The following is a 70,171-nucleotide window of genomic DNA, read 5'->3' as shown; positions in this document are numbered from 1 at the left end:
TTTATTGACTGTAACACACTTCTCTTGCAAAGGCTAGTTCCACGGCCTCTAGCATCTTTCCTGGGCAGGTATCCCACAGCTCTGACATCCCAACATCTTGGGGTCTCCAACGAAATCCAGGCTTCTCCATCACAGCTTCGTGAAAGGCTTCTCTGGGCCTCCATGCAGGGACATCCTGGTACACATCTGAACTCGGTGGCTCCTTACCCTCAGAGGGAGAGTCCATAACCCCTTTCTTGAATCCTTGACTTAAAGCCAGAGCCGTGTGGCTGAGGCTGCCAAGCTCTGCTGCTTACTGAGGGCGGAACATGGCCCCCTTGTTCAAATATATTTTCATTGGCTTTCTGATTTTGATGGTTTCCTTCACTCATTAAGCTTGGCTGTCTGGAACTCTCTCTCTGTAGACTAGGCTGGCCTTAAACTCAGAGTGCCCCTGCCCCTGTCCCTGCCCCTGCCCCAGCCCCTGCCCCCTGCCCCTGTCCCTTCCCCCTGCCCCAGCCCCTTTCCCTGTCCCAGCCCCTGCCCCTGCCCCTTTCCCTGCCCCAGCCCCTGCCCCTGTCCCTTCTCCTGCCCCAGCCCCTGCCCCTGTCCCCTGCCCCAGCCCCTGCCCCTGCCCCAGTCCCTGCCCCTGTCCCAGCCCCCTGCCCCTGTCCCAGCCCCTGTCCCTGTCCCTGCCCCTGTCCCTGTCCCCCCTGCCCCAGCCCCTGCCCCTGTCCCTTCCCCCTGCCCCAGCCCCTGCCCCTGTCCCAGCCCCCCCCTGCCCCTGCCCCTGCCCCTGTCCCTTCCCCTGCCCCAGCCCCTGCCCCAGCCCCTGCCCTGTCCCAGCCCCTGCCCCTGCCCCCTGCCCCTTCCCTTGCCCCAGCCCCTTCCCCTGCCCCAGCCCCTGCCCCTGCCCCAGTCCCAGCCCCCTTCCCTGCCCCTGCCCCTGCCCCTGCCCCCTGCCCCTGCCCCTGCCCCTGCTCCTGCCCCTGCCCCTGCCTCCTAAGTGCTGGGATTAAAGATGTGTGCAACAGCACCTGGCCCCAAGCTTCTTTAAAATTTCTTTTTACAGCTTGGAAGCTTAGCTGGGTGGGGTCTTACCCAGGCCATCACTCACTCCCTGTGTTACATTAGCACCAGGCTTTTCTTCACTCTGTATACCTCCTTGAACACTTAGCTTCAGCACACTCCGGTGCCCCCTTTCTCCCCAAACTGAACATTTTGTAATTTTCCTTGCCCAGCTTTCTCCCAGCTATAGATAGCTCTGTGTGAGACTGGCCACTAATAACCGAGTAACGCTTGGCCAATACTAGACTGTTTTGAAATTTTCTCTGCCAACTCTGTTAATCCAATATCTTCTACTGAACCTCTGGCAGACTTTTATTTTTATTTTTTTATTTTTTGGACAAGGGCAGAAAACAGTCACATTCTTCACCAAAATAACACAAGAATGAGCTGTAGACCACTTACTAATAATTTTTCTCCTCTGAAACCAGTGCATCATAATCCAACCACTGTCTTCCCTGCTCCTACTGGCATGGCCCGTCAAGCCCCACTTAAAGCACTCAACTGTCCCAAAGTCCCAAAGTCCACATTCTGCCAAGAAGCATGGCCAGGTCTGCCACGGCCATACCCCAGTCCCTGGTACCAATTTCTGTCCTAGTCAAAGTTCTATTGCTGTGCAGAGACACCATGGCCAAGGCAACTCTTAAAAAAGAAAGCATTTAAATGGGTCTGAGTTACAATTCAGAGGTTTAATTCATTGTCATCCTGTCAGGAAGCATGGTGGCACGTAGGTGGACATGATTGGTGCTGGAGAGGAACTGAGAGGTCTCCATCTGGATATGCAGGAATTAGGCAGGACGAAGATGCTGGGCCTGGCTATTAGGAATTCTAAAGCCTACCCCCCGCCCGACACACCTACCCCAACAAGGACACACCTCCTAATAGTGCCACTCCCTAATGACCAAGCACTCAAACATATGAGCTTAAAAGAGACATTCCTATTCACACCACTACAGCAGGGGAATGAGACACACATACCTCATCTTAGAGGGTTCTGTTGGGCAAAGCTCTTGTGAGGCTCGAATTGAACCTCTACCGGGACCTCCTGAAATGAGACTCACAGAGGCAGTGATCGATTCAAAAGCAAGAGGAGCTTAATCATGTCGGGGCCATCCCACTTCAAGGGGAGAGGACCCTGAGCAAACTCTAACAGGGAGTTTTATACCTTGCAAACAATTGGAGCAGAATTCAAACAATTGGGGCAGAATTTGCACAGTGGTAACCAGGCAGGGTACTGTGCACATTTGGTGGAGAGAAACAACTTTCAGATCGACTCACTGTACCGTTCAGGACTTTCAGTTGGGAGTCAGGTAGCTTTGTGTGACAGTTTGACTTGCAGCTGTTCCAGGAACTAAACCAGTCTTTTTCTTCCTGGAAGGGAGGGGTCCTTGTGTGCAGAGGTTTGTGGTGGGAATCTTCCCGCTCACTGGCACCAGATTGGCCCCAACTTATGGTTCTTTTGCTCTGTTGGGGAGCAGCCACTGGAGAGTAAAACTGTGGTCAAATTCTGTAGGTTTGGGTGAAGAAAATATGTGACTTGTGGCTGAGGGTGGTGAGTGGATAGAGCAGCTGGGGACTGGCATGAGGAGAGGAGATTGGATGGAGGGCTGGGAAAGGGACTGTAGAGGGGGCAACCTCAGCCTACAGCATGCTAGGCTTGCAAATATCTTAGAGACATTGCCCAGAGGTGACTAAGAGAGGGTCCTGTCTGGCGGTCAGAGGACTAGTTAACTGTGGTTGAAATGCTCTCCCAGGGACAGTGGGTAAAAACAAGGGGGAAGGGCAGAGAAGAAGGCTCATTCTTTTCACCAGTTCTGTAGCTAATTATTGAGGGGAAAGAAGGCTAAAGCAAATGCTTGGTGGTGAGGTTAGGGAGGGAGGCACACACATCATATCCCACCTCCTCCAGATCCCAGGCCATTGTTTTAATCTGGTGGTTCTCAGCCTTCCTAGTGCTATGACCCTTTAACAGAGTGCCTCATGTTGTAGTGGCCCCTGACCGTGAAGTCGTTTTTGTTGCCACTTCGTAACTGTAAGCTTGCTAGAGTTATGAATCGTAATGTAATATCTGTTTTCCAGTGGTCTTAGGCAACCCCTGTGAAAGGGTTGTTTGACCTCCAAGTGGGTCGAAAACCGCTGTTTTAAATCTTCAAGCTTCAGGTTCAAGATAGACACTTAATATACCTCCTACTTATAGCAGACATCGACAATAAAATAGGTGTCTGTCCAACACATCGAAGCTAGACAAGAGGTATAGCTGCTGTGAGTGACATGCAAGGCAAAGCTACAAAGTTTCCAGAACCTTCTGAGCCTGCTAGCACTCCCCACTGAAGTCCTCTTAGGCCCATACACAGCAGTGTCATTACCAGTCAGAGGAGCAAATCCGAGCAGACCTCAGATAATGATGCAACTCCCACCTATACCTAAGCAGCGTACAGGCTGAGAGACACCAGCTCTCTAGTGTCTGCTTCCTAGGAATGATGTTCTCCAGACAGATGCCACAGTCCAGCATTCCTGACCCCGCCAAGCCCTCAGACCTCCCGGCAAAGTCCAGCTTCCTGGTAAGAGGAAGGGACAGCTTAGCAGCCTCCTTGTGCCTGTATGGGTTCCTGCAGCTCTACAGGGCAGTACCAGAGGGAATGGATAGCAAAGGTTCTGCGTGGGGCTTCGGAGGACTCCATTAAAACTGAATCCGCATGGCTCCCCTCTCTGCAGATGGGAGCTCCTAAACCCCAGAGCCACAAGGCAGTCTTGAAAGAGGCCATCCAGTGAGGTGGCTGGCCTTGGTCTTAGTTCTCTCATCTGTAGAATACCAGGATCTGCACGCATCTCCAAAGCCGTAACTCTGCTGAAGTCTGCCCTCTTCTCACCTTTCTTTGCTACAATTCACCTACCTTCCAGCAGAGGGAGCTCACACACCTCTGCAAACAGCCAGGGTTCTGTGTGGTAGGGCTTGCCCAGGGTCTAAAGAACCTTAAACTACCAGCGCTGTTCCTGTGTGACAGGTTTAATTGCAGAGCCTAGCCAGGCCACATATTCTGTAAACAGTAGCTGTGCCTGTCAGCATTTCCTAGATGAGGACACAGGCTCTGAGAGTTCAAAGGGGGCCCAGCTTTGCTATCTGTGAGCACCCTATCTGAGAGTGTTATAGAGAGTCAGAAAGAGAAGGCTAGTGCTCTCCCTAAGGTCCCAGCCTACATGGCCACCTTAGTAATAACTGATAGGCCAGCACAATCTGCTTTGAGTCCCAGAGGTCATAACCTTTCCAGCATCTGGGCTCCACTCAGGGTGTCATAGCTGCCCATTCTAGCAGTAGGACTGCCAGCCCCAGAGTGACAAACCCCAGAAACCTGCAGACCTCTGGAGCCAGGCACAGCCCAAGAGATGCTCCACCCCTCTGTTCCATGGCTGTATCTTCCATCAGGCCTTGTCTGGGAATCCTGCACAGGGCTCGTGGAGCAGGGCTTTCAATGACCTGGGTTCTGTGTTCTTCCCCGAGGTCTATAACAGCAATGAAGGGGCAGCCACAAGCCATGCTTGTCATACTCATTCTAAGAGCCCTGCAAGGTTGTCTACAGGCCTCTATCAGGATGCAGAAGTCACTAAGGATCAAGTTGGGCAGCCAAGGCTCCTCATTCTACCACTGTTTAGGCTCAGAACACAGCACTACAGAGCAAGGAACCCTGGAGCGACCACATGTCTGTGGTGCCAGAACACCCCAGGAGACCGAGTGATCAGAGCGCTTTTCAGAGCTAAGCTAGTCAGGCTGAAACCTGACTCTGGTTAATTCTGAGGAAACGTTTGGGGTGAGACACTACGTTCCCATCGGAACCCTTGGGGAGTTGTAAAATCTAGACCCAAAATTCCTTCCTCATGAAGAGGCAGACTCTTCCTGAGCGGGGAGCTGCAGTTTGCTCTTTTAACCCAGGTATGCGATGATGGTAAGAACTGCTCCAGGGCGTTGCAGCCTGCCTGTTTGCTAGGCCACTGAGGGAGCTGGGGAGAGAGGACAGGCAGAGGGTGGGTGAATCTGCTCCATGGGCTTCTAAGGGGAGTGCTGCCAGCAGCAGGCAGAACTTCTGAGGTCAGCCTTGGGGAGGTGTTTGTGGAGCCCTTCTGCTCCAGAGCGTGACCTACATCAGCCCTTTCAACAACAATGAGCCTCACACTCAAAGAATTGAAGTTCCAAGGTCACATGGCTGCAGCCAGAGCTGGGGGAGGGGGTGAGGTGGGTGGGGCTCCAGCTGAGCGCTGCTCTAGATTCTCTTCAGCTGAGGTTGGGGCTGCAGAGCACATGCTGTTCTGCATATAAATGAGATGGCAATTGTGGAAGAACCAACGAAGCAGGAAAACCTTCTATGCTTCTCTGTGGAGACTGTTCACACACACACACACACACACACACACACACACACACACACACACACAAAATTTACACACTTTGCTATTTTTCAAAAATTTATGTTTTGTGGGGGGACCTCCCTTGGAAGATCTTGGAGAAATTTTTTTTTTCAAAACACCTTGCTTAGGGGTAAAAAGTGAAACTACAGAATCAAAAAACATATAGCCAAAAACCCTCCTCCATTTCACAGATCTTGGAGAAATTTTGCACTTTGCAGTCACTGGATCTTCAGAAGCACTAATTGACTCATCCCCAAGCAACCCATTGCAGTGTGGGGTCTAATAGATTCACACATATTTAACAAAAACCCTAGGGGACAAGTCTTTCTCTGTACCTCCGTTTCTTCATTTGTAAGTTGAAGACGAAACTCTCCGGATCTGTTTCAAAGGGCTGATATGGGGCATTTAGATAGAGCCATGTCTTAGAGCAGACACTGACTAAAACTCAGATTCATGTGCCTATTTTCTATTTAGATTTTCAAAACTGAGTGTTGAGCCTTTTGCGGAAATCCCTTTTTCACCTCATGCTATTTCATGGACATATTCCACCCTCAGGGATCACCAAGAACATTCCCCTCCCAGAAGCGGCCTTTTCCCAACCAGATCTCCTCTCCTGCTAGGCCTCCTGAGATGCCTGCCTTGAATCACAGTCCAAGGTCCAGGCCTCTGAGGAGAACTAAACTCCAGGGCTGTCAGGGTGAGGGAGTCGGGGAATTCTGAACGCAGGTATACTATGTAGGTGAGAGTTGGGACACTGAGCCCTGGGAAGTAGGAGAGACACCCCTGGGAGTTATATGTTGGGACAAGGAGGGGAGGCCCAGACATGTCACTCATGATCCACATGGTTAGATCTACTTCTCAGCAATGGCTTCTGACTTGAGGGTTTAGAGACTTAAGAACCTGGAGTGGAATAGGAAATGGGGTGACTCTGAGATCCTGACCCTATTCCCCATCCTTAGACAGTGGCTTCCAAGAGCCTATTTCTGAACCTAACTCTACTTACCCATTATTCAGAAAGGACATATAGTCAAGAGCAAGGAAAAAGATGTATTCCTACACTGGCAAAAGCAAGATGGCGTTCTACACCTGAGGCCCATCTTCACTTAGCCTGCTGCAAGTTCCTTTTGCTCTTAGGTAATGAGGAGAGAAGGGGTTGGGGTTAGGAAAAGACAGATGAGCAGACACTTGTGGCTGCTATGCCAGGGGGTGGAGGGATGTGAAGTTGTGAGCTGCTTGGTGCTCTGTCAATCTTCTGCTGATATCTTTAGCCTCCAGCACCAGGGGAGATAGACTGGGGGCAGAGGCAGAGTCCCACAGCCAAACATCAGGAGTCCAGCAGGGAAGGGAAATAGAGGAAACAGAGGGGTCAGGCACCACAAGAACACAGCCCACAAAATCAACTGACGGGACTCATCTGTGTGTGTGTGTGTGTGTGTGTGTGTGTGTGTGTGTGTGTGTGTGTGTGTGTGTGTGTGGGTGTGTGTGTATGTGTGTGTGTGGTGTGTGCGTGTGTGTGTGTGTGTGTGGATGTGTGTGTGTGTGTGTGTGTGGGTGTGTGTGTATGTGTGGGTGTGTGTGTGTGTGTGTGTGTGTGGGTGTGTGTGTGTGTGTGTGTGTGTGCGTGTTTGTGTGTGTGTGTATGTGTGTGTGTGTGCGTGTGTGCGTGTGTGCATGTGTGTGTGTGTGCGCGTGTGTGTGTTGGCTGAGTAGCTTGGTATTCTTGTGGGCTTCCTAACAGTGGGAATGGATGGCTGTGTCTCACTCTTTTGCCCGCTCGTGGGACCCTTCTCCTACTGGGCAGCCTTGTCTAGCCTTGATATGATGGTATATACCTAGTCTTATCATAACTTGTTATGCCACTTTGTTTGGTCGATGTCTCCAGGAGGCCTACTCTTGTCTAAGGGGGGTGGGGTGGGTAGGGGAGAAGTGGATCTGGGGGAGAGAGGAGGTAGCAGGGAGAGATTTAAGAAACTGCAGTTGTAGTGAGACAGATATAGATATAGAGATATCAATCAAAGAGGGCAAAAAAGGAACATTTCAGAAAGACCTTGAATTATATAGTGCTAGACCTACATTCCCTAAGGGTGAATGGCATTGTATGTTGGGCAGAGTTGAGCAGAATCAGTAACTTCAACTGTACTGGCTAGTCTAAATCAATTTGACCCAAGCCAGAGTCACCACAGCGGAGGAAGCCTCAACTGAGAAATGCTTCCTTAAGATCAGGCCATAGGCAAGGCTGTGGGGCATGTTTGTTGCTGTAAAATTATTTTTTAAAAAAAGCTTTCTTTTATCCCACAATAGATCTGGCACTGTAGTGCCCCAAAATACCTGGTAGATCTCTTCATCTCAGTCAGCAGTGTCTCACCCATTCTGCTCTATCCCATATCACACTGCCGATGGCTTCTCTCTGAGCCTGGCAGCAATCTCTCTACCCATCTAGGTCCCAAGGCAGGTTTCCACCATGCCAGACACACACATCCCAACTCTGTGGCAGCCCAGTGTCTCCAGCTGTCACATACTCCCTTAACCTTAAATCATCACATAAAAGAACACACAACACAATAACCTTGATCCAATTGATAAGATATAATTGCCCATGTAAACATACAAAGCCCTGTACACATCCACCCCTTAAGAATATTGATAACAACCTGTAAATGTGCAGAGAGGAATCTTAACATCAGCCTCCATGTTCTCTCCGCTGCTTCCCACCTCCTCCAGTCTCCTCCTCTCTCTAAAACTTTTCTCCTGCCCATCCTTCCTTCTCGTCCAATGACAGGCCTCGTTCTATTTTGTACCTGCCTTCACCTGTATGACATCTTACATTTTACCCTTTTTGTCTAATTAAAAAAAACTGTTCTCTCAAATATAAGCTGAGCACAACTATTATCATCTTATAATTAAAAGCATAAAATAGACCTAACACCCAATCCAACATTTTATCAGTTAAACAGAACATTTAATTATCCATTCCAGCCTAAGCAAGGATTAAAATCTATGTTATATTCTGGCTTGCTTGCATACTACCTGATGACTATCTAATAAAATATGTATTTTCAGAGTTAAACAGCCTGGTAAATCAGTCTTCAAACCCGTCAGAAATCTGAGAATGGCCAATTATCTATAAACATAGGAAGCCTAACATGGTTTCCAGTACTGAGAGGTTGTAGAGACAAATCTCCACTAGCACAGTCCCGTTAGCAACATGTGAGTGCAAGTCTTCAGCCTTCTGGCCCAAAATCAACTGACAGATTCTTGAAATGCAGAAACCTCGAAGGGCTGGTAATTCTGGCTCGGTAGAGATTATCAATCAACAACAATTCTACATAAAGTGTCCCTTTTTGGACAGTGTTAGTCTGTAGGTGAAATGGGCAGTCTCTGCCCAGTGGCTGCCTAGCCACAATGTACTGCCTCACCTGGAGGTAGGGATGCTCAATTTCTTCATTAAATCCTCCAAAGGGGAACTGTTAGGAGCAGATATGTCTCAACCAAAGATAAATAACTTTACATCTTATTATTTGTGGAAACCATCTATCTATATATGGTCATCTGGGCTGTCGTCTATTTACTATCTTATTATCTTGAAAGTATTCTAACAAACTCAGAGCCATGAATTTGTTATTTGGCCCTTATCTCACATGTGTAATCAACTCTATTGTGGCACCAATAGAAGGACTGGCTCTAAACCTTGTACTTTTAAACTTTTTTAACAAATAGGTTCTATACCAAAGCAAAGATACGGTTTTAGCTTAGTGACCAAATGAGATTATGGCTGTGCTACTCAATCTGTTAAATTACAATCATTTCTAAATTCCTCGTAAAAACAACCTCAGAATAACCACTTTCAGCCCCCCAAAAGTCCAGGGAATCTGGGCGACGACTCTTCAATAACTTCTTCAAGTTGTACGTGAGCATTGAGGTATCCTTGGGGGGTAGGGAGTAGGGAAAATGGAGCAAATGTAGCTGGATGTGTGTCTTGACTGGACCCAGTGAAAGTCCTTGAGATCAGGAATCAAAGTAGGTACATTCTGCAAAACATAATTCTCAAGACAAAAGAAGAGAGATATCTTTTGGTTTGATTCTCTTGAATCTCGCTTTTCAGGCGGTCTCCCTCCCTCAAATCTGATCAGTATGACTCTATGAGGTTTCCAGAGCCTAATTACCGTTTTTAAAAACACAAAAACAAAACCTTTCTCCCAAAATACTGTGTTCCCTAGTCTGTAACCAGAAAAGCTTGTATCTTGCACTCTCCCCCAGAGTAATAATATAACCATAAAACTCAAAAGCCACACCCATTATGAAGATTAAACAATTTTAAAGAAGGAAGTAATCTAAACAATAGTGTGAGCCTGTCAGGCTTTTTAAATCCGTCATATCAGGAATATAACCCAAAATTCCTGTGGAGCCCACTTTAAGAGAATCTGAGCTTCCTGTTGTGGAAAATATCAAAAATAACCACAAACCCTCGCTAGCCAGCATTAATGAGCCATATGGCCTTTAGCGGGGTAATTCATAAAACAAATTAAACACCTTCTATCAATTCTAATACCAAATAAGCAACTTATCAAACCAGGGCTTTACCCCAAAATATATCAATCTGTCAAGCTCTCTACCCAGAGCTTCAGATTTTTATTTAACCTTAATAACTTGTAAATATCATAATTTTCTACTTGGAAAAGTAACTAATTTTTCCCTAAGTTCCAAACCGTGGGTGAAAATCCCCACATGATTCGGATAATCTCTGTACTCTCTTCTTAAAAACAGACTTAATCAAGTAGCTTGTCTAACTGGGATTTTTAACCTAAAATTCCTGTGGAGCCCATGTTAGAAGGAATATGAGTATCCTGAAAGACTTTCTAAACAACTTTCTTTAAAAAGCAGCTTTTAATCTCTAACTCTCTGAGCTGTCACTACATATCACAGCAGGGGATAAAATTCCTGAGCTCGAGACATCAACATGGCGCTGGCCTCCTCTCAGAAAATAAAACTTTCTCTCAACCCTTAGGATTACTAGTGGATTCTTGCCCACCACGTTGGTTTGCCTGATTGCTGTGGGAGAACCCAGTCCATTGTGGGTGCAGGCACCCCTGGGCTGGCGATCTTAGGTTGTACAAGCAAGCAGGCTGAGCAAGCCCTGAGGAGCAAGCCAGTAAGCAGCACCCCTCCATGGCCTCCGCATCAGCTCCTGTCTCGAGGTTCCTGGCCTGTCTTGAGTTCCAATCCTGACTTTTTTTTTTTTTTAATAAATATGGACGTGTAAGCCAAATAAACCCTTTCCTCCCCCACTTCCATTTTGGTCATGGTGTTTATCATAGCAGTAGAAACTGTAGGACACCAGCGGTCAGGCAGTAATAAATGAGTCAGATGTGAGCTGAAGACAGAGATGCCAGGCCTTTTACCCCTTCTTCATCCTCTTATCAACATCTGCCAGCCCAAGAAGACAGTCAATGCTTCTTTTGAAAGATTTATTTGTTTACGTGGGCGGGTGTTTCCCTGCGTGTAATGTCTATGTATCACGTGCAAGCACAGTGCCTTCTGAAGGCAGGCATCAGAACCCCCTTAATCTGGAGTTAGAGATGGTTGTGAGTGGCCGGGTGGGTGCTGGGTACGGAACCTGGGTCCTCTGGAAGAGCATCCCGTGCTCTTAACCACTGTGCCATCTCCAGCCCCCGCCAATGCTTTTTTGACAGAAGTTGCCTTCGAGTGCCTGAAACTAACAAGGTGAATGCCATCCTCACAACTCCTAGGGCAGAGTCATTATCCACAGTAAGGCTACTGCTCATCATTGATCGTTGATCAGCAGCATGGCCTCTAACAAAACCTGGTGATTTTTCTATTATGCATTTCCTGGGTTTTATTTTAAAAGGGGGTGAGTAGCACTGAGGTGAGCCTGAATCTCTCTGCTCAACCATCCTCCCCGACATCTGCACCAAATGTGCTATAACCGCCCAGTGTTTCAAGTCCAAACCCCGGCTCCACTGCGTGCTCCCTCCCTCTTCCAGTCCTCTGCTCTACAATAGCACCTTTGTCTCCGGGGCATCTGCAGCCAGGCTGTCTTCACTGCCCACTTCCCATCCAGGTCCCTGCGGTTCTCCTCAGCTCACCCTCCCACCTCATTCCAACACATCCTCCCAGCCCAGGCAAAGGCAAAAAACGACAGTGCACAAATCAGAACATGCCACTCCTCCGCTTCAAACCTCAGTGTCCTCCCACAATCCTGAATGGAAGCCAGACTCCAGCAAGACCATGGGCCACGCGTTCTGGCCACTGCCTACCACCCCGGGCTGCCACTCCCATACCCAGTCTATCTGGATTCCCTCCCAGCCACATGACCTTTGCCTGGCTGATCTTTTCTGACTCTCACCCACTGCTTTGTTTCATGAAACCCAGCTCCTTCTTCCCAGGGTTCTGAGGTCGTGTACCCCAACTTCTTCCCAACCTTCATACCCTCACACTCACATCTGTACCCCTCCCACATTGTCCTCCCTTGCTTTTCAGGAACCTGGTTATTATCACTGTGTGAATTTGTCTCTTCTACCTCGGAGATGTAAGCTCCCGGGGAAGGGACCTTCATCTCTCTGGTCCATTCCTTGGTTTGCTCAGAGGACTGTTCCCCCCACCTACCCACCGCATCCCAATAAAGAGCTCCTCCCTCCACAGCCCTTGGAGTTTGACACCTCAACAGAGCCCATTCTGGCACTGCTAAGGGATCCAGGCCTTCTTCCTGGGTAAAGATGGCTCTGAGGGCTCCTTGGTCCCTTCATTTTGAGACCTATGTGCATGCTGAAGTCCCCATCGGCAGCCTCTTTGTATAATGAACAGCCACAAATGGCAAAGCCTTTCAGGCTATAGCAGAAGTCACTTCTGTAAAAATCTCAAGAGTCTTCTACTAATAAGTGATGAAGAAATACACATACCCTATTATCTGTTGCTGCATGTGCTCACACACACACACACACACACACACACATACACCACATACATACATACACCACATACACACACATACATACACACACATATACACACAAACACATAGACACACACATGCACATAGACACACACACATACACACACACATACACCACATACACACACATACACATACATACACCACATACACATACATACACCACATATATACACCACATACACACACATACATACACACACATACACACACATACACATACATATACCACATACACACACATACATATACCACATACACACATACATACACACATACACACACATACACACACATGCACACACATATATATACACACATACACATACACAAACACATAAACACACACACGCACATAGACACACACACACATACACACACACTAGGAGGGGGAGTAAGTTTGGGATATGATCACACCCAGCTTCTCACCATGCGTTTCACCTCTCCACCCCAAATTATTGTTATAACTTCTACCTGACATCCCCTTCCCTCTTCCTTTCTTAGCTGGAATCCTTTCTGGCCTCAAAGGTTGACACCATCAGTTGCCCCTCAGAGTGTCTCTCTGATGCACTCAAACAGACAGAACATAGCCATTTGTGCCTTCCACAGCACCATGCAATGTTTGTTTACGACTCATTCTCATCTCGGTCGTCATAGAGACTCAGAGATGGGGCCACAGCCCTCAGTGTGATGCAGGCACTCACAGAATGACACACATAGCAGGTATCTGGAGCCAAAGGCCAGAATCATCACATTCCTAGGCAGAGAGAAGGAGGTTTCTCAGAAGGCAAGAGTCACCTGAAGACTGTTTCCAATCGGTATCCTAGGCAGAGACAGCACCCAGTCAGGTGCAGAGGCATGACTCAAATAGGATTACAAGATGTCCTCCAGTGCAGGGCAAAGTCCAAGTAGCATCGGGTGGTGGGAGATAAGGTGTATTTACAGCAGGAATCTGGACTTCAAGCAGGGATTCAAGGGGAGCTGAAGTGGTTTTGGTTCAAAAATGAATAATCAAATCCCCACTCAAGGGAGATCCTTATCCATCCACAGCCAAGGAGGCAGGATTAATAAGAACGAGGGTGGAGGCAAGGTGACAAGTTATTGGACTGTTGTAGTCAGAGGCAGGCAATCTGACAGCCTGAAGGAGATGGCCACAGAGCGGGAGAGGAGGATGGTCTGCGTACTGAGGAGGAGCCCACACATGGGGCGGTGGGGCTGGCTGATGTAAGGGCTGAAGGGGGACTAATGAATGACTCCAGTTCCCCAGTGGGACACCCACAGCTGGGACCATGGCAGAAGGGCCTGAGATATTTGGAGGGAGGTGATGAACTCAGGCTGTATTTTGAAGTGGCTGTGACTCACAAGTGTGTGTTCTAGTGCCTGGCACGGTGCCTGTCAGGAAGCTGCGGGACAAACTAAAGGATGAATAACGAGAGTTCCCCCAGTCTCTGTAGCCTCGCACTTCCAGGAAGATTCTCTCTGAGTTCTATTTCCTTCCCACCCAAGCCCCACCTCCTCATTCACAGCCAGGATTGCTTGGGACTCAGAACTGTCTTCCCAAAGAAGCTCCCTAGGAGTGAGTGGCCTGGCCTCTCTGTGCTTCCTAATGCCCTGCTCTAGTCAATTTCCAAGCGCCTGGCACCAAAAAGCTCCAGTCCCACAACTCTAAGGACACCCAAAGGATCATGGAGTTCACAATATTGAGAGTTCCTGGTGGTACTCATCCTAGCCCAAAGATGTCGGCTAGGTCTCTATTATGGGTTGAGTCTCTGCCCAACCCTGTTTCCAGGTAACCTGTGGAAATCCTTGCTCTGTTTACGTTGACTTGAGAGACAGGGTCTGGTCTGAGTTGGGAAGAATGAGGTCCTGGCTGGTCACCCAAGCCAAGCCTGAGAATGGAATATGACTTCGGCCTTGATGAGGGAAGGCAATAAAGAATAGGTCATTCAAATCTGGAAGCGGTACATGTGGCTGAGACCCCAACCAAGAGAAGGCCCAGGGAGGTCTAGAGGGCTAGTTCACATAGGATCATGGCGTGGTGCTGATCCAACAGGCAGTTTGACCTCTAGGCCCCAGAAATTGGCTGCCCAATGGACTTCCCTGGGACTCATACCAATTCAGGTCCCTCCTAGGTCCCTGGACTCTAAGGCCATCAGAACAATGCTGCATGAATGTTGGGAGCAGGACGTCATCTCTCAGTGGGTCCTGAGGAAGCCAAGGACAGAGTCCTGACTGTAGGCTAGAGTTATATGATCCGCATGAGTCTTCTCCACACATCCTAACCCCAACAGGGCCTGAGGCTCTGTCCCAAGAGGCTTAGCTCCCACATGAGCATCCCTGCCCATCCCCCCTTCCTTCTACTTCTGCCTCATTCCTTTCATGTCTGTTTATGTCTGACTTCCTACTCCCAGCTATGAGTTTCCAGAAGGTAAGAAGTCTGGCCTGCTCCAGGCACCACAGGAGGTTTTTAAACAATGCAACTTGCAAGGACTAGGCGGGTTCTTGAATATCGAAGGGAGGCCTTGGTTTGAAGGTATCTATCTATTTAGGGTGGGGCAAGGTGAGGAAGAAAGAGTAAAGAACAAGTGTGGCCAGGGTGGAGAGGGGACAGAAGGTGGACATGACCAGGATGAAACAGCCCTCATTGTCATGCCCAAGTGACCCCAGCTCAACTCCTCTGACAGGCCGTGTTCTATTCACAGGCAAGACTTGGGCACACACCACACCCATGAGTGCAGCACATTAGCATAAAACACACGTACCAACCCAAAGCTTTGCTTGGGCCTCTGGTCCATCAGCAGCCTGTCCCTAACTCAAAAACCAGGCTCACGAGACCACATATTCCTTTTCTTGTTTGTGGCCCCAGTGCCTGATGCTAATCCAGGGCCCCCAGGGGAGATATGTAAAAGGTAGGGAGATGAGGGGCCACACCCAAGGCCAGAGGCCTACAAGGAGGAAGCTGGGGAACAGGGGTCTCTGGTGAGTCTCTGGCACCTGTCAGCATACTTACTTAGGTCCACTACAGTGCTGTGTGGTTGGTGGCCTGAAAGGCCGCCCCGCCCTCTAGAGTCCAAAGACCACAGGTGTGGCTTCCTCAAAGCCTGCTTCCTGGCTCTCAGGCCACCTGATCACCAGTAGGTCTCTGCCTGCGGCGCTGGCAGAGAAGCCAAACAGAACTCCCTCGGACAGCACTGGACCACTGGCTCAAGCATCGGCTTCCTTGGGAGACCAGACACCAGACTGCACTGGGAATCAGGTAAGAGCCTATCTCCAGCGAATAGCAAGGATTGGGGATCCTGGGGCCAACATGGACACTGCTGTGGCTTCCTATGGTTGGGACATCTTGTGGTATCTTCTTAGATTCAGGAGCAAGGATTAGCCTCGGGAACTTAGACACCTGCTGGAGACCAGGAAAGGCAAGGAGCTCTAGAAGGCTTCCTCCAAGGTCAGCCTTGTAAATATTCCTTCCTTGCTCTATACATACCTATGTATACAAGGGAGAGCAAAGGCCAATGCCTTTAAAAAGGCCCAGGCAGGTCAAACAGCCCCCAGCCCTGGAGTGTAGTTTCTTTAGCAGTAGCTGTCATCTCTACCAGCCAACAGGAGCCCCTGGTGACCTATAGGGACCATCCTGATGTGCAAGACTGGGACAGGGCTAATCTAAAAAGGGCTCCTTTTTCTTCCATTTAGAAGCAGGAATTGAATGCCACAGCCTAGAGGGTGAGGGAAGGTAGAGGAAAGGGACAGGATTCTAGCACCCTTTGCTCTTCTAGGAAAGGGGTTCTCCCTGACAGGGGAACAGAGATCAGCCGCTTGTCTGTGTTCCCATGACGCTCACTTGGAGAATAATCTTTCCACCTGTGAGTCACCTTATCTGCTCTCTATCATTTTCATAACAGTCCCCATATATGGGTGTGGGTGCTTCCTTACACTTTGGTCAGGATATTCCAGGGTTACAAAGAACCCAAGTGTGCCAAGCCGATCGATACGTGAAGACGCACAAAACCGTGTTAAAGGCACATGGATAATACATCCTCTTGACACATACACACACCCAGCACATACAACTGCATGACATTTAATTCCACTCCATCTCAAAAGATGTGTGTTCTAGTGCGGCCCTCCCCTATGACCCACTACCTAGTAACAGGGACACATTTGTAAGCCACATAGTTCCGGTTCATTTCCCTACTAAACAATCAGTGTGACCCTAGGCCTGTTGTCCTCGTTGAGTGGCAGAGTCCTCATCTGAGAAGTGGGGATAACAGCTTCAGGTCTGGGGTTCTTTTGAGTACTAGCTGGGTCACTGAGGCAAATCCCTTAAAGCTACGCTCACCACTTGGTGCTGGAGAATTACCAGTTGTCAGAACTGCTGTGACCACTACTGTTGTTACGGGGGGAATGGGCAGCGCTGACAATGGCATCTGGGAACACTCTGGGCAGGCGGTGGGAATACCAGGCAGTTGGCTGTGAGCTGGATTTAGGGAGTTCCGGTGGGGAGGGTCTCTGGAAGAGCATCTGGGAGCACCAAAAGGAAAAGAGGCAGGAGTGGTGGTCAGACATCAGATGAGTGTAGGTCCCTAGCAAGTTCCACCTCCCACCACAAGTCTGTCTATCTTCTATCTCTATATCTAACACACACACACACACACACACACACACACACACACACACACACACACACACACACCAGGCAGGGTCATTAGCTGGGAGCTTCCTCCCTATTTGCAGAATTAAAACAGGGCTTGCTACTGTAACTGAGGCCTCTGCCCTCCCAACAGAAGCAACTCATTCATGGTCTCTTTCACATCTACTCCCAGAGTAAGATCTGAGCCCAGATTCAAATAATGGGAAGCCATCCATGTAGTGCCCCCTGCCCAGGCAGGCCCCTCCTCCCCTGATCCATGGTCTCCAAACCTAACAAGATGAGGACTTCTGGAGCAGGACATCAGATGGCTAGATAGGTCCCCCGGAGTCAAGGGCTTTAGTTCTGGTCACAGAGTCCCCAGGTCAGAGCAACATCAGCCAGGCCCTGTACTCCTGTTCCTTAGTCTGATGACTGTCTCTGGTTTATTGTGATTCTAGGAAGCTGTCCTCAGCAGTGTCGACATGTCCCGGCCCAGCAGCAGAGCCATCTACTGTAAGCTTCATTCCTTTCCTTCCCTGCTCAGTCCCACTCTGGGCCAAGCTCTCCAAACCCCATCTTCTCCACTATCCCTGCAATTGTCCAAGCCTCACCTCCCTTCTGCTGCCCACTGCCCTTGACTTTGTACCCACAGTGCACCGGAAGGAATACTCCCAGAGCTTGGCCTCAGAACCTACCCTCCTGCAGCACAGGGTGGAGGTGAGTACCGCTGGGGCCAACAGTTTCTGAGTAGAGCTAGCATTCCTGTGTGCCCACTGCCTTACCAAAACATAGAAGCCTGACCCTGACACAGCAGCTTAACCTGACTGAACTCTGTGGAGTCAGTCACCTATCTTGGGGCCTAAGGGTCTGCCGAGCCAAGGGGAGTATAGGATAGTTCCAGGCAGGTCCAGCTAGAGGTTGTGGGAATGTGTGCTGGGTCCCTAGACAGAAGTGACAGAGTAAATAGTCAAGAGCCACAGAAAGCTATCTTTTTGATCTCCCTTGTTTTCCAGCCCATCTCCTGCACTTTGTTCAGGCTTACACAGGGCTGCTGGGGAAAAGGTATGAGGGTTGCAGCTATAAGGGCCAATGTCACAGAGGGGAGAGTCATCCTGCACTCCCAGACCAGGTCGAGCCACTGGAATGGAGTCTTTGGCCCCACCCAAGTGGACAGCTGGCACTTGGTGATCTGGTCATTTTAATTGGCTTTAAAATGACAAGGACGTGGTCAGAAGAACTTTTTCAACTAGGACATGGTAGGGGTCACAGTGCATGGGAGTAGGGGGTGGACAGAACCCACCCCCACCCCTACCCCAATAGCCTCTGGTGTTAAGAGACAAGTAGGAAACTCACAGTACAATAGAGAAGGGGCTCCCCAGCCACTATTTAGCTTCTCTGTAGAGTAGGGCTGGGAACTGGCTTCATTGAGACCCATCAGGTGAGAGCAAGAGGAGGTGGGCTCAGGGCAACAGGCTATCAGGCTCTGCTGAGTTACTAGCAGTGTGGCCGCAGGCTGCAGCCGTTCAAAAGTGAGGACTGACAGTCCAGGGGCAGGAGTTAGACTGATTGTCCCCAACAGGAACCTGGGGCAATTGGAGGATGATTCAAGAAGCCAACATTTGGCTGTGGGAAGAGAAGAGGGTGGCTAAGGGGAATGGCACGGACTTGGGGAGAGCCTGAGAGCGCTTCAGGTCTCTGTGCAAGAATCAGGAAGAGGATCCTTGACCTTCCTGACAGCCCTGCGGCTCCGGGTTGGCAGAGCTGGAAAGACATCTGGGTATGGGCAACAGGTATGGATAAAGGCACGGGTCAGGCAAGTGAGGTCACAGACCTGGGGACAATATGTCCTAAATGCAGCAAATGGACTGATGAAGGTCCTGCAGCCCACACAGAGGAACATGGATTATTTTGTCGGATGATTGGAACCCACACCAATGACCGCACAGTGGTCCTGGAATACTCCGTGTATCACCTTAGCTCTAGACCTGGAAGCCTCTTCAAGAATCCAACTTCTATGAGCTATATTGAGAAACATGACCTCCCTTCATGGGGGACCAAGGACACACCTTCCTCCCTCACTGTCTTTTCCCTGTCTGCTAACTATCAGGGATCCGCTCTCCAAACCTCCTCCAAAGCCAGTCTCTTCCTCTCCCCTTAGCATCTGATGACATGCAAGCTGGGGACACAAAGAGTCCGCGAGCCGAAGGATGCCTTACAGAAGCTTCAGGAGATGGATGCCCAGGGCCGAGTGTGGAGCCAAAACCTGTTCCTGCAGGTCAAAGATGGCTGGCTCCAGCTGCTGGACATTGAGACTAAGGTCAGCCTTCTCTCTAAACCCAGTTATGGGCCCTAGCTAACCCAGGATGCTGTAGAGCAAGGATCAGGCTCTCTGCCTGCTTCTCAGTGCCTCTCCACATCCAATACAAATCTCCAACCAGGTAGAGGCAGGGTGGGAAGTAGGGGAAGAGGCCTAAGAATCAGGATAGAAACTCTACCAGCCCACTGAGGGCAGGAATGACCCTTTCACAGGGGTCAGTGTCTCTCGGTGACCTCACACTTGGCCTTTCCATCTGTTTTAGGAGGATCTGGATTCTTACCGCCTGGACAACATCAAGGCCATAGATGTAGCACTTAACACCTGCTCCTACGACTCCATCTTGTCTGTCACTGTGCAGGAGTCTGGCCTGCCAGGCATCAGTACTATGCTGTTCCAATGCCAGGAAGTGGGGGTAAGTGACTGGATACGGTGGCCAGGGGTGGAGTCTGGTGATCGTCGTACACACACACACACACACACACACACACACACACACACACACACACACACACACACATTGTAATACCTGCTGCTTCCTTCAGGCAGAGCAGCTCAGGACAAGCCTGCAGAAGGCCCTGGAAGAAGAGCTAGAAGAAAGGTAGGCTGCCTCTGCCCTGTGACATATGGGGTTTCTTAGCTCATGTTTAAGAGTCACATCCTGGGGTTGGGGATTTGGCTCAGTGGTAGAGCGCTTGCCTGCAAGGTCCTGGGTTGGGGTCCCAGCCCGGGGAAGAAAGAAAAAAAAAAAAAAAAAAAAGAGTCACATCCTGGCTGCACATTAGGAGAACTCATGATTCTGGAATCTGACAGACACATGCCTAGAACTAATGAAGGCTTAGACCGATGAAGGGTATGGAGAACATGCTGAGTGTATTGGATACTATCTACAGAGGCTGATATAGAACCCAGGAAAGCCCAGGGACTGGGCAGAAGAAACATGATGGAGTCAGGGAGGCTCAAGTAGAAGCTACGGAGAAGGAGTTGGGTTCTTAGAGAAAGATGGTGAAGTCCATGGGGCAGAAGTATGGGCTTAAGTTTCTCTCTGTGTCTCTCTCTGTCTCTCTGTCTCTCTGTCTCTCTCTCCCTCCCCCCGCTCCTCAAGATGTTATCAAAGTTATATCTTTCACTATACCCTCAACAGACCTCGATTTGGAGTCCATCATCCAGGCCAGGACAGATGGAAGGGGTCTCCCCTGCAAAGGCCAATCCCTATACATCAGGCACCCCCTCTGGAGCAGAGGTTCTCTCCAGAGCACAGGTTTCCTCCAGAACAGCCACACGACATGACCCCAGAACGAAGTAAGTTTGTCTGAAGGCAGGAATTGGAGAAGGTTTGGATCAAGTCAAAGAAGTTGTAAGCTCATGATCCCTCGCCATCCACCACAGGCATCACGCCATCCTCAAGGTCCCTGACACACTACCCAAGTGCCCGAGAACCCAATGGCTTCACTCTGCCTCCTCCCCCAAGGCGTGCTCCCTCTCCTGAGAGCCCAGAGAGGGATGAGGTAACTGAAGGTGGTCAGGGGCTTCCAGACTCCCAAGGTAGACAGGGCAGAGCTGGGAGCCAAGGCTGGGAATTATGGGATTATAGCAGGACCAGGGTAGGGAGTTTCAGGGTTTTCATAACCGTCTACTCAAGGCCATGTGTTGTTGGGGGTCCAGGAGGTGCTGAACCATGTCCTAAGAGACATTGAGCTGTTTTCTGGAAAGCTGAAGGAGATCCAGGCAAAAAATAGTCATAAGAAGATAAAACTTGGGAGAAAAAAGAAAAAGTACCAAAAGGGTAAGTGCTTCATGCCAGGGGAGAGACGCAGGGACATCTTGGGAGGACCCGTAGACCCCACCTTTATTCCTTCTCCCACAGAGATAACACAGGCACAGTACATTGACTGCTTCCAGAAGATCAAGTTTAGCTTCAACCTCTTGGTAAGTAGTTCTGGCCAGTTCTGGGCCCTTCGCCCCTAACTTCCCTTCTCTCTGATGTCAGCTACCCAAGCCTTTCCCTTCTCCAGCTTCTCCTTCTCTTGAGACTTTCGAAGGGTACCAAACTCTAAGCCAAGGCACAAAACACTTATGGGGTGCTAGGGTTCTGGTAAAGTGGTGAAGATGGTAACCAGCATTGTCCTGTGTCTTCAGGGGAAGCTGGCCTTGCGGCTGCAGGAAACAAGCGCCCCAGAGTTCGTGGGCCTCATCTTCCAAACCCTGAGATTCGTAAGTGGAGGGCAAACAGCCTGGCAAAGAGGACAAGCTGAAGACCAGGGGCAGCAAGGAAGGGACAGAGGCTGGGGAAGCAGCAGGGCAGAGGGAGCTGTGCGACCTACCCTTTACTCAATACGTACCTTTGATACAGGATGTCACTCAAGACAAAACCCCCAACAGACCCGAAAGGTTGGCAACAGAGTCAAGGATGCCCAGTCATGGAGGGGGTGGGGACAGGCAGGAAGTGAGGAAACAGAGCAGAGGGACCCTTGGGTCTTTCCTAGTCCCTTCTGACTAAGACTACTGAGCTCTTCTGTTTCCATTCTTCCTCCAGATCCTATCCCAGTGTCCCGAGGCTGACCTTACAACCAAAGTGATTTCACCCCTCCTCACCCCCAAAGCTATAGACCTGTTGCAGTCCTGTCTAAGCCCACCTGAGAGGACTCTCTGGAAGTCACTAGGCACAGCCTGGACCACCAGCTGGTAAGTGAAGACAAGGGCCATGGAAGACCCAAAGCAGACATAATGCCTGGCCCAGTGTGACTCTATCACAAACCAGGACCACATCCAGAGAATGGGGAGGGGGGCTCCAAATGGAGTACCCAGCTTTTCACTGAATGCTGCCTTTACCCAGTGAGGAAACATATTTCCTCTGGAGAAAAAGCAGCAAAGCCAGTCTTCTACTAAGGTTCATTTTCACTAGAGACAAAGTGAAAACTTGGTCTCGGGCTAGCTCAGAATTTCACAACAACTGACACAGGAGATGCCACAGATGTGACATCAGAAAGTTGATCCGGCAACCTTCAGGGCAGGAGTTAAGAGATCCAGAGAAGCCATGTTGCTACGGCTGGTCAGGGTGGACATGGGAGCAGTTAGAGAGCCTGGGAATTGGAGAAAGAAACTCACCTAGACTAAGCTGTCACCACAGGAGCTATCTACAGAGGCCACACATCTGGGCCCCCAGCTGAGAGGTCCCACCTATGTGATAGAACAGTACCAGAGTGGACACAGTGAGAGGCTTGTGGTTAATCCAGTGGGAGCCCCTGGCTTTGCTTCCTTAAGCACAGTTTGTTCTAATTTCTGATAGCAAAGCCCAGGGCTCTGGGCAATGGTTACACGAATAAAGCAGAAGGCGGCTGGGCATGGTGGCGCATGCCTTTAATCCCAGCACTCGGGAGGCAGAGGCAGGGGGTTTCTCTGTGAGTTTGAAACCAGCCTGATCTACAAAGGGAGTCCAGGACAGCCAGGGCTGTATCACACAGAGAAACCCTGTCTTACAAAACAAAATCCCAGGCAGAAGGATAAGTAGGTGGAAGGCAAAAAGAAATCAGAGTTAAGAGAACCCACAAAACAAAGGGATACAACTAAAATTAAAAAAGCTCATCAAAACCCCAGAGACATCAGCAGGCAGACATCCTGAGTCCAGAGCCTCGGACTGGGAAAGAAACCTACCATCTGTTTGATGAGCAGTTCTTTTCAGTTCAGGCCCACATGAAGTTTTTGTCCAGTTCAGTTAAAGACATGAATTAGTTCCAATGCAACCTACTTATTTTGATGGTAGAATATACAAAACAAAATATACCAATTTCAGCATATACTTCAGTAGCATTAATTATACTGGTACTGTATACCAACACCTTTTTCTAGATCCAGAATTTTCTCTTCCCAAAAGGAAAGGCTAAACTCCATAAAGGACAACTCCTCATCCTACTGCCCCGAGCCCTAGCTACCTTTGCTGTATGTCCATGAATGTTGGACTTATTCTAAGTGAAATAAGGCAGGCTCCATCATTTGTGATCAGCTGATTGTATCCATATGTCCTCAAAGTTCATCTGTTATAGCATGAGTCAGAGTTTCATTGCTTTTGTGATTGACAGGTATTGCTTTGTGTAAGCATCAGCATTTTGTTTACCCTTTATCCAGCAACGGACATTTTGATTATTTATACCCAAGGCATCTATTTTAATGGCTTTATTTGTCTAGTTGATAAATGAAGAAACTTATAAATCCTGGGCCTCTTGTAACAGTCTTAGACCCTGGATCCTATGGCCGCACTGGGCTTACATAGCCCTTGGGGACAGCTCTGATGTCTGCCTGGTATGATCAAGATGGGAAAGCAGGGTCTGTAGACGACTGAGACCATGAGCCCTCAAATGCTTTCATTCAGCCACCTTAGAAATGTTGTTTTATGTTTCAAAAACTAGCATTACTTTACAATTTTGAGAGATAGTCAATAATGTGCCCGCTGTGCAAGCATGAGGACCTGAGTTCGAATCCTCAGTACTCACATAAAAGCCACGCAGAGTACTGTGTCTTGTAACCCCCGTGTCAGGGTCAGGGTAGGGAATGGAAGGTCCATGGAGTGGCTCAGCCAGCCTGGCTAAAAAGAAGTGTGCTGCTTCATCCAGGAGGCTTGGTAAAGCAAGAGTGGACCTTAGCTTAAAAGAGGTCATTACCTGGTCAACAGAAGACCTGAGCATATTATAGGACACAGGGAAGGCACCAAAGAAGAAGAGCTCACTCCTAATAAGTAAACATGTATTCTACAGTACCAATGACTCAGCCATAGTGCAAGAAAGACAGCCCCTTGCTGCCCCAGCCAGGAAGTACAACATGGTAATAAACAGATCTAGGAGCCATGTACTATAAAGTGAGAGGCTATATATAGTAAATGCAGAGGTGAAAAATTCAACTGCCCCAGTGAGGCAGGGAGAGGGATTTCCAGAGTTGAGTAAGCATTCTCAGGCAGTAGGCATGGAGTCCAGAAATGACGCAGTCCTGAGCCATGTGTAAGGGAGAGTGAGAGCCAAGTACCAGCCCCATCCTGGCATTGGGGCAGAGCAGCCTCACTGGGATGTGTCTTCTACAATGAAGATATTTGTGCTGTGTTGTGTTAAGGAAAGAGAGTTAGAAAAATACTGAACGGATCAGGCATGGTGGCACAGGCCTGCAATGTCAGCTGGAGGTTAAGGCAGGAGGATCACAAGTTCAAGGCTAGCTGAGGCTACAGAATGAGTTCAAGGAAAGCTTGGACAGCTCAGTGGACCCTGTCTCAAAAGTAAAAAATGTTTTAAAACGGGTGGGACACAGTGGCAGCAGGAACAGAACCTGCACAGGTCTGGGCCAGCTGGGATCCCAGTGCTGAGAGAAGAGGGCTTGAGCCTCTATCCAAAACCTGGAGGCTATCTCCAATCAATAACTGCTCACAAATGAAAATTTAGTTTTCTCCAACAGAGTCTCACTGGATGTACAAACTACTTCAAAGGCTGGGCCTTGTGCATAGCCATAGATGGCCAGCACAGAACCAAGTGAATAGCATTTTTGAAAGTGTTGTTGTCTTTTGTCACATAATGCTTTGTAGACAACAGTGTTTTCTTCTTCTTCTTCTTCTTCTTCTTCTTCTTCTTCTTCTTCTTCTTCTTCTTCTTCTTCTTCTTCTTCTTCTTCTTCTTCTTCTTCTTCTCCTTCTTCTTCTTCTTCTCTCCTGCCTCTTCCTCTTCCTCCTCTTCCTCCTCTTTCACCTCCTCCTCCTCTTCCTCCCCACCTTTCTCCTCTTCCTTTCAGGTCCTTTGTGCATATATTATGTTATGTTTTCCAGTTTTGTAGTTTTTTGGGGTTTCTGTATGTGTGTATGTGTCACTGTATGTGCTTTTCCTGAGCCCTTTCTTTGGCTCTTTTTCTTCTACTTGTTTATGTCCTATTATTGGTTGGTTGTTTTTGTTTTATCTAATTGTATTTCATTTTAATTTTTTAATGCCTGTTTGTATTCTAGAGGGGGGAGGGGGAGAAAGAAAGAAAGAGAGAAAGGAAGAAAGAAAGAAAGAAAGAAAGAAAGAAAGAAAGAAAGAAAGAAAGAAAGGAAGGAAGGAAAGAAAGGAAAGAAAGAGCATGGATTTGGGTGGGTGGGGATAGGGAAAGATCTGGGAGGGCTTGGGGGAGAAGAAACTAATCAGAACATATTGCATGAAGAATCCCTTTTCAGTATAAATAAACAAACAAATAAATAAGAAGGGGTAGAGCCAGTATTTGAAAGACCCCAAAGGGGTCTCCAGATTACATTATTTAATTCTAGGGAGGCAATATAGCTATACTTAGGAATCAAGATGAAGGTGCTCACTGATACTTACACTTATGGATGTGCTCCTGAGGAACTATTTCCTCCCTTGTGGGTTTCCTGCAGCTTTTCTTCTGTATACACGCACCATGTCCCCATTAGCCACAGATCCCTGAGGCTAGGCCTTCTCATCTCCTCCCTTTCCACATCCCACAGGCTGCTACACAGTGGCCCTAGACTCAGCTTTGTTCTCTCCTCAGGGCTGACTGGACAGGCAGCGAACCACCGCCCTACCAACCCACATTCTACGACGGCTGGCAGATCCCAGAGCCCTACTCCATGGTAAGGGTTGCTTAGCACTGAGATCTACATAAAGTTCTTCCAGTCCAGATCAAAATCACAGGACAGCTAAGGGCTGGGTTATATGGGTACCTGTTGGGGAGGTGAGCAATGGCCAAGAGGCAGCTGTCGCAGGCCTGTGATGGGCTGGTTAGCCCCTCCCTGCCACTGTGCTGGCTACCTCCTCTTCTAACTCACTCTGGTTTTGTTGCTTGCAGAAACCCCTAAGAAACCAGGATTCTCTTTCCCTCCGGTACGTCACATGCTTAGTGGATTCTCCAAGTCACAGGGAGGGAGGCACAGGGCAGAACCTTTGCATCTGTGAATCCCAGAGATGTCCGTTCCCTTATCCAGACACAGACACGTGCAAAGAAGTCTCTGCTACCTTGGGTGAAAATGCAGTGCCTTAGCTCTTAGCTTCCAAATGCTCCTTGTTGTAGCCTCTGAGTCCCCATAGATCAGGTATAAAATGCTCAGAGCAGAACCAAGATCCAGAAAATTCTACCACCGGAAATGTTCTCAGGGACAAAACATTTCAGAGCTTTTCCTGTCCTATAAAAACATCTTCCCTAGTGCCCTGTTAACATTATCGTCATCCAACACTGTGAAACCCAAAAAGTCACCAACAAACCATACTAGGAGCTATCTGGGGCTCTTGTGGCTGGCCAGGGGCAAAATTCTCACTCTTCATGCATCCCAAATCTGTCTCTCGTGTCAGAGGTTCTAGGATGAGAAGCAGTCTACATTTCCCTCAGGATGAACCATACGACCATAGCCGTGAATATGAGGATTCAAACCTTCCACTCCCCAGCCCCAGCCCTGACAGAGCAGCCCTGAAAATGCAAGTCCTGTATGAGTTTGAAGCAAGGAATGCACAGGAACTGACTGTGGCCCAGGGAGAGATTCTGGAGGTGAGGCCTATGCTTGAAGCCAGAAAAAAAGGAGGTAGGTGGGAAGTGCAGTTAACCTAGAGTGGGCAGCTCTCAGATAGAGAAGAAAGTGGGAAAGGTCGGGGAAGAGACCCAGTCTTGGGGACAGAGGGGATTGGGGGATGGAGGCTCTGGTGGCTGATACGGTGATTCTTGGCAGATTCTGGACCAGAGCAAGCGATGGTGGCTGGTGAAGAATGAGGCGGGACTGACTGGTTACATTCCCAGCAATATCCTGGAGCCCTTGCCAGCTGGAGCCCCTAGAGGCCACCGACAGTCATCCTTTAGGGTACTGCCCAGGCTGGGATACCCAGAAGCCCTGAGTCCTAAGTCAGAGGTGGTAGTAGGGAGGCTTAGGTGAAAAACAGAGATGACTTCAGTTCAGTTTAATCAATATCATTGCATGCTTCCTTGGTGCCAAGTTCACTGTTAGGTCTGAACAGAGGTTAAGTCAGGGTCCCTGCCAAACTAGAAAACCAGAGGTAAGATAAGGGGCTTGCTGGGATCTCAGCAGAAGGGACCAATATCGGAGGCCATGCATGTTTGTAAGACGGGATAATCTCTGACTTCTACTATGACCTCTGACTTCTACTATGCCTTGATTTAGGCTCCAATGCTTCGTCTTAGCTCAAAGCCTGAGGAGGTCACAGCCTGGCTACAAGCAGAGAACTTCTCCACTGTGTGAGTGCCCAGTCCCTTGGGGGATGAGGGGAGAGCCCTATAAGGGGCTCAGGTGAGAACCACAGATCCCTTCCCCCTCAGAGACTTAGAACATGCAACCTAGCTTCCATTGTACATGATGATTCCATCTTGGGCTTTCTTTGTTGAACAAAAGCTGCTTATCTGAGCCTAGGGTAGGGCACCCTGTGGGGAGACCATATGTGGCGAAAGAGAAAGAGTCAAGGGTAGCGAATTCTGGACCTGGGCAGCCACCTTAGCCATCCTTTCCTTCCAGAACATTCTCTTCTAAAGCACTTCTGCCCTCAAACCTAGGAGTTCTGTGGTTCACTGAGACCAAACCAATAGGCTTGTTCCTGTACCTGCGGATACGATACCTAATTCCTGTAACCCCAACTTTCCCTCTCTACACAAATACTAAGACCCAGTATCTCCCCACCCTCCCTCTGATGGGTTCCACCATTGTTATTTACAGCACTGTAAGGACACTCGGGTCCCTAGTGGGAAGCCAGCTACTTCACATGAGACTTGGGGAGCTGCAGATGCTGTGTCCACAGGAGGCTCCACGAATCCAGGCCCGGCTGGAGGCTGTCAGAAGGATGCTGGGGGTGAGAAAGCCCTGGGATCCTGACTCCTTTTGAGAGGTTTTTAATCCTGCTGGGGTGAGAAAGGGAAAGCTGGGATCACTAGGTATGGGGTATTCCTCTGGGGGCTTAGCTTCATCATTTGGGTGAGTCTTGAAGCTCTAAATCATATTGGTGGGATCCCTCACTAGTAACCAGCCCCATCTGAATTATTTTCGTCCTTTAGATGACTCATTAGAGACCAGCTCAAATACCTCTAAAACCAAGGACCTCTCACATGCAAGATGGAGTATTTGGTACCCAGTCAGAGCCCTTGGAAGCCCTCTTTCTGCTAGTGGCAAACGACATATCCCAGATCACACAGCAAGATGAACAGACACTGAGGCAAATGGTACCCTCATTGGGTTGGAGCCCCTGTCCGGTTACTATTTATTTTACCCTAAGCTTGGTGTACTTATTCCTAGTCTTATTCCTAATCTCTTTAGTCCCAATCCTTCCAATAAAGAGCATCATGAAGCTTGTTATATGACCCTCCCCTTACCATTTATTCTGGGCCTGACTGGGACCCAAAGCAAGAGACAGCAGGGAGCTGGGGTACTGAGCACGGAAGAGCAGCAACTTTACAACTACATGAACGGAACGGAACGGAACGGAACCGAACCACACCTAACCCAACCGAACTAAGCTAAACTACAATTGGACTAAGAGAACTCACTGCAACCTACAGCTGAGGATCAGCCTTCGGGGACTAGGGGACATTCTTTCTCCTCTCTAAATAAACTCCAAAACGAGGCTACATGCACCATCACTATCCTATGAGCACTGCTCCCAGCCTAATCCAAAGTTCCTAGTCCAACTGTAGGCACAGCATGTCACTGACACAATACTCTGCTGACAGATGCAGGCTTTGCTCACTCTGGCTGGTGATGCCATAAGGGAGGTACCATGTGCTCTCCTTGTGAGCCTTGTCTTTCGAGCAGTGATTGCTAGGTGAGTCAACCTTGAGCTTCCTCTCACCTGTCACTTCAGTGGCAGTACATAGGAACATTGCTCTGGAAGGTGAAAGTCCTCGGGTCCACTGTGTGAACTCAGGCAAGTTGATTCACTCCCCGGATCTCTGTCCTAGGTTAAGTGAAGGGTTAGGGCTGTCAGTGGCTCGTACTGTCTTTCGGTATATGTAGTTTACTTCAGGCTCAAAACTCATGGAATGAACTTGTCTCCATGGAAGAGAAGCTATGCTTCAATTAAGAGATTCTACAGTCAGGGCTGGAGAGATGGCTCAGTGGTTAAGAGCCCTGACTGCTCTTCCAGAGGTCCTGAGTTCAATTCCCAGCAACCACATGGTGGCTCACAACCATCTGTAATGGGATTTAATGCCCTCCTTCGGTGTGTCTGAAGACAGCTACAGTGTACTCATATAAATAAAATAAATAAATCTTATAAAAAAGAGAGATTCTACAGTTAAGGTTTGGTGTTCTCATGGATTCAAGAACCCCAATAGGTTAAGATTGTCCAGGAAGTTTCTTATGGCTGAATTTATTCAAGATCATAACATCACCCAGAACCAAGTACCTTATTTTCAGATGGACTCTATCATCCACTCTCAACTTCCTGGCCTCACAAAATCCTCTCTTGTAGTCAGTAAATAGAGTATGAAAGCAAAACCTTTACCGAGAGAGAGGGGGGCAGAGGGAGGGGGAGGGGAGGGGGGAAGGGGCAAGCTAGCAAGCCAGAAGAGTTAAGATCTTAGAATGGAAGGAACCACGAATCCATTGGCCTTCGTCCATCTTAGAGATAAAACCAGGGAAAATCTACAGGATTAGAAAACAAAAACGTGAGCTGGAGACATGGCTCAGGGGTTAAGAGCACTGGCTGCTCTTCCAGAGGTCCTGAGTTCAAATCCCAGCAACCACATGGTGGCTCACAACCATCTGTGATGAGATCTGATGCCCTCTTCTGGTGTGTCTGAAGACAGCTACGGTGTACTTATATATAATAAATAAATAAATCTTTAAAAAAGAAAACAGAAAGAAAGAAAAGAAAACATGCTGTCCCTCAATGTCCCCCCCCCTAACTTCGTAGAAAAGACTGTGGCAAGGTAAGAGGCTCTAAGGCTAGCCAAGGACAGTGGAGCCAGCAAAACTCAAGTAGCACTAGGCCATCCTGTCTGAATCCTGGACCACCCAGGGAAATTGAGTGGTCCATCAATCTTCTCCAAGCTTCAATTCCTCTGTCTATAAGATGGGCAGAACCTAGTCACAAAGTTATTTAGTCTAAATTGGGATATACTATCAAACAAGCATTCCCTGGCATGCTGGTATGCTCTGTAAGTTTTAGACTCATGCCTCAAGGTAATTTGTCACTGGCGTTTGGTTTCTTAGGAGGAATAAATTTAAGACGTTATAGAGTCACGCGTTTCTGTACCATTTCTTCTTTATTTTAGCAAATTGTCCTTTTACAAAGTTTGAAGTTTGATTTGGCTAAACTAATGGGGAAGCCCTAATTTCCCACACCAGACTTGGGGAGTCCAGAGAACTGTGCTGGGTTGAGAGAGCAGAGCAACTCTGGGCTCCCCCAACCTGACTCCTCCACCACAGCTCACACAGCCTCCCCCTGCCCGGCGCTGGCAGTGGTTTCAAGGGTCTGCTCACTTTTCAGTCTCCTGAACTCTGAGTGAGCACAGAAGCTTGCTTCTTCCTCACACTGTGGGAGCATCCCCAAAGCTCATACTATTTCACAGGAACTATAACACCTATGTTGCTAAATCCAACTGCTCATTCTCAGACTTCATTATACGTGACCTGTCAGCCACATTTGATGTGGTCGTTTACATGGTCCTCCCAGAGTCTTCCATTGGTCTCCAGGACACCTGGTTCCCCTCCACCACACCAGTCACTCATTCAGACTCCTTCAATGGTTCTTCGTCATCCCCCTGCTTCTAAGTGTCTACCACAGCAGCCCACACACCTTGTCTCTTGTCTGTGGCCTTTACTCCCCGGCTGCTTGTAAAGTGCCGCCTTCCTGTATGCTGACATTTCTCTGCCGGAGTTCCCGGTCTTCTGCACCAGTACAATAGATTGCTTCCTGGAACTATTCACTGGAGAGTGAACATCTCACTAGGACCACTATACACACAATCTTCCCACAGGAGCCTCCACTCCCTGCACCCTTCTTCGCTGTTTTACTCTGCAATATGCTTAACATTCTCAGACTTACTGTACACTTGATATTCGTTTGTTTCTGCCTCTCCCCATTAGTGTGCACACTCCTCCAGGGCAGGGACTATTGTCTGCTGTTTCCAGTTTCAGCTCCCCAGCACCTAAAACAGCACCTACCCATAATAGATGTGCTAATAAGCACCAAGGGACAGTAGAGCAGGACTTCCTCCGGCCAACTCTACACAAAGAAGCCAGAGCAGCCTCCTGAAGAGGATTCTGGCTGTGTTACTCATTCCAGCAAAGCGTCCAGATCCATACAGTTCACAAAGTAAGCGTGTGCGTATCCTGAGCGTAAGAATGAGAATACCCTTAGTAGAGGTGTGATTTAAGGGTAAGGTACTAAAACACAAAATAGAGCACACCTCAATCATTTTCACATTACATTCTGAAAGTATATATTGAGCTAAATAATGTATACTATGGATTCACCACCTCCTTTCTTAAAAAACTAGAAGCAAAACATTTAAAAATAATCACATGTCTGTCTTCTATTATATTTCTAGTGGGCATTATGATCTAGATCATATACACTCCCCACAGAGCAGAGAGAAACACTCAAAGCCTCTGTCTGGCTGTCCAAGACCTTTTGCAACTTGTCCCCAAACGCTTAACATTCTACCTCTTTCTCCTACAGTCTTATAAACCAGCCTAATGCGACGGCATCTGCTGTTTGCCTTGCATATCTATTTCTCACTTTCAGTGTTTGCTCTACCTTCCTCTTTCCTGGAGTGTCCTTTGAGGCATTTCCAGTGGGCATGACCTATCCTTTATCACAGTGGCCCTATTCAGTGTCCCTGGCCTCCCTCAGTCTCCACAGAGCCATTTGTATCTTGCATAGAAAATGTTTCTACCCACAAAGTACTCTAGGTATTGCCTCTACCTGAATCGTTTCCTACCTCACAGTTTTATGTGTCTAAGTGATTTATTGGGTTTTGTTGTTATTTCATCATGCATTCCTTCTCAGCCCTTCCCATGTCCTACCAAGGGAGCCAAAGTCAGCGGTTCCCTTGTGGTCAGAAACCCGCAATGCCAGCTCGTTGTGCGAAGTGACTCACGCTCCCCAGGTAACCCACTGCCGAAGAATGAATGCATCAACAGCCCTGAGAGAAGTTCGCACCAGAGTTTCAGGAGTCACAGCATCTGCGCCTGCGCAAGGCCAAGTGACCACGCGGAGGGCGGGTGGAGCACAGAGCGAGAAAGGAGGAGGCAGTTCAGTCGCGTTGACCCCGCCCACAGCGTCCAGTATAAAGTTAGCCGCCCACAGTCCATCGCGTATCCCAGAAGGGGCTAAGATCTCCCAAAATGTCCTGCTCCAAGTCTATGGTTCTGGGTTACTGGGATATCCGCGGGGTGAGTGGGCCCTCGCAAGCCCAGACTCTGGAACAGAGAGATGCAGGCGGGTGGGCGGGATCAGGGACAGGCGGGCCGACCTCCGGCCGGCCTATGGGGTCCCCAGGCCCGTGGGTAGAGGAGGGGACTGGACGTACCCGGGTGTGAGCTAAAGGGCTGCTTAACGACAATTTCCCTCGACAGGATGCAGGGGCTTGGCGGCGTTGGGTTGGGGACGTTGATGGACGGGGGTTAAAAGCAAGTGGGCACTGCGCAGGCGCTCTGACTGGGGTCTTTCTCCATCCTCCGCCTTTAGCTGGCTCATGCCATCCGTATGCTCCTGGAGTTTACTGATACCAGCTATGAAGAGAAACAGTACACGTGTGGGGAAGGTAATGAATGTCATGGGTGCCAGTGGCCCATGATGGCTCTCCAGTGGTCTTTTACCCAGAGGGTTGCACCACACAGAGATTGTGTGGGACCCCTGCTCCAGTCAGCTGGGAACTTTGCCAAAAGAGACCCATAATTCTCGCTGGCTGTCCAAGCCCCTCTTAGTAAGCCGCCTTTGCAGAAACTCAGGGGTTAGCTTTTGGGGATTGGGAACTTGAGATATCAGGTCTAAGACGTTTCTCAGCTAGGTTGGTAAGGGGCTTGGGTCCCACTTCTCTCTTACAGCTCCTGACTATGATAGAAGCCAATGGCTGGACGTGAAATTCAAGCTAGATCTGGATTTTCCTAACGTAGGTAGCCTTGGAGGAGTGGGCAGAAGGGAAGGCCTTTGAGTGTATCTGTTTTTACTTCATCTCTAGTTTGGGAGAATCTAGAATAGAGGCTCTTCATGCTTATAGAATGGATAGAATTCAAGGGTCATTGAGCAGAAGTGAGAATAACATTTTATTTCCTACTAAGGACTAAGAAACACATTCTCCTCTCAAAGACATGCTAGAAGAGACATTAGTTGCTAGCCAGGTCTCTGACCTTATCACTGATAGTATTTTCATAGTATCCTAAATGTGCCCTTAAGGGTTTTGGTTGTTAAAAGACCTGTTCTTAAATGTGTCCATAAGCACACTACTCTTACAGTTTTGCTTGAAGGTATGAAATAGTTACATTTTGCTTTTTAAAGTATTCTGAGAAAAGTCTATATGCCACACTTGCATTCACCGTGCCACACAGGATTAAGCACTCTTGTCTAGGATCAGGTGAGGACCAAGTGCTACTTTCTATTTATTTTGTTACTTCTCCCAGCTTCTCCTCTCTCATGTTCACACCTTGCAAGTCTTCTCTTTTCCAGGCGAGTGGAGGACCTGGAGGTCTAGGTTCACATTAACTTTCCCCTTCTAGCTGCCCTACCTTATGGACGGGAAGAACAAGATCACCCAGAGTAACGCCATCTTGCGGTACATCGCACGCAAGCACAACATGTGTGAGTGGGCTAAAGGTGGATGAGAGAGGAAGCAGCTTGCCCACCTGGAGGTTGGTAATCCGAGGCTGATTTATTGCCATCTGGCTACAGGTGGTGACACCGAAGAAGAAAAGATACGAGTGGACATCATGGAGAACCAGATAATGGACTTCCGCATGCAGCTGGTTCGGCTCTGCTACAATTCTAACCACGTACGTTTCCTCATCTGGAACCACCCATGTTGGGCTTCAGGCCACAGTGCTAAGGATTCTTCTGCTCCCTTCTACGGTTGCCATCTTTCTATCAACCCAAACTGTAAGGATTAGAAACGGACTCTGTAGTGTTGGGTTTGGGTTTGTCCTGTAAGTCTGGCGTTAGCTCCTCCTCCTTTCCAAAGCCCAGCTCTCCATCCTGCCTCCTCCAAGTAAAGGCAGAAAGAAGATGCCCAGAGAAAGGTGTGGTGGGTCCATCACTGGTCCAGGCCCTGACTACAGCTATTAGCAATTCTGGGGGGTGGGGCAGGGCAGTGTGTGTAGAGGCCCAAAGACAGCATTAATGTGGGACCTGGGGATCAGACTCTGGTCACCCCCAGGGAACCATTGTGTTCACCCAACAATAGTATTGCTCTTTTTCCCTCCTAGGATAACCTGAAGCCTCAGTATTTGGAACAACTGCCTGCACAGCTGAAACAGTTCTCGTTGTTCCTGGGGAAATTCACATGGTTTGCAGGAGAAAAGGTAGGAAGAAGGCACAGGGAGAGGCTGCCTGGCTGCCTGGCTGCCTGGCTGCCTGCCTGCCTGCCTGCCTGCCCGCCTGCCCGCCCGCCCGCCTGCCCGTCTGTTTGTCTGTGTGTGTCTGCAGGTATTGGTGAGCTCCCCAGGCCTGACACTTCTTATCCTCGTTCTAGCTGACCTTCGTGGATTTTCTCACTTATGACGTCTTGGACCAGAATCGTATGTTTGAGCCCAAGTGCCTGGATGAGTTCCCAAATCTGAAGGCTTTCATGTGCCGTTTTGAGGTGATTTTCACTATCCCGTTCTCAAAGAACTTTACACAGGCTCCCCCATAGCCCGTGGACCTCACTGTACTTGCCCGATACCAGCTTCTGTCTAAATGGTGAGACACCTCTGGGCTTTAAGTCTCGGGATGATCGTGGCCTTTACACTGTGAAAGCACTGGCAGAAGTAGGTGGAGGCAGGCAGCATGTTTGTTGTGGGTCTGCAGGGCTGGGCCAGAGTCCTAACGAGACCTGGAATGCTTTTCCTTCAGGCTTTGGAGAAGATTGCTGCGTTCCTGCAGTCTGACCGCTGCTTCAAGATGCCAATCAACAACAAGATGGCCAAGTGGGGTAACAAGAGCATATGCTGAACTGGAGCTCGATGCTGCTGAGCCATCTTTCCCTCAAGGGACCCACCCTCTGTAAGCTTCCTGCCAGCCTTGTCCCATCCGATCTGGAGGGGCCCGCACTCTGTCTCCTCTGCTCCTTCCAATAAACAGCAGTTAAATTATCTGGTGTCTAGATGGATTTCTTGGTGTAAAAGCCAAAGAAGCGGCGAGGAGATGTTGAAAATGGAGATGTGAGTCCATGCATAACTATGCTGACATTCTTTACTCCTCGGCTGAGTTCCAGGGCTAGAACTCCTCCCCGAGCCCAAGTGGGCACCGGGAGGAAAGGTGTCGCCCAGTTTGGGTGGCAGGTGCTTTTAAACAGACATGGCGCCCCTGCGAAGCCATGAGGAAAGTCAAAGCTGCGTGGTGCTGAGAGACGGCAACAGAACTGGAGCTCACAAGCGGCCCCTGTTGAGCAGGGCAGAGAGCGTAATGTGATAAAGATTTCAAACTGGCAGGCTTGTGAGAGTTGGAGCAGTTGGTTACTGATTAAAAATTGGAGAGCCCTATACCTCACACTAGCAATGTACACAGACAGTGCTGGTGAACTTGGAAGACTGATCCAGGTCCCTGAGGAAATGATCTCAGTCCTAAAATGCAAATCCTATCCCGTGGCCCAACTACTCTTTCACGTGAGCTCACTAAAAACCTGTATACCCAAGAAGGCAAATTGTGGTGGTGTCAGATAAGGAGCAAGTAGATGCCATATGAAAGCTAGGGACTATCAGATGGCAGGAAAGGCATGGAATGACACGGATGCCTGGTGACTGTGGGGACACACACTCAGTGCCAGCATTAGAGAGGCAGAGACAAGCAGGTTCCTGGAGGTGTACTGCCCAACGTCTAGCCAATGGTCCCTGGCCAGTAAGATACCCTGTCCAAACTGGAGGATGTGGGAGGGAGGCATCCTGAGGAATGACACCTGAGATTGTCCTCCAGTTTCCATGTGTATGTGAACACGTACACACGTGTACAGGTGGACAGACAGTGTGCAGTTGGGTGCACACACAGAATGAGCTATATGAACCAACATGGATTCATCTGAAGGCTGTAGTCAATGTACAGCGAGGGTCAAGATCCCCTCTCAAGGCCCAGTTGGATGAGGTTCTGCGACCAAGCTTGTGATCGTTGGTACAATTCAATTTCTGCTATTTTGCTGAACAGAGATCTCAGCTTCTTGATGGGTAACAGCCAGAAGCTGCCACCTTCCTCTTCCTTGTAAATGAGTCTCCTGGGGGAGAGAGAGATGTAATTTTATGTAACACAGCCATGGCACTTACATCCCATGTCTCTGTCCTAACTGTTAAGGTGTGGACATCGAATGCCCTCCAATGGCCAATATGCTAAAGATTCCTCCAGCTGATGGTGTTTTGGGGAGATTGTAGAACCTTTAGGAGAAAGGGCCCTTGGAGGAACATGGGGCTTTGGCTCCTTCCTCTGTCTCTCTGTCTCCCTCCCTCCTCCCACCCCAATTTCCAGGATGCCACAAGGTTAAAGGGCCTCCCCAGCCACCCGATCCTATCATCAGGTACCGGGGCCACTACAGACCCAAAGCAACAGGGCCAAGGGACCAGAGATTTCCATCTCTGAAATTGTGAGGCAAATTAACCCTTCTACATTTCAAGTTGATTTATCCCAGGTATTTGTCCCAAGGGCAGAAAACCGAGACACCACTGAAGGTAAATCAGCCATTGCAGGGGAGGGGATTACACAAGGGCCCTAAGCTGGATGTATGGAAGCCATCTCAGCGTCTGCTCACCCCAGGACAGAGGCAAGGAAATAGGAAATTAGTCGTGCAGCTTCTGAGTAGCAGTTCTAAGGCAGGTGACATGAAATAGCATACAACACAGCAAGCAGCCGTCAGGTAAACACTTGAAGAGCACAGTCTATTTCTGTGGGGTTTTTGGTTTGCTTTGGTTTGGTTTTGGCTTTTTTGTTTTTGTTTGCTTCGGTTTTGGTTTGGTTTTGGGGGGATTTTTGTCCTGACTGTCCTGGATCATACTCTGTAGACCAGACTGGCCTCAAACTCACAGAGATCCCCCTGCCTCTGGCTCCCAAGTGCTAGGATCTTCTATTTTTTTTTTCTTGGCATCACATTGATGGCCAATTGTATGACCCAAAAGTGTAATGCAGGACAATGAAGGAGAGAGGTGGCTCACCAGTCCCCAGTCAGTCTTGAACTCTTAATTCTAATGTGGCCCAAGAAAATAATTCTGTTACAATGGCCACCTTTGGTCGATTCTGGTGAAGATAGCCTATCATCTCATAAGGACAGAGGGACGAAAATACTGATAAATTAGTGACGTGTTTATTCAAGTCACCTCAGTAGGTAAAAAGGCCTTGTTCTCCATGCATCCCATTTAGTGGAGCAGTTCCCCGAAAGTGTTAGGAAGCTGGTTGGTTTTGTTGTTGTAGCTCGAGTACAGGCTTAAAGCATTTCCCAATCACAGGGAAAATAGCTTACATGATTAAAAGACAATACACGGTGGAGGTTGTTTCCTGATGCGGTGGGCGGAGCAGGGACACTGATACCCTAGGCTTAAATCTGCCTGGAAAGCCAGCTTAAGAGGGGCTTATGAGAACACCTGGCCTCTATAGAAATTACACATTCATTCCTATGTCCTCCAGTGCAGGACAGAGCCTTTAAATGACTGTGCTGGTAAAAAAAATGCTGAAGCTGGATGGTGAAGGGGAGGAGGAAGGAGTTGAAATGTGCCAATCACTTTGCTGCTGACCTCTCTAGTGGCTTCTGAGGTCCCCAGCTAGCCTTGATAATGACCTCTGCTCCTCTCCCAGCTGTAGCTTTTCACCTGTGTCCTCCCCACCAACCCTGGAATGCTGGCTTTGACCTTACTGAATTCCTTGTGGAATAGCTCAGGTTGGACTCTAGATGTGCACAGCCTAGGTTCCCATCCTGATTCTTCCAGTCCCCACCAGTGGTAGCCTCCTATGTACAGGTCTATTGTAATGAGCGAACTGCTCCCCTGACTTGTTCTGAGTGGTGAGTTAGTTTTCTAGAATCCTTGGCAATTGATATTATAAGTATTATACCGACTTACCATCTAATTCCATGTAGCGCCATGTTTTCTTCTGCTTTTTCATGCTTCTGACCTATTCGGTTGCCCTTTGTTTTCTCTGCAGCTCCCCACCCCATTGCCCCATTCCCCTACTCACCTTCTCCTCCAAACCTAGACCTGACTTCTGCTGAAGCTTGTGGAAGCCATCACTTCCCAGTGAGAAACCTCCACAAACCTCTCAATCCTAAATGCAGACTCAACACCACTTCGGCCCATTAAACACAATAGAAACTCCACACGTATCCCGTTCCCACACAGGCCTCCCACTCCTGCTCTGCAAAGCTCTCTGCTCTGCTTGGAGACAGAACACCGTGTTCCTAAAACAAATGGAGGTAACTCAGATAGAAATGTTCAGTGTTGGGTCAGCGCAGCTTCAGGGAGATCCAGGAGGACAGATGAGAGCTGGGGCCAGAGAATAGGCTATTTGATACCGTGGCCAGCCCACTCCCTGCTTAGAAGAAATGGAATGAAATGCTTTTGAAAATGACCAGGGGTGGGTTTATAATGTACTTACGTGGTTTTCAATGGAAATAATTATAGGTGACTTGTATGTAGGACTGAAATCCAGAAGAAAGGATTAGGAGGATGTGCGTGTATTTGACTCTTAATTAAATGTATGCTGCTGTGTTAGACTTGTCTAACACAGGTAATACAGACCTGCTATATTAGAACGAGGTGTTTTCAATAAAATAGGAATAGAACAGTCAGGGTAACGTTCATATTGTTACAAGTTTGAAGCGAACTAGAATTGTAAGGTATCTATATTTTATTAAGGTGTGATGTTTCAATTATATTAACAACTATTCCTTTGTCGTTGCTGCTGTTGTTCCAGACAAGGCCTCATACATAGCCAAGGTCACCTCAGATTCACAATGACCCCGCTGCCTCGCGCTTCTCAGTGCTCAGATTGCGGGTGTGTGCCGCCACTTTTCTTTTTAAAGGGAAATTAAAATCCTTCCTGCTTCCCTGATAAATCCTGTTTCAGGCGAGAGGAGAACTATGGGAGTGCAGGTAGTTTTTACAGAGCCTAAGGCCTCTCGGGCAGACTTGTGCTTTTGGGGAGACTGGAGCCACCTCCTAACCTGACTGGGTTGAGAAAAGCCTGTTCTGTTTAGAAGTGTAAATAATAGGAATCTGTGGATCGGCTGGTAAAGCAATTGCATGCAAGTGTAAGGACTTGGGTTCAAGGCCCCTGGGCCCGTGTAAAAGCACCTCACAGCAAGGCACTGTGGGGCATAGAGACAAGTGAATCCCTGGAGCTTGCTGGCCAGCCAGTCTAGACAAGTTGGTAGGTTTCAGGTTCGGAGAAATCCTGTCTCGTGAAGAGCAACAGGCTGTCAGGCATCCATCCCCCTCTGGACCCCAGCAGTTAGTAGTTGTGAGTTCAGGGAGTGTGCTGAGAACCAAACCTGGAACCTCTGGAAGAGCAGCCAGTGCTCTCCTGATCCACCCTTCCAGCCCTGACCAAGAGACCTCTAATTGATGGTTCAATGATGTTACTCATTACTGCTCTGCTGAAATTTTCTATATTTGAGTTTTATATTTGGTAAGATATATGTCAAGGTATTTACTGATTTATCGTATGTTATCAAAAACTTTGTTGTATACTTGCTCATAAAAATGTCAGATCAGCCTGGGTACTTCTGTCAAGTTCAATGTCTCCCTTGCCATCTCTGGTGTCATTAGTGTAAGTCTTCTATCTTTTCCTTTCATTTTTTAAGCAATATATTTATTTTTATGTGTTGTGTCTGCATGTGTAACTGTGTATCCCATGCGTGCCTGGTGCTCTTGGATTTACCCTCCAAGATTAGGGTTACAGGTGGTTTTAAGCCAATATGTAGGTGCTGAGAATTGAACTTGGGTCCTCTGAAGGAACAGCCAGTGCTCCTAACTGCTGAGCCATCTCTCCAGCCCCTTCTCTCTTTTTCTTAGTTAACTGTAACTAAGAGTTTGTCCACTGTATTTATTGAATAACCAGCTCTTTGTTTTGCCCTTGTTTCATAGTCCTTTAATCTCAGATCCATTTATTTCTACTCTTTATCATTTCTCTCCTCCTATGAATTTGGGCATTGAGTGTCTTGTTCTTCTAGCTCTGAGAGCTGGAGGGATAAGTTATAAATTCGTGCTTTGTTGTAGACATTGACTGCTATACAACTTCTCCTTTCTTGGTACTACTTTTATTGTAGCCTGCAGAATTTGGTATATTGTATCTTCAATAAATATTTTGATTTCTTGGTCTCTTCCTTGACCTACTTTTCATGTATTTGTTGTACCCTTGCCAGAGTTTTTTTCCTACAGCAAAGTTCTATTTTCGTTGTGTTTTAGCCAAAAAAGATCCTTCATAAAACTCCAATTTTTAAAGTCCATTGAGAGCAGCTTTACAGACTGTCATGTGATCTACCATGGAAAGCATTCCATGTGCCACTGAAAAGATCATGCTCTGTAATACCTGGTAGGTCCATTTGGATTGGAGTGAAATTTAACTCTTCTCGTTTTCTGTTGATTTTCTGTTTGGATCATCCGTCTGTTTCCAAAAGGAATATATTAAAGTTCTCAAATTATAGTTTCTATTATTGTATTAAATCTATCCTTATCTTTAGGCCTATTTATGCTTGTTTTGTATTTGGGTGCTCAAAAATAGGTATGTGTAGATAGATTTATAGATGATAGATAGATTTATAGATGATAGATGATTGATAGATAGATAGACAGACAGACAGACAGATTTGTAGATACTAGAGGGGGGGAATTATTACATTTTGCTTAACTGACTCCTTTAGTATTCTATAATGACCATTCTGATTTTTTTTTTTGGTTCTTTTTTTTTTGGAGCTGGGGACCGAACCCAGGGCCTTGCGCTTCCTAGGCAAGCGCTCTACCACTGAGCTAAATCCCCAACCCCCCATTCTGACTTTTTAAACATAGATATTTTCATAGTCTTTTGTCTGTCTTATCTGATACAAGTCTTTCTTCTGGATTACATTTACAGCACCTTATTCTATTTCCTCATTTTGGTCTAGGTATTTTCATAGAAGTAAAATGAGTTTCTTATAAGCACCATATGCTAAAATTTTGGTGTGTGTGCCTATGTCTGTGTCTCTGTGTCTCTGTGTCTCTCTGTCTGTGTGTGCATGTGTGTGTGTATGTGTGTGTGTGTGTGTGTGTGTGTGTGTGTGTGTGTGTGTGTGTGTGTGTGTGTGTGTAGGCCAGAGGACAATCTCATCAAGAGTCACCTACTGTTTTTGGTTTAGGTTTTTGCTTTGTCTTCTTTTGTTAACACAGGGTCTCTCACAAGCCTGGAGCTCACAAGTCATCAGCCAGGCAAGCCAGCAAACCCTCTAACTCCGTTTGTCTTCACCCCCACCCCCTAGCTCTGGGAATATATGCACATACCATTATTCTGGTTTTTAAAGAACTATTCTTTGAAAAATTCATGCATGTATTCAACATTTCTTGATCATATCCACTCCTTGCTGCCCTTCTTCAAATTCCCCCCCACCATATGTTCCCATATATCCAGTCCATGCTCACTCTTTGGTTGGTGCTTCAGTCTCTGAAAACCCCAAAGGACCAGGTTAGTTGACTCTGTTGGTCTTGTTGTGGCATCCCTGTCCCCTTCAGGTCCCTCAATTCTTCCCCCAACTCTTCCACAAGATTCCCCAGGCTCTGTCTAATGTTTGGCTATCAGTTTCTGCATGTGTTTCCATCCTCTGCTGAATGGAGCTCTCAGAGGACAGTTATGCTAGGCTTCTGTCAGCAAACATAAAAGAGTATCATTAATTGTGTCAGTACTTACCTATGGGATGAGTCTCAAGTCGGGCCAGCCATTGGTTGGCCATCTCTGCTCCAGTTGTCCCTGCACATATTTTAGTCAGGACACATTTTGGGTCAAAGGTTCTGTGCGTGGGTTGGTGTCCTTATCCCTTCCCGGGAGTCCTGCCTGGCTACAGGAGGTGGACACTTCAGACTCCATATTCCCCACTGCTAGGAGTCTCAGCTAGAGTCACCCCCATAGACTCCCTGAGGCCTCCCCATGCCACCCACCCTAGTCCCAGGTGCCTGCCACAGATTTCCATTCTTTCTCCCCCTCCTACTCCTGATCTGCCACCCGTTCTCCTCCCCATCCTCTTCTACCCAGTTCCTTCCCTCCATCCACCTCTGATGTCTATTTTGTTTCCCCTTCATAAGCCTTTTTTATTTACATATACTTAGTTTTAGTTAACCTCCCCCAGGTTGTTTTCCCTACAGGACAGGCCCACATGTTTGTAAGCCAAACAGTTTACTGACTGAACCATCTCCCCAGCTCTAGTCACACTGTCTTTTACCAGGAGAATTTTGTTCACACAGTTAAGATAATTATACATAAAGACCTGAGAAGATGTTTCATGGGTAACAATGCTTTCTGTGCAAACATGAAGACCTGAGTCCTAATCTCTGGCATCAGGATAAAAGCCAGGCATGGATCCATGGGCCTGTCATCCCAGGGATGAGGAATAAAGATAGGCAGGCCCCTGGAGCTCGCTGGCCAGCCAGCCTGGGTGGAGCTGTGAGCTTCAGGTTCAGTGAGGGACCCTGTCCTGAGGAAATGAAGTGGAGAGAGATAGTTCTCCTCTAGACTTGACTTGTGTGTGTATGGGCGCGCGCGCACACACACACACACACACACACACACATACACACACACATACACATATAACACACATATACACACACAAAGGACACAAGTGCATGCACACACACAAATGCATGCACACATAACACACATGTACATACACATAAAGAACACAAGTGCATGCACACATACAAATGCATGCACATATAACATGCACATACACACACATACAGAACACAAGTGTGTGCACACATAACATACATATACATACACACATACACACATAAATGCATACAAACATAACACACACACAAATAAAGTCTTACCACAATGATTTTATAACTTGATCTCTATTTTCATTGTAGTTCTAACTTCTGTCTTTCTCTGTCTCCTTGTCATTCTCTCCTCTCTCTCTCTCTCTCTCTCTCTCTCTCTGTGTGTGTGTGTGTGTGTGTGTGTGTGTGTGTGTGTGTGTGTGTGTGAGAGAGAGAGAGAGAGAGAGAGAGTGAGAGAGAGAGAGAGAGAGAGAGAGGGAGAGGGAGATCCCTTAGTGGTGTGCTTTGATTCTTTGCTTATTCTTTTGAGTCTGTCTAGTGTAGGTCTTTGCCTGTCACTACCACAGCCTTACAAACCCACCTTTAAAACAAGTATAGCCGATCTGAAATGATATCAACTTAGTACGACCATACAGACAAGAAGAGAAAACAGAGAACATTTAAAAGTTAGACCTTTCCCTCCATTCATCCCTGTTTGAATTTTTGACGCCTTGTTTTGCATCTTTTTTATATTTCTAGCATATGGGTTAATGTAATTATTGTTTTGCTTTTTACATTTCATATCAAAGATATGATTTTCACACCAGGTTTATCATGTTAGCTATTCTTTTTAAATTTTGTTATTGTTGTTAAGGGTTATTTTTATTTTATCTACATGGGTGCATATGTGTATCATATGCTTGCGTGGTGCCCACAGAATTCAGACGAGGTAATTAGATCTTCTAAAACTTGAGTTATAGGCTGTTGTGAGCAGCCATGTGGATGCTGGAGACTGAACCCTGGTGCTGTGTAAGATCAGCAGGTGTGCTTAACCATCGAGCCATCTCTAGTCCTCATGCAGTTTTTATCTGTGAGGTGTTTTTGGTTTTGTTAACTTTTGTCTTAGTCAGGGTTACTACTGCTGTCATGAAACACCACAACTATGAGCAAGTTGGGGAGGAGAGGGTTTATTTCACTCACAGTTCCATACAACATCGTCAAAAGCAGTGAGGACAGGAACTGAAGCAGGGCAGGAACCTGGAGGCAGGAGCTGATGCAGAGGCCGTGGAGGGCGCTGCTGACTGGCTTGCTCCTCACGGCGTGCTCGATGAAGGCATTTTCTCTACTGAGGGTCCCTCCTCTCGGCTGACTCTCGATTGCGTCAAGTTGACGTAAACTGTCCAGCACAATCTTCTAATATTTTATTCTCACTCCTTAACATGTCTTTCTTTTCATTTGAAACATTCCATTTGGAATTTCTGGCTAGACAAATCTGGGCATATCTGAGGTATTCTCTCAGGCTTTGCATATTAGGGAAAATCTAACAAGACCTGCATCTTCCCTTTGATTGGCTTAGGACAGAGTAAGGTAAAATACACCAGTCACAAACTGAAAATGGTGGGGGCCACTTTGGGGGAAACATCCTGAGAATAGGAGGAGAGATGTCTAGTTTAGGGAAAGCAGCTGGGAGAAGGAAACAAAAGCTACTTGGCCTAATGGAGCCTCTCCCATCAGCCCAGAACCTCTGTCCATGGCTGTGGTGGCACTGTGACTGCTGACTGAGTGAGGAACCCCATCACAGAAGCAGCACCCTCCTCTTAGGATTCCAGGGTGGGCAACACAGAATTAATGGCAAGGGACATTAAGAATTGTAAGCAATCTTATACTCTGTGTGGCCATCAAGATCCCACACACACATCCCTGCCCTTCTGTGGACAACAGAACAAAGGCCACCCAAGCAAGTCAACATGGTTTGTCCTGAGAGACACAGATAGCTAGACACAGAGCAAATGTGGTTCAGACTTCATTGGGGATCAGATACGGCTGGACAGTCTCATATTGGGGACCAAGATTTGCAAACTAGAGAGCTGGTCTTTCTGGCAGTGCAGGGCAGCCTCCCACTGAAGAGGAGTACCCCCACATACACAAGGTTGGTTTCTCTGGCAGTGCTGGGGAACCAGAGTCAAGTGCATCCCTTCATCACCCCAGCAAAGCGGAGGGCTACTTGGATCCAGGACAAAGACAAGAAAGGAGAGGAAGAGACTCTGAAGGAATGGGGAACTGGGGTGAACAGAGGCTTGGCTTGGGGAGAGGCGTTGTGTGTAGTTTTAAAAACAGGCTAATGCCTTTTGCCTGGGACCACACCCAGCGCTCTGGCCCCTCCGGACTCCCTTTTGTTCCATCCAGCTTAGCTCCGGAGTGGTTGTGTTACTAGCCCATTCCTGAGACCCTGGAATTCAAAGATAAAAGACACACAGACAGCTTTATTACTTTAGAATTTGCCTGCTAGGCACAATTGCTGGGCTCAGATAACAACGGCCTGGAAAGGCGTGCTCTTACCAGTTTATTATCTTCATCTCCCTCTGCCCTAAACTTAGTGACTTGTATCAGCCAGCCCCTGCCAGCATCCTTGGCTGTCTGCCTGTTGCAGAGGCCACAGGCCCTAGCTGCCGGAAGACCTTACATGACTGTTACCTTCTTACTCGGAAGCACAGCAGAAAAAGCCCCTCTATCTTTCCCTGAATCTCCTTTTTCTCTTGGGACCCGGAAGTCCCACGTATAACTTCCGCCCAGCAATTGGCTCCTAGCCTTCTTTATTGACACATCAAGAACCAATTAGGGAACTAGACCTGAGTTTGAGAACCTCCCCTTACAGAGAGGCTGGGTAGAAAGGGGAGTCACTAACACCTTTCAGAGGAGAACAGAGGTGGGAAGACTGATACAGAGATACCCGGGGACGCAGATGGGCCCCAGACCGTGGACCGCAAGCATGGAGGTAAATCTCCTCCTGGCCCTGGTATTACGGCGCTCTACTTGTTACCCCACAGCGCTGTCTTCAAATACACAGGGCCTGAAAGGAAGCGGCTGGACTTCATGTAGGCAGAGATCTTCTCAAGGGCCTGTGAGTGGAGAGAAGGCAGCAAACCGCTGGCTTGTAGCACCACTGGGCTGAGCAGCTCAACCCTATGAACTCCATGTGGGCCCAAGACCTGGGGCAGAGCAGTCCCCCTCAGCTCTGGCAAGTAATCTCTTCAAGTTCCAAGTGTCCCACCTTAGGAAGAACATCAGATGGAGAAACCACCATCGTGGGGGCTTTGTGTCTTTTAGATAGTCTACCATAGGTTTGGGAGAAAAAAAAACACTCAATGATCCTACAAGCTAAGTCCTAACTGATCATTCATCAGGAGGACACCTGAAGACCAGAGAGGTTAAGCAACTTCTTCCTAGTCACACAGCCTTGTCACTTTCGGCACAGGCTATTCTTTTTCCACAGGGAAGCGCCTGCCTGTATTTGCACACAGAGAAGGGAGCAGGCAGGAAGAAAAGAGGAGTTTTCAGAGCCCAGATCCCACCCCAGATCCTGGGTCGAAGCATCTGGGATGGAGGGAGGCAGGGCAGGGTTCTGATCTGTTATTAGAGAGCAGAAGTCTGTTTCTCCACCTGCTACCTGAGTCCAGTATTACCACACCTCAATACAGGAACCATGCTGAATTCACGCAGCCTGCCTGAATTCTTACCAAGATCCAGTTCTCGGGCTAGGTAACTGCTGAGGAATTCTAAAGCCCAGGACTACTGTATGCACCAAGTCAGAACCCCCGGCCCCAGGCTGCAACTTCCAGGTCTCCCTTCCCCCTTTCCCCACAGTGATACCAGCTCTTGCATAATCCCCAAAACTCTTCCACTTGAACCGGAAGCAGAGCTAGTGAGAACTAGCTGAGGAAGCACATCGCTTATTAGCAAGTAGGGAAGGGAAACAGATCCCAGGCTGAGAAACAAAGCACTAAGTAAACAGCTCAAATAACAACATTTATTGAGCAGCTGTGAGGTTTCAGACTTGGATCTCTGGCCCCAGGTGATACTGCACCTCACAAGCTAGTGCGATCACCCCTGTGTGCTATACTTAGGCCCAGGATGAGGGTACAGGGCCTGTCCCCTGGGACCTGACAACGTGCCTCACATGAAAGGTTTGAAGTGAATGTATGACTTCATCTCACTGGAGCATTAGAAGACAGGAGACGGAGGCAAGAGAGTCCCCTACCCTCAAAAAGATAAGCCCCCAACAAGGGCTGTGCTGGTCTACTCAGTCCAAGTACTGTCTCCAGCCCTAAGCTCCCACAGTGGGGATGTGAGAAGCAAAGTGCTCTACAGGCCAGCTACAAAGACTCACTGTGTTGTAACACTTCACACGAACCCTCACCTTCCTAATAACTAAAGCCAGCTCGAGGCTTGCACACAGCTGTCACGTTCTACTCCTCAAAAGGGTCCCGGACAGGAAACCCTGGTTGAACATAGTAAAGCTTTTCATTTCAACACAAAGAGAAAGAACCATTCCAGTGCTGTCTACACAGAACAGGCCCAGAGGGTGGGAGTTGAGCCCTTGAACAAGTGACAGACCCATAACTCTATCTACCTTGTAGGAATCTTGTACTGACAAATTTGATCTTAATATAAGATTCTGAGCCCATGTCCTCACAGAAAACCAATGTTCAATAAATGATAATTAGTCTCTTAAAGATTAGGAAATCATCCTGGAAAGGGGGAAGGGAAGTAGGGCATCCAAGAGGAAACAGGGGTCAGGGCATCACCTCAAATCGAGCCATGAAGTCCATCAGGTTTGGAAAGGCATCCAGGCACTTGGGCTCAAACATACGGTGCTTATCAAGGACATCATAAACAAGGAAATCCACATAGGTAATCTGCAGGAAGCCCAGGGTGAGTGCAGTGGAATTTGATGCCTGGGAAAAATGGCAGCTTCCTCCTCCCCACCTCCTCTCTTTACCTTGTTCCCTGCAAACCATGGCCGCTTGCCCAGGAACTCAGAGTAGAGCTTCATCTTGTCAGGGAGACCCTCTAAGTACTCTGGCTTCCGTTTCTCCTGAGGTGGGGGAAAAAGCAATTCCTATCCTCAGACACAGGCTCTCCCCAGACACAGGCTCCCCAGACAGGCTCCCCAGACACAGGCTCCCCAGACACCGGCTCCACAGACACAGGCTCCCCAGACACAGGATCCCCAGACACAGGCTCCCCAGACACAGGCTCCCCAGGCTCCCACAGACACAGGCCCCAGACACAGGCTCCCCAGACACAGGCTCCACAGACACAGGCTCCCCAGACACAGGATCCCCCAGACACAGGCCCCAGACACAGGCCCCACAGACACAGGCCCACAGACACAGGCTCCACAGACACAGGATCCCCAGACACAGGCTCCCCAGACACAGGCTCCACAGACACAGGCTCCCCAGACACAGGATCCCCAGACACAGGCTCCCCAGACACAGGCTCCCCAGACACAGGCTCCCCAGACACAGGATCCCCAGACACAGGCTCCACAGACACAGGCCCCCCAGACACAGGCTCCCCAGACACAGGCTCCCCAGACACAGGCTCCCCAGACACAGGCTCCCCAGACACAGGCACCCACAGACACAGGCTCCCCAGACACAGGCTCCACAGACACAGGATCCCCAGACACAGGCTCCCCAGACACAGGCTCCCCAGACACAGGCTCCCCAGACACAGGCTCCCACAGACACAGGCTTCCACAGACACAGGCCCCCAGACACAGGCCCCCAGACACAGGATCCCCAGACACAGGATCCCAGAGACACAGGCCCCACAGACACAGGCTCCCCAGACACAGGATCCCCAGACACAGGATCCCCAGACACAGGCGCCCCCGACACACGCGCCCCAGACACAGGGTCCCCACAGACAGGCGCCCCCCAGACCAGGCCTCCACAGACACAGGCTCCCCAGACACAGGATCCCCAGACACAGGCCCCTAGGGAGACACAGGCTCCCCACAGACACAGGCTCCCCAGACACAGGCTCCCCAGACACAGGCTCCACAGACACAGGATCCCCAGACACAGGATCCCCAGACACAGGCTCCACAGACACAGGCTCCACAGACACAGGCTTCCCAGACACAGGCTCCCCAGACACAGGCTCCACAGACACAGGATCCCCAGACACAGGATCCCCAGACACAGGATCCCCAGACACAGGCTCCACAGACACAGGCTTCCACAGACACAGGCTCCCCAGACACAGGCTCCACAGACACAGGCTCCCCAGACACAGGCTCCCCAGACACAGGATCCCCAGACACAGGCTCCCACAGACACAGGCTCCCACAGACACAGGCTCCCACAGACACAGGCTCCACAGACACAGGATCCCACAGACACAGGCTCCCCAGACACAGGCTCCCACAGACACAGGCTCCCCAGACACAGGCTCCCTAGCAAAGAGTTGACTTTAACAGGAATGTGGAGGAGAGTACATGCCTTCTCAAGGCTGGGCCTGAATCAGTCTCCAGATTTTAAGCTAAGTCATCACTACTGATTAGATTCCTATGGACACCACGTCCCATTTGTTGAAGGCGATTGAGAAGCCAGATGAGTACAACCCTGCCTTTGAACTTCACTTATTGCCCAAGTCAGATCCTGTGGGCCGGACTCAGAAGTGCCTATCTCTGTGCCTGGCTCACTGGACTCAGATGGCTGGTGCTATCAATGAAGCAAGATATTCAAAGATCTCAGGAGGGAAGGCAATGTTCCCCCTAGCAGATGGCAGAATAGTGGATATTTGAGTACTTTTTTTTTTAAAGTGAAGGCATGTTTGATGTTGAAAGGAAGGAGGGTCAGGGACCTTATGGTCAAACTTGAGCTGCCTATTGGGAAGTGGTCCTGATTCCTTTTGCTACTAGAGGCATTGTTCAGAGAAATAGCTGTGCCATGTCTGAGGCCATCGTGTGTAACACTCCCTCTCCCATTCTCATGGTTTTAGTCTCCATATTCCAAGAGCATATTGATGACATAAATAGTTGGAACAAAAGGTCTATGGGAGTTAAAGGTTGGAGATGGAGAGGACTCTAAATGCATACTCTAATGTTTTAAAAACTTGTAGAAAACCTTGTAGAATCTAAGTTATAGGAGTCAAAAGCTAAACTTGACCAATATAGACAGGAACATAAGCCTTTAACTCCAAAACCTGTCTTTCCCACCCACAGGGGGACTCACAAACTCAGGGCTGTAGCAGACCATTGCAAGCTGCCTACGAGTGTCTACGGCTTGGTTCTCCAAGATGTCCACACGAATCCTCTCCTCCTCTGTCTCCCCACCTGAAGGACACACAGCACAGACACGTCACACCAGCTGAGCCAAGGAGGCTGTCTCCCGTGCACCACCCTGCAGCCAGCCCCACTCACACAGGTGGTGCTTGTGGCCAAGGTAGCGCAGGATGGCATTGCTCTGGGTGATCTTGTGTGACCCATCGATTAAGTAGGGCAGCTGGATAGACAAGCAGATGGTCAGATGGGTTATGGGGTACCTGAATCCCTTCCCTGGGTGAGGACAGACATGGGACCTGGCACTCAGTGTGCCTGCCATGGGAAACCCTCCATGAGCACGGTGTGCACTGAGTGGGAGAGCCTGGACACAGCCCATCACAGAAACACTGTACAGCCAGCAGGGATGGAGCAGGAGAGCAGAAACACTGATCCCAACCCCTCAGCCAGGCCAGGAGATGAGGTGAGAGCACCAGGCCTTCCCCACACCTCCCCTCCCCTGCACCTACATTGGGGAAGTCCAGGCCCAGTTTGAACTTCTCACTCAGCCACTGGCTTCTGTCAAAGTTGGGAGCTGTGGTGGACAAGAGGATGTGAAAGGAAATCACCCTAGTTTCCACCCCCCTACAGAGACCTGACTGAGGAGTCGGAAACCTCCCAAGCACGGAATCTGCAACTGAGTCTCCTATTCCAAGGTTGCAGGAGTGAAGAGTACTTGGGACTGTGGGTCCTCCATTTCTAAGGCTTACAAAAAGCTTGGCAAATGCTAAATTACAAACATTGGAAGACTAAACTGCCTTCGCAGAGGTTTCCTGAAGGTGTGAACTCTAGCTAGTTTTAGCTAGAAGAGTGCCACGGATCTGGGCAACAAAGGGCCAGGCGCAGGGGCTCCTGAGGACTGCCAATCAGAAGTTAGGGAAGAGTCTGACTAAGAGGGTGGCATTACCGTCCCCCATGGTGTATCTCTTCTCCTCATAGCTTGAATCTGTGTATTCCAGGAGCAGGCGGATGGCTTGACCCAACTAGGAGACACGGATGATCAGAGATGCACTGGATCCTGACTTTGTGACCTCTTCTCTCTGCTTGAACCCCTACACTTGATCTAACAGCACACACACACACACACACACACACACACACACACACACACACACACACAAACACACATAGACGGAGAGGGGGAGGGGGAGGAGAAGGGGGAGTCAAACATCCTGAGCAGTGAGAGGTACAGGCAGAAAGAAGAATCTATCAGGTGTCTTACAAGGATCCACTTCCTAGACTGGCTCCCAACTACTCAGTACGTTCCACCCAGGTCCTCATCGCTCTTAGACGTCAGACCCTTCTCTCACCCCACGGATGTCCCAGTAACCCAGAGTCATAGGCATGGTGCTGGTGCTGTCTGGCTTCTGTGAAGCTAAGTAAATGAACTGTAACTATATCCTGGTGCACAAGGAGAGAAGCCCTGAGACTGGTAGTGAGTCCCGCCTCCTTGGTGCCACCTCTTTCTTCTCCACCCGGCCCCGCCCCCGCGAGGCTTAGCTCTCCCCTGGGTCCTCTCTCACCTTCCAACCCTAAACTACTCCTCAGAACAAGGCAGGGGCAAATCCAAAGTAGCCTTGGCTATGTTTCCGCCCCCACCCCCAACCTCCCCTGACACCCCTCCACCCCATCCCCCACCCCCACCCCACCCCCCGCACCACTGGCCTAAGGTGTGCATCCGACTTCTAAAGTCTGATGGGGAGTGGTTCAGCAGGTCTGCCTCATACCTCCTCTGCCTACTCCTTCTCTCCCTGTGCCCCAAGCTGTCAGTATCCTTGGAGAGGCCAGATGTAGAAAATGTAAATATCTCTCCTTCTTTCCTCTTATCATTCTGCCCATTGCTAGTCCAAAACAGGACACCCCAGAGGAAGAGTTTAGTCTTATTGCTAGAAGGGCCAACTTGAAAAACAAACACGTAAGGAATGGTGTTGTCTCCTTTACAAGGACAATAAAATGGACCAACCCAAGGACAAAGGGCAGGCAGTATTATCAAGTGGTTTCGGTGTTTGGAATCTAGTGTGTGTTTGCAACTCTGGACGCTGAGGTCACTGAGACCCTGTGACACCCCATAGCCAAGGAGGGCAGTGGTCTGCCATTGCTTTACCCTGCCATTGCCTGACCCTGGCCACCAGGGGGACAGGTTGGAAGCACAGAGCTCACGGCTGGAGACTGTATGCATGTGATCCCAGTGAACTGACTCCTCTCGGGCTTCCCAGGGACGAGAGGATGCTGTCAAAGCCGATCCTTGGAGAACTCTGCACAGGACCCAGGGAACACAGAGCCAGATCTTCAGCTGTCAGGGTCCCTGACCCATATGTGTCTGGGGATGAGAAGGAGCCTCACGGTAGCTTGTTAAGTCACCATTTAAAAATAGGTCTTGTGTACAACTTCCAAAAGGACAATGTCCTATCAAGAATACTGTCTCGCCTACCAGCCTACTTCCTTGAAGGCAAGATTATTTCAAAATCAAGAGGTGTGAGACTAAAGGAAATGACAAGACGAAATTAACACTGAAAACAGATGGCCCAGACACTGCCAATTGAAGGGCCAGGTCTCGGCTATAAGAAAGTATATTTGGAGAATTAACATCATTGAGGTCTTGAGGGTACAGTTTAAGTGTGCCTGGGACAGGTTGAAGCTATTTTGGCACGAAGGGCAGAGGAACTATATACTCTGTGGATCCTTGTGTAGCCCAGAGCTCAGAAACAGTGTCATGGGGCTAGCAGAATTCACTACGGAATGGTGCTAGCTGTGGCAAATGCTACGTATGTGTTTAGACATGGCCAGTGACTCAAGTCACTAAACTGTACTTTAGCCTCAGAAGGAGCCTAATGCCCCCAAATAAGTTCTCACAGAGCTTTCCCCTGACCAGAGTCTACTACAAGGCATAAGTGCACGGACACTCACATGCACGGGCCTCAGAATCACTGTTAAGAATATGTGCTGGGTAATTTTATGTCAACTTCACAAAAGCTAGATTCATCTGAGAAGAGGGAATTTACAGCCATGGGCACCCCACGTAAGGCTGGCCCATAGGCAAGATTATGGGGCAGTCTTGATAAATGATTAATGATTAATTAATGATGTGGGAGGCCCTGGGGCTGGTGGTCTTGGGTGCTGTAAGGAAGCACAGTGAACCAGCCATGGAAAGCAAGCCAGTAAGCAGCACCCTTCCATGGCCTGTGCATCATCATCTCCTGCCTCCTGCCCTGTTTGAGCTCCCACCCTGACTTCACTCAGTGATGGACTGTGGTGTAGAACTGTAAGCTAAAATAAACCCCTTCTTCCTGCAGTTGCTTTTAGGTATAGCGTGTTATCAAAGCAATAAGGAAGACAGGGCATACCATGGTCTTCGTAATTATGAACAGGAAGATATATAATTTTTGACTCTAGTTGAGAAAGTAATTTTTAAAGAAAAACTCATGCAGATTAAAATAATAATCTTTAAAATATAGGACAGGGTCTGGAGAGATGGCTCAGTAGTTAAGAGTATTTGCTGCTCTTTCAGAGGACGGGAGTTTTATTCTCAGCACCCATACAGGGGCTCACAACTGTCGGTAATTACGGTTCCAGAGCATCTGCAACACTTGCTTCTTACCTCCACAGGCAAAATACTCATATGCCTAAAACAAATTTAAAATATATTGGACAAATACTGGGTCTTCGGTGTTTATCCACCTAGCCCTTCCTTAATATAGTTTTAAAGAGCAGTTGTTGACATCTTCCTACAGACCAGACGCTATGCACAGCATGGTCCTTCTGGGGACTGGTGAATCAGGAAATATGGACCACACCATCCTGTTTCCACACTCTCTGAAGAGGGGAGAGGAAGGCAGGGGCACCAGGACAGGAGAGCCATGCTGGCCAGGACAAGCTCTCTAAGGAGCTGAGAAAAGGGCTTAGAGTCTTCTAGGGGAGAGCAGCTATGCTCAAGGAAGAGAAGGAAGGATTGGGCCAGCAGGCTCTCAAAGCAGTGTCCCCAGGGACCAGAGAAGAGAAGGTTCATAGTGACCTCATAGGATTGACCCCAGAGTTGCCAGACCCTCTGGATCTCCAAGTGCCTGGTCCCAGCTGCACAGCATGGACAGTTCTAATTGCACAAAGGGACTCTGTAGGACCAGCAAATTGTTCTGGGCAAAATGTGGCCAGGGCCTATAGAGTGACCTTGGGGACTGGGGGTCCTAGCTCCTTCTAGATCTGTAACTAGCATTCTAATATTCTCAAGGTGAATTCACAGAATTTTCAAATTAAATCAGGTCAGAATTTCAGATTTTTAACATACAAATCGTTAGATCTAAATGCTGACAACATGGAGTGTCTCCTCTGGAATTCCTCCACTGTCTGTGAAACATTGTTCATCTAAACTTAGAAAATCTATGATACAAAAGAACAGTTTCCTAAATCTAAAGAGAAGAAAACAAAATCTCACTCATAAGATGCTGACAAACTAGAATTCTGTAAAAGGAACTTCCCACGTGCTTTATATATTAAAAATAAGGCAAAATATAGGTTTTCAGAAGGCAGAAAAGCAACCCAATCTGAAATTATAAAAGACAAGAAACATTTCTAAGACGAAAAACAGGGAAACTTTTTTATTGTTATTTATTTTTATTTTATGTGCATTGATATTTCGTCTACATGAATGTCTGTGCACCACGCATGTGCATTGCCCTCAGAGGCTAGAAGAGGTAAGCAAATCCTCTAGAACTAAAGTTACAGATGGCTTTGAGCCACTCAGTGGATGCTGGGACCTAAACCCAGACCTTCTAGAAGAACAGCCAGTGCTCTTAATGACTGAATCAATCCGCCGGCCACAATCAGGAAACCTTTACAAATATGCTTTTTAATGGGATAGGTGGGTTTCTAGAAACATTCTAAAGGGATAAAATATTAGTCCAACAACCTAAACACATAACTTTAGAAGAGGTCATCTGGCCTGCCCATAGCCGTCTATATCAAGACCATTGGATAGCCAGAGATTCCTGACTGCAGCTAGTAAGGAGTCTAACTTGAATAGATTAACACTGTGAAATGACTCTCAAATCACACCCCTTCTCTGTATATCTCTTAGAAAGGGAATTTAGTACTGGAGGGATGGCTCAGTGGTTAAGAGCACTGACTGCTCTTCCAGAGGTTCTGAGTTCAATTCCCAGCAACCACATGGTGGATCACAACCATCTGTAATGGGATCCGATGCCCTCTTCTGGTGTGTCTAAAGACAGCTGCAGTGTACTCATCTGATGATGATGATGATGATGATGAGGATGAGGATGAGGATGAGGATGAGGAGGAGGAGGAGGAGGAGGAGGAGGAGGTGGTGGTGGTGGTGGTGGTGGTGGTGGTGGTAGTGGTGGTGACGGCGATAATAATAATAATAATAATAATAATAATAATAATAATAATAATAATAATAATAATAATTTTTTAAAAGACCCATAGCATTTAGTACCTTAGTCTAGAAATACATTTGTCTCGCCCCCTATCTTTCACTGTATAAACATACAAAAACATCAGACTTTACTCATTGCTTTAGACTTCAGTCTCTAGGGAAGATTCCACGACCACGTAGATTGTAAAATGTTTGTGGTTTCTCTTGTATTGCTTGGGCTCCTAGATTCAACCAGCGATCCCAAATGAGAATCATCCTCTAACCACTTGACACCCAGTGTGTGGCTCACCCTCACTGACTGGAGCAGGGTTCTCTGCAGCCCTGACCCTCACAACAGGGGTCTGCTCCAGCTGAGATCCTGGGCTTCAGGCAAAAGGCGAGACTACTTTCTGGTCTTTCTGTGTTGCCTCTCTAAGAAGTGCAGCCACTGGCCTGCAGACTGGTGAGTAAACGGTTTCTGTTATAACAGCACTTTTTTTTAGACAAAAATTTGCTGTGGATCCCTAGAATATAACAAAACAAAACAACAGCAGCAAAAAGTTGAGGTTCCCTTCTTGAATTACATCAAAAGAGTGGCTTTATGAGCAAAGGGAACACCTTCTCCAAATTCTGCTTTCTGAGACACAAGTGTGTTCTGTAGCCAGCTGCGACCTGGGAGAGCTGAGCAACACTGTGTCCCACCATGCCAGACCTGAGGAGTCTGCAAAGGGAGTTTTCTCAGTCTGTTGCCTGGCTACCATATTTTTGTAGGGGACTGGAGGTATTAACCATACAGGTAAACACCTTTAATCTCCCGTGGCAACAAGCTTCTTTTATTGTTTCAGTCAGTCCCCAAGAGTGAATTTTGGATCCTAGCTGTGACACTCTGTAACTAGTTTAAGAATAGCTCTGGCTTCCTAATTTGTTTCTGCTTACACAATCCTGTTGGCAGCCTGGTTTCTCCTAGCTTTATATGGGACTCTGTTACACGTTGGCACTTTTCCTTTGTGTTTAGTGATTTCTCCTGCAGATGTTTCCAGTGTCATGAAAATTTATCAGCAAAACATTGCAAAGTTTTGATGCAAAGCGCTCTCTCTGCTGACCCATGCCTTTTGCCCTGAGAAGTGACCAGGGAGGATGTCCAGGTGGTTTTCTCAGACAAATCTTACCATGTTTTTAAAAAACACACTGTAAGATGCCTCTTTAGTATGGGGGAGAATTTCTGTCTCATAAAAATGCATCTTAAACTCCTTTCTCAATGAATTCCCTTGGGCTCCAGAGAGGGAAAAGGGTGTTTTGACTATTTTGAATTGTTTGCGTGGCTCTTGAATTCAGGGTATGATGTTTTCTTCTTCCATGGATATCTTTTGAATTCCTGCTTGTCTTGCTGCTTTTGATGTTCCTTCTCTGAGGGGGATACACAGTGTTGAGGCTTTGTGTACAGGATCAATCAGAATTCAGCCTGAAAAGATGGCTACATAAAACATATGGGCAATAACTGCTATGGATAATGAAGAAATCCTTTCTTCTTTTGCCTCTATTGGAAGTCCTTTGAATTTTGACAGAGCATTATCTCCTTGTTGGGGAGCTTGGTTGCTTTTGGTTTTGTTTTTTTGTTTGTTTGTCTGTGTGTTGTGTGTGTGTGTGTGTGTGTGTGTGTGTGTGTGTGTGTGTGTGTGTGGTTGTGGGGGTTTTGTTTTTTGGTTTTGTTTTGATCCTTTAAAATAATTATTCTTTAAAAAAAAAAAAAAAAAAAAAAAAAAAAAAACTCGTTTTAAGCCGGGAGCTGTGCACATGCTAGGCAGGCATTCCAGTTCCCTCTTCTTCTTGTTTGTTCGGCTCTCACACATGAATAGTGGTTATAGTTTCAGTTGTTTGTTTAAGCATGCCTCTGGTTTAAAATTCTGCTTCTTTGTAGAGCAGGACAACAACTTTGCTTTATCCTCCGCCTCCCAGCCGAAATGAATTACAGACTCAAGTGAGCAACAATTGAGGGCCTGGGGGTACAGCTAAGTGATACAGAACATACCTACATGCATGAATTCCTGGGTTCAACCTGTGCACACGTGTACACACACACACACACACACACACACACACACACACACACCACAGAGTTGTCAAGACATTTAAAAGACAAACAGAAGTCAGTTTTCCAGTGTTTTAGCAAAGCACCTGAGGTAATCAAACTTAAAAAGTAGAAAGGTAGAGGCTGGAGAGATGGCTAAACAGTTAAGAGCACTGTCTGCTGCTTTTTCAGAGGTCCTGAGTTCAATCCTCAGCAACCACGTGGTGGCTCACAATCATCTATACTAGGATCTGATGCCCTCTTCTGGCATGCAGGTGCATATGCAGATAGAGCACACATGTACATTAAATAAATAAATAAAACGAAAAGTGTATTTTGGTTCCCTTTGGGATGTCGTAGTCCATGGTCCACAGCCCACAGCTTTGGAGTCTGCAGCAAGACAATTCATCACAGTAGAGCATGTGCAAGAGGAAGCTCCTTCACCTTAAGGCTGAAAATGAGAGAGAGACAGAGAAGCAAAGAGACCAGAGTCCCACAGTCCCCTGCAAGGCCGTATTCCTATTCCCTAAAACCTCCCACTATATTCTACTTCATAAATTTTCCACCAGTTCCCAGTCACACCAAGCTAAGGACCATGATCTTAACACATGGCCCTTTGGAGAACATTCCAGATCAAAACTACAGAACTACTCTAAATTCAAACCAGAGAACTTTTTTGTTTTGTTTTGTTGAAATTGGTTCACACAACCCCTCAAGCTGGCCTTGAACTAGTGACATTGCAGAGGGTGACCTCATTCTCCTGACTCCACTTCCCGAGTGCTAGGAGTATGAGTACTGCACCACACGGGACCAGAGGACTCTCATTTCCATCTGCTGGAGTTTGAATGCTGAATATCCCAAGGTCTGTGTGTTAAAGGCTTGGTGCTCAGAAAGTCCTATTAGGATGTGGTAAAGCCTGTGAGAGGTAGAGCCCAAGGGAGAGTATTGTGGTTTGGATAAGAAATGTCCTTTCAAAGAGGTTGTGATGCTAATCTTGTCAGCTTGACACACCTGCAGGAAGAGAGCCTCAACTGAAGAGCTGCCTCCATCGGCCTGTGGGCCTGTGGGCATACTTGTGGGACATTACCTTGATGGTGGTTGATGTAGAAGGGCCTAGCCCACTGTGGGCGGTACCATCCCTAGGAGGTTGGCCTGAGCAACAAAAACCAGCTCACTGAGCAAGCCAGTAAGCATCCCTGCACCACAGTTTCTGCTTCAAACCCCTGCCTTGATTTCCTGTCTTGGCTTCCCTCAATGATGGACTATAACCAGTAAAGGAAAAAAGGAGGAGAAAAAAAAAACCCTTTCTTTCCCAAGTTGTTTTTGATCGAGGTATTTATTACCATGACGACAACAAAAACCAAACTAGAATGAGGATCATGCCTTAAAAGCTTGGTTATCAGCAGACGGGGTCTTGGGAATTAATTAGATGCTGAGGGCTTTGACTTTATTACTGAACTAATTTCTTGATAGATTGATAACATGGTAGGACCTAGTTATAAGAAAAAGTTCCCTTAGGAGGCATAGCCTGGAAAGGTGTATCTTGTCCCTGGATCCTTCCATTCTCCTCTACATCCTCATCCTGTCCATCATGAATGAGTGTCTTCGCTCTGTCACACGCTCCCTACCTTGCTGGTTTAGCCTTATGTCAGCAATAGAGCCAGTTGACCATGGACTGCCATCTATGAAACTCAGAGGCAAGATAACCCCTTCTGCAAATTAACACTCAGTCAGATGCGATCCCAGCTAGCCTAGTCCTTTAGGGGGTTGTCTTTGAAGAGGATCTTCAGACCTGCCTTCTTCCTCTTCCTCTTTTACTTTCTGTGTGTTCTACCACAGCCTCCTGCTGTCCTGTGCTGCTCTGCTGCAGGCCCTAAAATACTGCAATCAGTCATAGGCTGAACCTCTTGATCTGTGAGACATTCAGGCTGTGATGAGCAAGGCAGCCACAGTGGCTCCCTGGGAGAGAACCTTAGGATCTGATGTTTGCTCCGTTACATGTCTAGTTTGCTTTGCGTCGGACTCTCTCCCCTTACTCTCTTCCTTGTCCTCTTTTTCAGGGTAGGAATGTTTACACTGTCCTTGTGCAGGCATTGGCTCTTAGAAGTTCGCAATGTAAAATGTTTGTGTATTCATTTGTCCATTTTTTATAAAGCTTCCTGCCTAAAGGTTTGCTTTGAGGCTTGATATCTTGGACTTAGACTTGTAAGCCATTGAACTTTGGGGATCTGTGGGATAGAACATATGGCTTGACTCATAAGATAGACGTTAACATTTGGGGGCAAGGTGAGATGGTTATAGTTTGGACATGGAATGTCCCCCATAAGTCCATCAATTAAAGTGCCATTACAGCATGATAATAGGGCCTTGGAGAGATGGGACCTTACAGGTGGTCCTTGGCACTTTGGAGGCACACCTTTAAAAAAGATGTAGAACCCTGCAATCTTCCTCTTTTGCTTCCTGGTATAAATTGAATGGTTTTTCTCTGACATATATTCTTGGTGTGATCTATTCCTCATAACAGGTCCAAGACGATGGGGCCTCCATGACCATGAACTAAAAATTTACCTTTCTGAGTTAACTCGGGCATTGCTTCACAATAACACGAAGTTGAACAAGGTACCACTTTAACTAAAAATCTGTGCACTGATGTAAATGAACGAATTACCAACTATGCAATCAGGTAGTCATATCTACTTCTTGGGGAAATTAAAAATTAAGTGCCACTCTTTTTCTTGGCACCTTCTAGGAGGTCATCTGACCCACGATGGTGCTGAACGTCTCCTTCCAGATTCGTATTGAAGTGGATGATAAACACGAACTTTGTAGTTTCTATAAGATGCATGGCTGCAGACATCACTGCTGATGCTCTGGGAGAAGAGTGAAAAGGTTTGGACGAATGCTGCTTACATTATGTTAATTTGCATCCCCAAAATTGTTTACAGGAGAATCTGCACATTCACATGTAAGACAATTGAGGGACCTTGCCCCCAGTTGGTTCTGATTGGTAAAGTTGCCGGCAGCCAATGGCAGGGCAGGGCAGACCAAGGCAGGACTTTTAAGATTCCCGGGTGAGGGAGGGTAAGGGACCCAGAAGGAAGGAGATCCGCCATGCTAGGAGGAGGAGAGGAGAGGTGCCACGCCTGACAAGGTGCAGGACAGAGAGCATAGCCGCCATGTAGGAGCTGGGGGAACTCAGCCCAAAATGGCTGCACGTCTGGGTCCAGGGCAGCCAGGGTGGAATATAGGTTTTAGTGTGTAATAACTCGGGAATATCGGAAGGAAGTGGATTAGCCACGAGGTGGTTAGGAAGTGGCCCAGTCACTGAGCTGATTACGTCATTCAAAATATAAAGGCTGTGTGTGTGTGTGTGTGTGTGTGTGTGTGTGTGTGTGTGTGTGTGTGTGTGTGTGTGTATGTGTCGGGTGTTTTCATTTGGAAACCCAGAACATTGGGGTGGTAGGAGAAACCGCTGCCAGAATCAATTTGAGCATTTAATTGGGTGACTACAGTTATGTGCTCTGAATCAGTGCTGAGATCAGCAAACACATTTTTCCCCATAAACCAAGCTGTCTTGACCCAAAGCAAAGTACTCCTGATATTGATTGGATGTGGGGGGGTGTCTTTCTTGTTATAGACCAAGGCAAACTGGAGAGAAGAAGCACAGATCTATTCTGAATGCGCTGTGGATGCCAAGCTGAGCGTTCAGTGTGGTTATCATTTTACACACACACACACACACACACACACACACACACACACACACACACACACTCTCTCTCTCTACTGGGAAATGACGTGGTGTGTGGTGGATAGAGGCAGGTGCCCTGCTGTGGACCCTACAAGGCATAGCACACTCCTACAGCAAAGGAATATGTGGTCCCAAACCTTAGTAGTGATGACTTAAGCTGCCATTTAGAGTTGCTCCTCAGGAGGTCCTTTTTGTTTTATTATTATTTTTTAAGGATAATTTAGGTCTGGTTTCCAGAGACACAAGCAGAATGACCTTGTTAACTTCCTGGACAATTAGTGCCAAGAATCAGCTCTGGTTCATTCTACAAATTAAACCACAGGTTTTTAATGAGCTCAAATCCTCATGAGTCAAATCCTATTGGATCACCTTTGCCCTTTTGAATTGTGTGAAAGGTTCCAGGTCCCCTTGGCTAAGACTGTACAAGAACACATGAGTCACCACCAGTAACAGTGAGGTGAAACTCATCCTGGGCCTGGCTCATGAGCAAGGGTGAGCAGGAATATGGGTCCCTCTCACCTCTATGAATGAACTGGGGAGACCATTTTCATCAGAGAACACCTTTAGTCCAAAGTCCAGCCACTGGGTAGGTTTTTTAGAAACCACAGCATATTCTAGAAGTGGTGTAGAAAAGATAACATTTACTGAATTGTACCAACAGAGAAGCTAACAGAGAAATGTACATTAGGGTCCCATGGCTTATGGGAAGCAACCGTGAGAAGTATGTTTAGAAGCACTGGAAGGACTCATGGCACCATCAGACCAAGAGCACATGTTCTCTCTGTAGCACCTCTTTTAAAAACTTGGCACAGTCTGTACCCCACAAAAGCCAGATTCAGCTCTTCATCCATGAGTCTATTGAAGCAGCAGATTAACAGTGAAAAAGCAGAAAAGTATTAATTCAATGCAGCCACACTGAAGACAAGGACAGAGACACAGAAATGCCTTCTGGCCCATCTTTGGGATCCTGAAATGAGATTAAAGCTTAAATGGAGGGTCAGGGAGATGATCATGTAAGCAGTGTCTGTCAAGGTGTTAACACACTGCCTGTGGCAGGTGCCCTAACAGGTTTTGCCCTTTCCCCTGCCCTCTCACTTGCTAAACCATTAGATTCCATTCTTAAAGCTCATCCTGAGGTCCAGTCCCTTATTATGCACTGACTCATTCCTGAGACTGATCACCAAGGTCCAACTCTCAAACACCATGGTCCAGCAATCAAAATTCATTATTTGGCTACAACAGCTAACCCGTCCAATCAAGATTTACCAACTCACCCTAGCGTAGACTTCCCATTTCTCCCCTTTAAAACCACTTCATCAGAAACACCTGCTGCTTGCTGTCTTGACTGTCTGATCCAGAGGCAACACCCCCCCACCCCCCACCCCCCAACCCTTGTCTGTCTGGGCGTATCTGAGGCAACTTTAAAGGGCGTTCCAGCTACTACAGTCTGGAATTCAGTCTCATCCTGCAGGGTAGTCTGACACTGTATTAGAACTATAAGAGATCTCTTTTCTGGGAATCAAGCTCTGTCTCTCTGTCACTCTGTCTGGTCTAGGCTTTGCCGTTTCCTTCTCCCAGCAGGAGATTTCCTGGAGAAAATTTCAGTTTCTTGGAGTCCATTAGTCAACAGTCTGAAAGCCAGATGAGGAACACACTCATTAGAGTTTATTCATTTCTTCCAGTCACAACTTTACCACATAGATTCCCAGAGGGAGGGGAGTTTGTTTTTGTTTTTTTAAAGATTTATTTATTTTATGTCTATGAGTACACTGTAGCTGTCTTCAGACACACCAGAAGAGGGCATCAGATACCATTACAGATGGTTGTGAGTCACCATGTGGTTGCTGGGAACTGAACTCAGGACCTTTGAAAGAGCAGTCAGTGCTCTTAACCACGGAGCCATCCCTCCAGCCCGGGAGGGGAGTTTTAAAGATGGCATTGATAGCTTGCTCTGTCCTTATGGGACCAGAATTCCCAGGAACAGCTGATCTCATATACACGCAAGGAGCAGGTTCTAGTCTAGATAGCATCGGTTTGCCCCAGTTCCCAGAAGCCTGAGAGGGAGTCAGTGGTGCTCCAGATGGTCCTTTTTCTGAACAGCCTGGTCTTGGTGCACTACAATAGAGGGCATAGTGTCCAATGTCCTTTCTTCACTCATCGTACATCACCAGCCAGGAAAGGATTTTGTCTTAGATGAAAATTCCTCCTGTGGCTCCAAGGGAGGCCTGGGGCTTCTGTTACTGGTTGAAGTCAAGAACCTTAAAACAGCCAGTGCCATCGAGTTTTTGATCCCGTTCCAAATAAGATGACCCTGTGTGGCGCATGACACCAAGAAGAGATTGTTGAAGAGACTGCACGCATCAGAGGCTTCGCACTTCCCCGGCTGTAGAACGTGGTTGTTAAGTGTTAATCCTGGCAGCTGTTAACTCAGTTCTCCATTCAGCACATTACCAGTGCCTTGGAATATGTGGGGTTTGATTTTCTTTTCTTTTACCCAGTACAGGCATTATACCAGAAATTAATATGATGTGAGAAAAGTTTATTCCACCTGAGAAACTACAGAACATTCGGAGAGGGACGGGGACTCCCTGTAATCCTGTCTCAGGCTGCTGGTATTGGAATGAAAAATCTCAGCTTGTGTTCACCACAGAAAAGCTCAGGGTGGCTGAGCTTGTGCTAGCGGAAACAGAGTCTTAGCTACCCCTCCTCCAGGCCAGATGTGCACGCAAAGCCAAAGAATAAGCCTTTCTTGGGAATTGGCTTGAAGGTGTGGTGTTTACAAACAAAAATATAAATTTATTTTTCAAGAAAAAGTCTATAAAGAGAAAAAATCATGGAATAAAAAGGTTGAAACCATTGAAAACCTCTACTTTCTCTGCTATCTATAAGGCATGGCTTATTTTATAGATGAAAACATTTTGTCAGGGTCTGAGGTGATCTGGTCGTTTCTGTTCCCCATTCTCTCCTACAAAGAGTGTACACATTTTATTTCATCTTACATATCACAAATACATTTTTATCTGCTTGCGTACAAATAGCACATAATGTGTTGTGAGTGAGACAGACAATTGAAAGGAATGGGCGTCACCCATGCTCCTCTTCCTTAGATTTTAGTTAAAGGTGGCAATACTCACTCGTAATAACCTCTTATCTTTGGGAAGATAAAATGTATTTTTTTTCCTGATAGAAAAGTAAATGTTAAATATGTGATGAATTGAAAGTCAGATATTTATATCAAGATGATCAGTGTCTGTTCACCCATTGAAGTAAAATGAAATGATCAATCTCTCTCTCTCTCTCTCTCTCTCTCTCTCTCTCTCTGTGTTGTGTTTGTGTGTGTGTGTGTGTGTGTGTGTGTGTGTGTGTGTGTGTGTTTAATGTTTGGCATTTAAGTCGTCTAAGCCCTGGGGAAATGTTGGGTAAACAGAGTTTTACCCAGAGAAAGTCACGGGCCTTGATCCACCAAGTGGAAACAAGAATGAGCAATAACAATTAGCCAAGAAAGAAGGGGAAGAACATCAAAGAATCGTTATAAACTTCAAAGGTGCCGTGAAGTGGAACGATGGACTCCGAGTGCCTTGGTGACACATGAAAGGGGCCGTGTGTCTTCCTGGTGACACCATAATTGTATTTATAGAACAGGTACTTAATCTCTTATAACACCACACAGCTGGTCTTCCCCTGGGCCCCAGACGGTATCTTTTGGGGATCATTGAAAATACAGGAAGCAAAAAAGGAAAACAATATATTTAAAGGTAGCCATAGTGGTGTAACGAAAGCTTAAAAAGTTAGAGGTGGCCAGTAGCATGAAAAGGAATAGGAAAGTTGTATTTTATTTACAGGAAGGAGTATAGACAGCAGCTAGGTCTCATAAATGTACACATAAGCAAGATGATGATGTGTCCCACTTTAATATACATTCACCACAGCGGGCTAGAGTGGTTTGCTGGTGCTCGGCGTGAGGACCTGGGTTCAGATTCTAGTATAAGCTAGGAGCCAACCAGAGCCTCAGACTCAGTTAATGATCCTACCTCAGAACTTAAGGTGGAGAACAATAGAGAAAGAACAGCACCAGTGTGGATAGTCACTCCACATGTGCACACACAGACAACTGCACCTAAACACAACTGTGCTGTACACACACACACACACACACACACACACAGAGAGAGAGAGAGAGAGAGAGAGAGAGAGAGAGAGAGAGAGAGAGAGAGAGAACAGTGTATGGTCTTGTCTTGCCTTTATTTTTTTTTTTATTGGATTGTTTTTATTTACATTTCAAATGTTATTCCCTTTCCTGGTTTCCTGTCCATAAAACCCCTATCCCATCCCCATCCCCCAGCTTCTATGAGGGTGCTCCCCCACCCACCCACTCCTTCCCATCTCCCTGCCCTGACATTCCCCTACACTGGGGCATCAAGCCTTGGCAGGACCAAGGGCTTCTTCTCCTATTGATACCGAACAAGGCCATCCTCTGCTACATATGCAGCTGAAGCCATGGGTCTGTCCATGTGTACTCCTTGGGTAGTGGTTTAGTCCCTGGAGCTCTGGTTGGTTGGTGTTGTTGATCTTATGGAGCTGCAAACCCTTTCAGCTCCCTCAATCCTTTCTCTAGCTCCTCCATTGGGGTCCCCATGCTCAGTCCAATGGTTGGCTGCAAGAATTCGCCTCTGTATTTGTCATGCTCTGGCAGAGCCCTGAGAGAGAGACAGCTATATCTGGCTCCTGTCAGCATGCACTTCTTGGCATCCGCAATATTGTCTGGGTTTGGTGGCTGTATATGGACTGGATCCCCAGGTGGGGCAATCTCTAGATGGCCTTTCCTTCAGTCTCTACTCCAAACTTTTTCTCCGTGTTTCCTCCTGTGAATATTTTTGCTTCCCCTTCTAAGAAGGACTAAAGCATCCACACTTTGGTCGTCCTTTGCCTCTTTTCTTTCTCATGCAAGAGATCCAAGCCAGGGTTCTGCATGTGCGAGGCAAATCTGCTACCAGCGAGACACACAGCCAGCTCTCATGTGTTTTAAGTAAAGTGTTACAGAAATAATGAACAGGAGCTCTAAGGAGTAGAGGAAATGCTGGGTGAGCAAAGTCTTAAGTGAATGTGTCCTTTGACATGGGCACAACCATGTTGAGGACTACAAGACCTCATGGGACTATTGGCAGATCCATTACTCATATGGCCCACTCTCAAGAGGCCTGGCAAAGTTTTTCTTGGGAGTCTCAGTGTGAGTGTTTATGAACAACTGTTCAGTATGAGCAAAGGCTAATGACTGCAGCTCCCTCCTCCTAGATGTTCACAGCCTGAGACTGCTTGATTGCAGGGACCTACCCAGATTAGCTCACCCTCACCCCCACCTGACCCCTATAGTCTTTCTAATAATCACACTAAGGATCCAGGTTGCAATGTTGTTAGAACCCCACCCAATCCCAGCTTCACTGTATGTGTGTCTGTCCTTTCTTCATTCCCTCGCTGCCCTTGCCAGGGTTCTGGGACCCAAACCACACTGATCCCAGGAAGAACATATGTGCCCATAAGACTTACCTGTTTAAAGTAGACATTATTTGAAGTCAAGAGAATCTGAAGTAATGTCACTAAATAGGCATTTACCAAATCCCTACTGTGTTCAGGGCATTTTCTAGGTGTTAAACACTTAAAACACTAGTGCACAAGAAGAAACTAAAATACATGCCACTTTGTCATTAGCATCTATGGACAGAAGCACCCAAAAAATGTGAACAGTAAGGTTACATAATGTGGATTTCCCACTGATGGGTGGAACTCACATACAGTAAATGTGTAGCTCTTAAACGTTTATCTGTGTGAGTTTCATATCTGTATTCTTTGTGTAATTATCATCTAGATCTAGATAAGGAACTTTCTCAGCACTCCACAAGCTCCTGTCAGTAAATGACCCTACCAAAATCAACATGCGTTTGGCCCAATTGCACTTCCCATCTATAGACAATAATAAAGAATGCACTTTTCACATGGATCAACATTATGTCAACATTAGTCAACATTATGTCTACATGCTGTGAGTAGAACAAGTCCACATATTAACTTATAATATACTATGTCATGACATGATGATGGCTTTATATTAATAAACTACACTTGATTTATTCATTTTCTGCTGATGAAATGCAAAAGTAAGCACTTTCCCACATTCTTGCTCAAGTCTTTCACAGCTTCTGGAAGTCAAAAGCCTTCATTCCGGTTGGGGACAGTCCCAGGTAAGAGGTCACTACTTGCTCAACCTTAATTGACATTGTCAATGCTCCAACGGGATTATGCTCACAGCATTACACAAGTTTCACTACTTCATAAATTACCAGCTATTGTCAGCCCGTTGGATCTTAGCCATTTTGGTTGGCCTGTGTTAGAATATAATAGTGTTTACAATGACTCTGATAATTAACAACTACAATTAACAACAATGGTGCTTGTTGTCCTTTTACAGGTTAATTGTTTACCTGGATATTGACTTTTAGGAAACGCCTGTTTAAGCCTTGATTTGTTTGGTAAGGTATCTTTCTGGCTATATTATTTTTGGATAAGAGGTCTTTGTCAAGTAGCCATGTTCTCCCAATAGAACCTGGGCCTGAATGCCTATCCAGGAACCAGCTCTTTCTGGAACCATGGATGGGGATCGTTGAAATACTGGCTGTCCTAGAGCTTGCTCTTCTGGGTTGTTTTAAATTGCTTCAGGAGTACCAGATGCAAATGGAGAACCGGTGAAGGAGACGTCTGAATAGACAAACTTTACACTAACAAAGTACATAAAAGGATTCGAAGTACCACAAGGCAGGTCTCCCCTCTGGCTTTTGACCTAGAGACCTCAGAAGGACCACAGCCTTCAGTATCATCTACAAGGGGTTATGAATCCACTGGGATCAGGCTTCTCATCGGCTGTCTGTCGGTGTGACAAAAGACCAAAGAAAAACAACCTAAGGGGAGAAGGATTTATTCTGGTTCGTGGTCAGGAGGTACAGCTCACAGCAGCAGGAAGAAAGAGCGATAGGAGCGGGTTACAGATGCAGTGACAAGCGCTGGGGACACAGCACACCTTGCTCATAGCTTGTCTCAGGAAACAGCAAGAAAAGGGGCTTGGCTACAGTGGTCAAAGCTGCTAGCAATCTACTGTCTCCAGATAGACCCCATCTGCCAGAGAGCCTGCACCTGCCCAAAATAATCACACGTTGGGAACCAACTATCCAATCACATGAGCTCGAGGGGTGGGGGCGGGGCACTTTAACTTTAGAAGGCTATTTTGCTAATGGAAAGGAGTTGCTAGGGCTTTTAAGAGCCTGTGTTGGGCAGGGATTTGATGACCGAAAAATGAGAGCTGGTAAGGCTTGGGGACTGGAATGGAAGGAAGGAAGAAAACGTGGCTCTGGGGCTCAGGAATCCTGCCCGCTCCTTAGGGCTCCTGGCAAACCCAGGAGATTTGGTATCTTTCTCCTAAGGCCACCCTGTCAGGGTCCTACTTGCTGCCCCAAATAGCCATCTTCGTGAACACAGGTCTTGGGAGGAAGCGGCTGGACTTCATGTAGTCGGAGATCTTCTTCAGGCCCTGTGAGTGAGGGCAGAGCAGGAGGTCAGGTCAGGGGCCCCACTCCAGGAACAGCTTTCTCTGTAGGCTCTAGTATTAGAGTTCTAGAAAGGGAAATCCTCAGCTGCTTCTAAAATGTTGCCTATAAAAGATGCCTGGGCATCGGGATTGTGCCCGCTGTAGATTATGACAGGAATCCCAATCCATCTTCCAAGGTGAGTCTCACTGGGCCTACATGTCAGCAGAGGGGCTGAGGTCCATAGTGGTTATGTGGCTTCCTCCTGCTTGCACAGCTAGTCCATGGGACAGGACCTGAGTCACGCTGGCTCTACAGCTCCCATTCTGTTCCCTCTCCGCCCAGTCCCCTCCTGTCTTCCCACAGGAGACCCTGTCACTCCTCGCCTTCACAGACATGATCGATCCTTTCTCACAGGGAACATCCTCCTTGCTGGTTTACACAGAAACCTCCTGTAACAGGACAAGGACATCCACAACAGGCCAGTGCAGCAGGAACGAGGGCCCAGACCTGAGCCAGTGACCCAGCAAGCCCTGGATCAAATGCACCAGGGGAGGAGGGCCAGCTTGGGATGCTGAGCCGGCTCTAATCGTTCTACTGAAAGTAGAGGTCCGACCTGCTCTGTGTGGAGCCTCAGGCCAACCTCACTGAGTCCCAAAGCTACCTCATACCCAGCCCTGCTACAGAGGGCCGTGCAAAGAGCCAGTAGGAGTGTTTACTCCATCTTACCAGGAGAGCCTGCTCAGATGATTTCAACAGTGTTCAGAGACCTACAGCTGACTCCAATCAAGGAGCCGGGTTCTTCCTATCATGGCCACACCAGCTCTGCCCTCTTTCAGGGCCACTGGGTGAGGACTGGACTCAAAGCTCATG

The 70,171-nt window shown here is 47.7% G+C and overlaps 4 protein-coding genes across 5 annotated transcripts in view; 2 read left to right on the top strand and 2 right to left on the bottom strand.

Annotated features, from left to right (window-relative positions):
* The first annotated feature begins 15,509 nt into the window (after window positions 1–15,509).
* Window positions 15,510–28,671, top strand: Eps8l3 (EPS8 like 3). Of its 2 annotated transcripts, XM_032897505.1 has the most exons (20): window positions 15,510–15,671; window positions 15,776–15,860; window positions 17,501–17,555; window positions 17,695–17,759; window positions 19,201–19,359; window positions 19,622–19,771; window positions 19,902–19,957; window positions 20,501–20,658; window positions 20,746–20,864; window positions 21,022–21,142; window positions 21,224–21,285; window positions 21,496–21,570; window positions 21,893–22,041; window positions 25,873–25,954; window positions 26,170–26,204; window positions 26,670–26,862; window positions 27,041–27,169; window positions 27,488–27,561; window positions 28,034–28,166; window positions 28,369–28,671. In XM_032897505.1, exons 3-20 carry the CDS (start codon window positions 17,525–17,527, stop codon window positions 28,378–28,380), a joined length of 1,803 nt encoding a protein of 600 aa, XP_032753396.1. In that variant the 5' UTR covers window positions 15,510–15,671; window positions 15,776–15,860; window positions 17,501–17,524; the 3' UTR covers window positions 28,381–28,671. The 2 variants fall into 2 exon arrangements, with proteins under 2 accessions (XP_032753396.1, XP_032753395.1); XM_032897504.1 differs by lacking the exon at window positions 15,776–15,860.
* Window positions 28,672–32,558: 3,887 nt separating this feature from the next.
* Gstm3 (glutathione S-transferase mu 3) lies at window positions 32,559–35,602 on the top strand. Its single transcript, XM_032897503.1, has 8 exons — window positions 32,559–32,710; window positions 33,006–33,081; window positions 33,365–33,429; window positions 34,034–34,115; window positions 34,206–34,306; window positions 34,736–34,831; window positions 35,002–35,112; window positions 35,364–35,602. Exons 1-8 carry the CDS (start codon window positions 32,663–32,665, stop codon window positions 35,460–35,462), a joined length of 678 nt encoding a protein of 225 aa, XP_032753394.1. The 5' UTR covers window positions 32,559–32,662; the 3' UTR covers window positions 35,463–35,602.
* Window positions 35,603–45,670: 10,068 nt separating this feature from the next.
* Window positions 45,671–51,237, bottom strand: LOC116895779 (glutathione S-transferase Mu 2-like). The gene is made up of 7 exons (XM_032896928.1): window positions 51,217–51,237; window positions 51,011–51,139; window positions 50,643–50,724; window positions 50,455–50,555; window positions 48,207–48,302; window positions 48,013–48,123; window positions 45,671–46,326 (listed from the first exon to the last, which is right to left on the bottom strand). Exons 1-7 carry the CDS (start codon window positions 51,235–51,237, stop codon window positions 46,237–46,239), a joined length of 630 nt encoding a protein of 209 aa, XP_032752819.1. The 3' UTR covers window positions 45,671–46,236.
* A 17,441-nt stretch (window positions 51,238–68,678) lies between these two features.
* LOC116896379 (glutathione S-transferase Yb-3) overlaps window positions 68,679–70,171 on the bottom strand; it is a 5,456-nt gene continuing 3,963 nt past the window's right edge. Inside the window, exon 8 of the mRNA XM_032897502.1 lies at window positions 68,679–69,303. Coding sequence (XP_032753393.1) covers window positions 69,214–69,303 — 90 coding nt within the window. The 3' untranslated portion in view covers window positions 68,679–69,213. The remainder of the gene's footprint in view (window positions 69,304–70,171) is intronic.

This window comes from Rattus rattus, chromosome 3 (assembly GCF_011064425.1).
Source record: "Rattus rattus isolate New Zealand chromosome 3, Rrattus_CSIRO_v1, whole genome shotgun sequence".
Taxonomy (NCBI): Eukaryota; Metazoa; Chordata; class Mammalia; order Rodentia; family Muridae; genus Rattus; species Rattus rattus.
This window is presented reverse-complemented; position numbering and strand designations above follow the sequence as displayed.

Excerpts from the sequence above, each read along its gene's own strand:
- LOC116895779 (XM_032896928.1), bottom strand. The coding sequence starts at position 51,237 with ATGGAGGACCCACAGTCCCAA. Across the intron at positions 50,725-51,010 it reads TGGGCCTGGACTTCCCCAAT|CTGCCCTACTTAATCGATGG; the intron begins GTAGGTGCAGGG and ends TTGTCTATCCAG. Across the intron at positions 50,556-50,642 it reads TGGCCACAAGCACCACCTGT|GTGGGGAGACAGAGGAGGAG; the intron begins GTGAGTGGGGCT and ends TGTGTCCTTCAG.
- Eps8l3 (XM_032897504.1), top strand. The coding sequence starts at position 17,525 with ATGTCCCGGCCCAGCAGCAGAGCCATCTACT. Across the intron at positions 20,865-21,021 it reads AGAGCCCAGAGAGGGATGAG|GAGGTGCTGAACCATGTCCT; the intron begins GTAACTGAAGGT and ends TTGGGGGTCCAG. Across the intron at positions 21,571-21,892 it reads TCTTCCAAACCCTGAGATTC|ATCCTATCCCAGTGTCCCGA; the intron begins GTAAGTGGAGGG and ends TTCTTCCTCCAG.
- Gstm3 (XM_032897503.1), top strand. The coding sequence starts at position 32,663 with ATGTCCTGCTCCAAGTCTATGGTTCTGGGTTACTGGGATATCCGCGGG. Across the intron at positions 34,116-34,205 it reads CGCACGCAAGCACAACATGT|GTGGTGACACCGAAGAAGAA; the intron begins GTGAGTGGGCTA and ends ATCTGGCTACAG. Across the intron at positions 34,307-34,735 it reads TCTGCTACAATTCTAACCAC|GATAACCTGAAGCCTCAGTA; the intron begins GTACGTTTCCTC and ends TTTCCCTCCTAG.